Raw genomic sequence first — 72,089 nt, 5'->3', positions numbered from 1 at the left:
TGCAAGGTATTTCCTGTGAGGAGAAGATTGTTCAGCAAGCAAGATATATACAGTTGAGGCCAAAACTTTAGATACACCCATGGAATTCAATGAAATTTGTTCGCTTGCCAATTATCGTAAAATTTACTATTTCTTCAGAAATGTAAATACTAACATGACGAATTTGGCATCAAATGAAAGTGTATTAGGCTCTTTCACACGACCGAGATGCCGTTGGGATTAAAGTATACATGTATTTCAGGTGGAATTTTCTTAGAAGAAAAATAAGTAATCGTTCCAAATGTATTCTATTGTTTGTTTATATACTTTCAAACATCGTTTCATAGAAATATATAAATGTCATATCTATGATCATTTTCTATCATGATATGTCGCCACTGAACAAAAAAGCGTAATCTGAAATGTTTGTGTTGAGAAGTAACTAGCACAAATACAAATATGAAATGTTTTTGTCAAGTTTTTATTTTGATTTGTCTAAAATACGAAGATTTTGGGGGAAAAATTAAACCTAAATATTTTTCAGCTCCTGATGACAAAGCAATGTGATGAAGGAGCATGACATACTCATTTGTTTGATATCAAATTCGTCATGATAGCAAAAATACAGTAAATTTTATGATATTTTGCAAGTGTCAACTTTTCTTTGAATTTCCTGGGTGTATGTAAACTTGTGGCCTCAATTGTACATGTGTATCCACCATACCTGTTAACCCTGAAACCCAAGAAAGTGAGACAATTGGGAAGAAAGAAGGCTGAAAATAGGGACACTGCAGAGTTTCACATAAGTACAGACAGATTTTCCACAAAAATAAGGGACATATTGGCTGGAGTGGCTGGCAGTTAGACCATCTGGACTGTCCCAATAAAATACTGGGCAAATTGCATGCATCTATCGGCTAGTGAACAATACGTTTATGGGATCGAGACATATCCTGGCAATAACAGTTGTATCCTTGAGTCCAAAATAGATCTCTTGATGATGATGGTCACCCTATACTCAACAGATCACTGTTCTTTAGTAATCCTCTGCGCTGGAATACCAGTCTTGGATCTTTCTTACCAGGGTTGAGTTGGTCTAAGACCTCAAAGATTGTACTAGCTAAGTCTCTAGATGATAATAATCACCCTATCCTCAACAGGTCACTGTTCTTTAGCACATCTTCTGCACTGGAATACTCTTGAATTTCCCTGACCAGGGTCTTGAGTTGGCCTAGGACTTTCCGCTGGCTTCGGTCTGAAGGGTATTTCTTCTCCCAGATGACCTTATCCAGGAGATACTCTATCCAGAAGACATTGGTCTTGGGTTGGAATCCTTCCCATTTGTTGCTGGAAATCACAAATAAATGAGAGAATCAACAAAAATAATACATTGTATTGCTGCACTCACCCAATTATAACAAATGAATAATAAAAACCAAAGAATTGAAGAAGTAAATGAAATTCAAACAACTACTTCATTCAGGGGTGTGAGTGGTCACAAATAAAAAGATCTGAAAAAAGCTGAAGAGTGTTGAAAAAGTCTGAAATAGAAAGAGCTCCCATACTTTTGTACAGAGGAAAGCCCAAAATAAGCTGAAATTAAGCTGAAAATCAAAACAAAAAAAAAATCTGAAATCAGCTAAAAAATCTGACCTCTCACACCCCTGTTCATTGAAGATTTTTCAAAAGATTTTACGTTGAAAGTTATCTATAAATATTACACTAAAATCATGGGAATTTATAATATCTAGTATGTTTTTCATCCTTCATAGCAACAACAAAAAACAACCCCACAATGTTTGTAGAAATGGTTTACCATCTTAGTCAACTAGCTCTACCAAACCTTTTACCTCCAGCTCCATTCTAATTCTACCTTACAAAAGCAAAGTACAGGAGGTCATCACTGATAAAATTAAACACAATAAACCTGTTGAAGACAAAACATTACCAACAGGCTATCTGAGAGAAACTTACTTGTTGTGTTCTTTCATAGATCGATAAACATCAAACTGTTTGTCGCCCTCTCCAGTGAAGAGGGTGGGATCTTCGGCGAGATCACAGAATACAGTGCACTCATCTGAGGACAAAAACAAAACCAAATATAGTTAGAATTCATACTTTTTTGCACGCAATAGGAAAAATAATAATGTATATGTAGTCATTAGAGCTATAATAGATCAAAGGCACACACAAAAAGGATTCAGATATAAAAAGAGGAATGAATACAGACACAATAAATAGAATCTGGAAACAGAATTTATTTGTAATGGATATTTTTTCAAGTGATGAGTTACATGTATCTCTAAGATAAGATTGTCTTAAGTTCTAGTAAACAAATATCCCTGACTATGAAAATCATGTTCATATACACATAGGGATGCCTACATATGATTATGCAAATAATAGCAGGAAAAATCTATTGAACACTATGTGCTACCTCTTCGTGTAATGTATGGTAGATTGCAGTGGTAGGTTGTAAAGAGTTTTTAATGAGATACCTTTCTGTAATCTTGACAGGGTGAAATCAATGATGCTGATGTGCAAACCATGTGACTCTACAGAGATCACCTGACCATCTAGCGTAAAGGTCACCTGATCATCCTTGGTGTCTCCAACCAGCACATTGCCCCAATGCAGGTCACGATGCTCAAACTCCAGCTCTCTCTCGGCTACAGCCAAGGCTCCAGTCACCTGTCTTATCACACTAACTGCCTGGTAGATGTTCTCAAACTGGCAGAAGATAATTGATACATTCATGTTATATTCTTGGCAGAAGAAAAAAAGGTTTACATTTACCCCTCAAAGCATGAATGGAATTAAAAGATCAGTGTCTTCCCTCAAATGTATGATTAAACCATAAAAAAATATTTGACTGGCACAAAACATTGTATTACTCTCTTTAGTAGATGACCAAGAGTTGATTACCTTAGATGACAACTTATGTCAGAATGAAGTCAGTTGGATGGTATTGTGGTAATACCTCAGTCACATTACCCGTACGGCGAGTCGAAAATAGCCGTTTTAACATTTTTTTTGTACTAGCTACATAGAGTTGGTCTGAATAAAAATGAATAAAAAGGCTGTTTTTGACTCGCTGTATGGCCACCGTAGGGGAAATATGACCGCGGTATAACAGACAAATTACATAATTTTCAGATATCCTATAAGTGAAATTATCTGTGAAATGCATATATTGTTTATTGAATGCCAACAAAGATGTGTCAATAACTTCATAGAGTCATTTTACCAATGGTAAGACAGAGGTCATTTGGGCTTGGCATTTAGCATATTGAAAAGCCATGTTCCACTTCCCAAATTTGCAATCAATGAGTGTGTCTATGTAATTTCACCAAGGTTGGTTGGACATGTATCTTTAAACCTCTTTATTACATGATGATGTCCAGTTGTGAGTTATGCATACCTCAAAGCTCTCAAGATCTTTGCCTCCATCGGCAAACTCAAAGATGATGAACAACTGATCACTTGGAAATATATCTAGGATAAAAGATATGTCGACAAAGTTTAAATATATGGAAGAGAGTCTTTGACAGCCGAAAAGGAGGATGAAAAGAAAATTGGGAAAACAAAGCTGAATACCATGCAATAAAACAGAACGTTATCATTTCTAAATCAACAAAATCTTTCCTTCCACTTCAACAAACTCTTTCCTTCCACTTAAAATTTCTAAATCATTAGATTTGACATGAATCAAATTTCAATATAACAATGAAAAGATGGTAAGTAACTGCTCACAAATAATTTTATGAAAATTTGAAAGAACATAAAAATAAAATTTTGAATTAAAACTAGACTGCAAAGTTCTTTAAAATTCCATCATCAGACATGACCTAGCTCATAATTGTGGAGGAGGCAAAGAATACATATATATTAATATATACAAATAAATAAAATAATAAAACTCGTTACAAAACAAAGAAGCTAAACCTAATATTCTTACCAGGTCTATCATTCTCTGAGGTCTTCCTGTCGTCATATTTGTCCCACTCATCAAGAAGCTTCTTAGGGTATGACCCCTTGACACATGACACACGATTGACCCCAATGAAGTTTGTTGTCATGGTATCCTCACCTTCTCGAAGTACACTCAGCTCCCTGTATATCAGTGACAAATAAAATGAGAGTGAATCCCAATTTGCATCCCTTAACCTACATTTCATTCACGAATAAAATTGACCGTCAAGTGCAAAAACGACTCTATGTAGGTGCATATATGATTAGCAGCTCAAATAATTTTCAACAGTCATACGTTGTCACAGGAATGTTGAGCACACAAAGATTTGGGAGGTCAAACCATTATTAACGCACAATATATCATCCTCCCGAACATTTGGCTAGAATATTTAGCCACCAAAACACTGATCTACCATCAGAATATACTGGTAACATATTACAGGGATGGTCCGGGCTAAAAGTATTTATAGCTTAATAAATAGAGTATAATTCACTGAGCAAAATGCTGAAAATTCAATCAAAATCGGATAACAAATAACAAAATTATTTAATTTTAAAGTTGAGCAATATTGTGTGAAAACAGTCATCATGAATATTCATTAGGTGGGCTGATGATGTCACATCCCCACTTGTTCTTTTGTATTTTATTATATGAAATTAGGTTTATTCAATTTTTTTCCTCCAAGAACTAGAAAAATTGGATTGACAACTGATTTAGTGCATTAGATATTTATTGCCGCAACTTATTTCATTATAAGGGAGACATATTATTCACACAAGAATGAAATAATGAAAAAAATTATGATTTTATGTAATAACATAAGAAAACGGAAAGCGGGGATGTGACATCATCAGCCCACCAAATGAATATTCATGACGACTGTTTTCACAAAATATTGCTAAACTTTATTATTTGTTATCCGATTTTGATGAAAGTTTCGGCATTTCGCTCAGTGAATACTACTCTATGTATTAAGATATAAATATTTTCAGCCCGGACCATCCCTTTAATTAAGACTGACCATGAAATAACAATTTCAGGGAGGATCTCTTCAAATGGTTTCTGACTTTCTTCATTCACAGGGAAGTCCCCTTCAACAGGTATGATCTGAAACAGAAAATGAATGAATCTCAAACCATTAACCACAAATGAGAAGCAAAGATGAATACAAATGATGCACAAAGGTGTACAATGCTCAACGGGAGAATATTCAATTGCTCATCATTCTCGCTTCTATTAGATTGGTTGAATATATTCTGAAAGATGATTCCATATCAGAACCACACATATACTTAAAGGTAAAATATTAATAAGACTACAGACAGTATTGGACTTCAAGTTTTAAACTTCTGACTGTATTGAAACAAGACAATCAACACACGAGAGGCTCTTGAAAATAGTACAGTAGATCCTAAAACACAATTGTGTTGTTTTGGCCTTACTCAAATCTAATTTTCATAATAAAATCGATTTTAGGGGTAAATCCATAGATGAAGTACCATAAAACTACCGTTGATAATCCTGAACTCATTGTCCTAGGATGTTCTAGGCCTTCACCAATCTAGAATCTAGATTACTTTGACAGCAACAGATAATTCTTTGCTATTGATGATACTTCACCAACAATTCAAGGACATTCCTGGCTCATCTAACATATAAAATTAAACTACCCTAAGAGTAAAAGGTTGTTATCTGATACTACCGTCGATCCTCAACACATAGATCCATATTCTGGTAATTAAACCTAAGTGTAACCCTAGTCTAAACTAGAATTTTAGGCCACACTTTTATGGAATGCTGAGTGTCACAATACTTCTCCCATATTCATGGTAAAGAAAGCTTACCAATCAATTACTAAAAATTCCTTGCATTTTCCTATTCTAATTTTCATGACAAAATAAATTTAACAACCTTTTTGGCAGAAAAATTTGTAATCAGTGAATGAGTTGACAACTGGCATTCCATAAAAGTGTGGTCTAAGTTAACCAAGGTTTGACTACACCATGGCTATAATACTAACTTAGCCTTATATAGCAATTGTCATGAAATCCATATCTAAGCACTATCAGAATACCACCTATAATCTTTGGACACCAACCACCAAACCAGTCTTACCTTGAGAGCAACGGACTTCCTACTGTTGGTGGTCCTGAAGACCTCACCATAGACCCCTTCACCAATCTTGACACACTTCTTCATCATGGCTGATGGTATACAAGCTGAGAAGGTGATGAAATCTTCCTGGTCGCACTGGGCGAGCACCTTACATTTAGGGGACAGCAGCTTGCCGGTCTTCCTGTTCCTAGTCGGTGTAAGGGCAACCTGATTTGTGGTAAAATGCATAACAAAGAAAAAGATTCAGAAGCTAGTAAATGAAAAGTAATGTAGTTTTCTGTCTTTACCTCAAGATGTCTTCATTCAAATTGTATAATTTTTCAGCTTACCATATATTATAAAAGTCAATCATAATCACCAAGCTTGAAAATAGCCCCAATGGCCTGTATTCTCGAAAGAGGTTTCAAATGTACCATGGACTAATCAGACTAAGCAGTTTTTTATCCATAATTATGCTTATTTCATTGCGTTCACTAAGAAAAATCCAATTAAATTCGTGCTTACAGTAGCAAAGGGCACTAAAAGGGAAGCACTAGAAATCTGCATAATCCATGGTTTTGCCCCATGGTACAAATTCAACCTCTTTCGAGATTATGGGCCCATAATTTCTCACAAAAAACCCCTAGAGATCTATCAATTCAACCACATTTGTAATCTCCTATCCTATAAAAGAAATATTCATACCTTGAAGCTGTCAAGAGCAAGCCTGCTGATACTTTTATTGACTAAAGGTGTCTTGATAGTTTTTGGTTCATCTAACATGGTATCTTTCCTTTCTCGAAGGAAGGGCCGATGATTGTTCTTTGACTGGCACAGTGATTCATGGTCTCCTGATACTTCTGCTGCATCAGAACAAATGCCAGAACTAAGCGATATCCTTTCCAAAGAAACTTGACAAGAACGAAGTCTGACCCCACTCTTCAAACCTGTACCTTGGTCTTGTTCTGGATCCTGTTCTAGATCTTGTTCCCAATCATGGTCCTCATCATCAAACAGGTCCATGGAACCATGTCCGAGCTCTTCTATGGACTCATTGGATATCCTGCTCAGCTTCACACTGCATTCACGAGTCCTGCAAAGCTCATATGAATCATCCATCGAAGACTCATCTAGATGGATAGCAGAAAGACGAGATGCCACTTCTGACACCTGATCATGCTGCCTAGTCCTTAACCTTCTTGGTGCAAAGAGAAATGAATCATCATCACTGAAGCTTAAGATCTGAGGAACGACAACCCTCTGACGTTTCGCACGTCGACGTCCATGACTGCCCGGCGAGAATGGGACATCACGCTTAGCTCTGCGTCTTGTGATGCAGCCTCTGTTACCAAGAGATTGACTGATGCTACGTTGATGCGCTTCACACGGTGTACTGGTCTCCACCATCCCACTACCAAGTGTTAATCCATCCACTATCTCTTCATTCAAGATGGGACTGGTCACATCATCACTACTGCTACTGGTTTTCTTCTCTTTTGCGATATTGAAGATCAGATCAAATGAAGAATTGGGTGCCTTAGCTCCCACTTTCCCTCTCAATATCCTTCCAGTTTTCATGTTATTTTTTAACACATCAAGGTCATTCTCCTCCTCTTCCTCTATGCTGTTTGCTTTGACTTTCTTGTACTGCCGGCTCAGTTTAGAGAACTGTCTGCCCTTTCCATTTTTGTTCCCTCTTGAATTCTTTTCTTTGGATGCATCTGTCTTTCCCTCATTATCTTCCTTGGCATCATTATCTTCCTTGGCATATTCCTGCCAATAAGAAACACAGACAATCATTTACAAACTTGTAAAAATAGCAACTTTACCTCTTCACTCTTTGCATTTTATTTAGAGTTCTCCCATTTCAAATGGCAAAGCATTACCCTTTACTGGGGAAGTTTTAACTCTGTCAATGTTTATTGCAAAATGCTACAAGTTTATTAAATCAATTCCCAATCATGCACAAGTAGCGTACGTTTTACTGACTTGGCATTTAACAACTTTATTGAATGAGATCCTAATAACAGGCATTCAAAAGTAGAAGAGTTGTACATTCTTTGATAAACAAAGCCTTGAACCATGAATGACACAAATAAAAACAAGTGGAATGCCTCTGGCCGTCTCACCTGCATCACGCGATTCAATATAGCAGCAGTGCTGATTTTGAAAACTACTATAACTCGCACAAGATGTTCAGTGATACTTGGTTACTCTTATTTCCACGTTTTATGAACTAGACCAATACACTTATAGAGATATGATGGCAATTCAACAAATACCCCCAACGTGGCCAAAGTTCTTTGACCTTACATGACCTTTGACCTTGATCATGTGACCTGAAACTCGCACAGGATGTTAAATGATACTTGATTACTATTATGTCCAAGTTTTATGAACTAGACCAACACACTTTCAAATTTATGGCTGTAATTCAACAAATACCCCAATTTGGCCAAAGTTCATTGACCCTAAATGACCTTTGACCTTGATCATGTGACCTGAAACTTGCACAGGATGTTCAGTAATACTTGATTACTATTATGTCCAAGTTTCATGAATCAGATCCATAAACTTTCAAAGTTATGATGGTAATTCAACAGATACCCCCAATTCGGCCAAAGTTCATTGACCCTAAATGACCTTTGACCTTGATCATGTGATGTGAAACTCATGCAGGATGTTCAGTGACACTTGATTAACCTTATGTATAAGTTTCATGAACTAGGTCCATATATTTTCTTAGTTATGATGACATTTCAAAAACTTAACCTTAGGTTAAGATTTTGATGTTGATTCCCCCAACATGGTCTAAGTTCATTGACCCTAAATGACCTTTGACCTTGGTCATGTGACATGAAACTCAGGCAGGATGTTCAGTAATACTTGATAAACCTTATGGCCAAGTTTCATGAACTAGGTCCATATACTTTCTAAGTTATGCTGTCATTTCAAAAACTTAACCTCAGGTTAAGATTTGGTGTTGACGCCGCCGCCGCCGTCGCCGTCGCCGTCGGAAAAGCGGCGCCTATAGTCTCACTCTGCTATGCAGGTGAGACAAAAAGTATCATTAGATTTTGAACATTGAATCATGAAATTACTTCCAGCTATTCCTAGAGAAGCTTTGCAAGGGTGTCATTCTGGTGAAATCTCGGCCCCGTTCACATACAAAAGCAAAAAATAACAAAGTTTGCTGATGACCATTCACTGATTTCCTCTTACCTCAAGTGCAGCATTGGCTTCCTTTGCTGCTTTTCTCTGTGGTTTCTTACTGTCAACAATATCAGCAGGAAGAATGTTTTCTTTCTCTGACACACTGGAAAGTTAAACAATGTAGAAAATAATTATATCACTTCACTGAAAAATGGATTGGAACAAAAGATAATAAGTAAGAAAATTGCAAGGGGGTTATTTGAGAATCAATCACATTTATTGACAGTTTAAAATACTGGGATGTTTAAACTCTAGAATTCAAAAAGGTGAAATTCATACAACATTTTCATTGGCAAACAGATATGAACGACTGGTTGTCGGACTACTCCACATCTTGCATTAAGCAGCGACAATTGAATTTGACCAATTCTATCTCCCTATTATACAAGGCACAGAACCCACCATATTTTCTTTAATGTGTATTACATGTAAACTGTAAAGGTACTATAATGAAAAACTGAGGAATTAAATTAGGATTTGGGGAAATGTTAAAGACCAAACATAAATGGTTAATAATTTGGTTTCTGTTAGACTCCTCAAGAATAAAGTGTTAGCTTTCCCGGACTGGTTACCTACTAATAACCAAAGTACATCCTTACTTTATTGCAGCGGCATCTGAGGAGGCATTTGAATCATTATCGGGTGAGCTGAAAACGTTGGATATCTTGTGTCGTCCTGTTAAGAGGTTTGGTGAAATCCAGTTGTCTTGTTTTATTGTCTTCTGTTTGAGGCGTCCATAGGTCTTTACGACCCGCCCATCAAAGGCCATAGTGCCACGTATTTCTGATTGGTATGTCAGCACCTGTAATTGTAACAAAATAATAAATATCTATTAATCAGGGTTCAAGCTAGGCCCATTTTAGTGGTGGTTGCTATTTCTTGGCATTACAAAGTTTTTTTCAGGCCGAGTTAGTGGTCTTAAAGCCAAGAGTATTATATTCTATTTTTCTCCTCATTGTCAAGTAAAACAACGATAAATTCCTCCCTGAACATGTGGAGTGAGCATTGTTTAATACTATATGATTCAGTCAAGTTGGTCCTTATTGTCAAATCTATAAAAAATGAAATATTGTATAATTCAAATAAAAAACAAAATAAATAGTGAGTGAGAGACATCATTGACCGTCTCATTTAAGTTGTGCATATCACTGTTTTGTGAAAAATAAGCAAAACTTTAAAATGTCATAACTTTCTTATTTTACAAACGATTTTGATGAAATTTTCAGTATTTTGCTAATTTGATTTTTCTCTATTTATTCAAATCAACAATTTTCTAGGGTGGACTTGACCTTTAAAGATGAAAATGAATGCAAGTGCAATTCCTCTTTGCAAGGAGTTATGTTTTGAAACACTATATATTTGAAATAAGTGGTGGATGGAAGCAGTGTTTTTCATGATAAGTGGTAGTCAGAAATCTTCTGTGCCGGTTGGGCCCGACAACTGCCGTCCACTGTAGCTATAGCACTGCTAGAAATACATGTATGCCCTTCAGCCTCTGCCCTTTTGACAGGGGGAGTTCACCCTAAAGCCGGGACTGTACATGTAAGTCTGGACTAGTCAAACTTTGAAACTATCGGCTCATGATCACTAAAAAAAAACTTCTGGTATCAGCGCTTCTCACTAGTATAGCGGGAAAGGTTTTGACTGCAGTGCAGTTTCAACGAGGTGAGTTTGAGTCCCAAGGCCAAGTAACGTAAGTAACATGCAACAGCCAACACTAACGTAAGTAGTAGAAAATCCAGGCATTAGTATGGCATAGGCCACTTGTTCACTACAACCATCCTACCTGTGGGGAATCTAATGTACATGTACATGTAGATCTACGGTAAGCTAATGCAGTACACAGCATGTAGCACACATTTCAAAAGTTCATTAAAATATCACTTTTGTAACCAAAATTACTAATTTCCATACAGTTGCAATTTATTTTTCATATGATAAGTACATGTAGGGGAGATCGGGGTTAGTTGGAACTTGGAACGTGGGGTAAGTTGAAACATTGTAATTTTCTTTAACGCATTTAAATTAAATAAGCAATACTACTGCCCTCAATTTATTGCTATTATCAACAGCCATCCATTACAGACAACACATGTGCAACAAGCCTGGTGAAGTTAGAAAGGAATTTTTGTATTTTCACCTTCTGAGTAATTTTTTTCTCTTTCAGAAATTTGTTATTATCTCGGACAAGTTTATAGATCAAGTTGGCCTGTTTAGGGGTATAATGGACACTTACTAACAAGCTACAAAATAAGGTTATTAATATGCCATGGTGAAGTCTAGTCTTGAGGACTCCAAGATGATGTTTTTGTAATATTTTGACATATACTTCTTCATCATGGAGTCTTGAACCGCCGGCCATATATGTATAAGAGACACATGTACACAAAGACGGATTTCCCTAGGAAATCCATAGAGGGTGAAATCGGTTTGTAGGGTCAAATTTTATTTATCTATGAACCTTTAGGCACCTAATGCGTATAAAGGGATAAAAATCATTGCACTATAAATGGTAAAATGAGACGTTTCTTACCAGACCCGTAGATCCCTTGATCCGTTTGTCAACAAAGCAAAGACAATACATGTAGGCCTGACCCTTGAACTGCTTCGTTATGACGTACATCCGACTAGCAATGCCATTTTGAAGAACAATTTACAGATACTAAATTTTATTTCACAAATACTAAAATTTTGTACGTGATTATAAATAATTAGTAGTATATACTAATTATTTATAAGATTTCACGTATTACAGCCATATACATGTAATGGCTGTAAGCAATTTTTTAATGGATACGGTAATGTACAAACACTGTACTGTTTCCAGAAGAGGAAGAAGATTAAATGCAGCCTCTGTATAAAAATTGAATAGGAATCGTTCGTCACTGCAGTCACAGTTCCACAGAACCCAGGGGGTTAAGTTCCACATAGAGCTTTTGCCATTGAAAACTGCATGTGCGACTGTATACATTTTTTCTCATATCCAATGTTTTTTATTCATAATTATGTTTGGGGTAAGTTGGAACATATTCCAACTAGCCCCTCAGTATATCATAACCTTGTTCACTGAATGAGTGCTTAAATACAGCGTGCAAGTAAAAAAAAATATAATAAATGTAGGCCTAGAGAAAATCTAAATGTAGAGAAAACCCACAACTGTTTGGAATTTTGGAGTTACATTCACTTTAAATATTTTCCTATAATAATATGAACATATTCCAGAAATTGAGGCACAGCCACAGAAAATACTGTGTATACCGGCGGTACATCGAGATCGAGCGGCGAAATTGAGAGGTGTTACATTCACTTTTAGTTTAAAAATTAATGTCATATTTTCCTATAATATTAATAACATATTTCAGAAATTGAGGCACAGGAAATACTATTTTTAAGCATGATAAATCGAGTGCGTAGCTTTATAATATTAGGACCCCTTCTAGTAGTATCGGCGGTACATCGAGCGGCGAAATTAATGAGAGGTGTTTATTTTTTAGGAACTTTGTCTTTGACTTTAGCAAAACAGCAGCATAGCTCAGTCGGTTAGAGCGCATGTTTCGGATAAGATCGTAGATCTCAACGTGAGGGGTTCGAGTCCCGCTCATGCCGAAACGCGTCTGACAAAAAAAATCTGATGCTATAACGTTGTGTGTTAGCGTGCCTCACCACTGTTCAGTGCAGGTGTGAATGCAGTTGGAAAACACTCCGTCCATCGGAAAGGACGCAAATGTTGGTCCTGTGCACTCATCCTACGAACGAGGTTATAATATATAGGAGAGTCACAACCTATGCACGTTAAAACCAAATACACTCTGAGTCTGACACTAGTCACTATTCGTCAAAGAGTAGGGTGTTCACCCGGTGTATTGCACCTGCCGATCCCGGCAAAATTCAGGTCAAGTCAATCTTGACGTTCATATGCCATAATCATTGTAATGATTGTGGGCATTAACGGAAAGACAAGACAAGACAAGACAAAACACGGCGGGATTTTCGTATTTTTGTGTTTTGTGATATTTTCTTCTTGGTTTAAAAATTAATGATCTTTAGAATGTTTGCCACAAATTAGTGAAAGAAAATTTGTTCTAATATTGAAATTGGCACAGTTTATCGTTTGTAAACAAAGTGCGTAGCTTAGGTCCCACATCAGCATGATCAGAGGTCTGCATGTCATGCATGTAATGACCCCTTACCATACCGTACATGAAACACAACACCTGGGACTACACAAAGTCTCGACGAGATCAATTCTAAGTAAAATCTAACTAACGTTAACGTTAGGGCTTGTCACGTCATCTATTCACAAATCAGATACCATTTTATTAATAACAAAAATCATGAAAATCAACACAAAAAGTGACAGAAAATAATAATATGAGTGTGCTTACAAATATTATTGGAGAATTGTTTCTACCATTCAGTAGCGCCTGCAATCCAACCTTTCGACAAAATATATTCAAATTAACCGGTTCTAGGTATCAGCGATTGTGATTGGTCAAAGTCAGTAGTGCTGCTCATTCACTTTTTATTAAACCGTCTCTCATTGGTTAAGAGTGCAGAAGGCGTTGCTTAACTATAAGTCATGGAGGAAAAAAATACTTTCCAAAATCTTAAAAACATCGTTCACTTGTTTGTTGATTATATACCCATCTTGATTTAGTTATGTATTTATTTGTTTTTTGTTTGTTTGTTTATTTACTTATTCCTTCATTTATTCAGTTATTCCTTCGTTTATTTATTTATTTATTTATTCATTCATTCATTTATGTATCTATTCATTCATTTATTTATTCATTCATTTATTTATTTACTTATTTAATCATGTCTCTGAAATTAAAACGACATTTATTTATATTTCATGATGAATGATGATTTTTATGCAAGGTGGCATGCATTCTTAAATGTTTGCTTTTTCTTTAATATTTGTTTATTTATAATGTTTTATTATTATTACCATTTAGCAAGTGCAAGCTCATTATATATTTTTCAATTATTGATTTGTATTTATATATGTCATTGATTTGTATGGATGTCGAAAAAAAATGGATAGGCCTATAGAAATTAATAAACCAAATAAATTCAAAATTAAGCTCAATGTTACCGAATTAGTGGTCTTCAACTTGACCCTGTTCAGTAACAATATAAAAAAGTAACAGTAATAATAAGAAAACAAGATACACAAGCATTATAAACATGTAGGCCTATAATTTTTTTTAATAAATAATTGGTATCTTCAATTATAAGCATGATCAGAATTGAATTATCAATCGTGAAAATCAAGCGTAAGATCAATTGCTATGGTTTGTGTTACAAAACCCTGGATTCATTCATTGACAAGGCCTTGCCTTGCATAATATGAAGTTTGCATCACAATTCATAGCTCCACTTTCCCCTCGATCCTTTTCCATAAATTGAAAAATAATAGGGATGCCCCCCCCCCCCCTTGGCACAAACTGTAGGTCTGTCTATAGTTCTATGACATAAGAAAATCGGGACCAATGAGAGCGAAATGATATCTTAATTCCATATGACGTTAATACGTCTCAATTCAGAATGATCGAAAACCTCTACAAAAGACGAATTTTAGAAATTCGATCAAGGTGAAAAACTATACGTTATGGCACCTCTGATAAATGGATAGTTAATCCTCCATCGATCTGATGAACAATACCATGACATAAAACCACTCATTTTAGTCCCATAGACCTTCATCCGGGGGCGGCTATTTTTAAATTGTCGGAAGGTAAACAAAAAGTAAACAAAAATGTATAGTTGATTGTTCCTAAAATATTCAAATTAATTTGTAAATTACGATAATTCTGGAAATTAGGCCATAGATGAAGCTCCAAAAGTGCTAAAATTTGGTGAACACGCTCTTTGTACACGATTACTTCAAAACGTAGGCCTATATACTTTAGCAAATGGGGTATAAAACATTTATAAATCTTACTTCTTTTTTTATATTCCTTGTGAATTTCCTTGTTTTGTTACTTTGTGTTTTTATTGTGTGTGTTTTTTTTTTGGTTCAATAGAATTCCTCGACGATCATGTTCAGATCATAAAAATATGAAATTAATTGTTTTGATCGGCAAAAGTAACAAGGATAGATTTTACATTGGAAGAAGAAGAAGAAAACAGCAATAAAAATACAATGATGTATATTCAAAAGGCAAGGTTTTCTTTAAATATACATTTTATGAATTTTCAATCACAGTTGTGTGAATTAAAGAATTTAATTTAAAAATGATGATGATGATATTGATGGTGATGATGATGGTGATGATGATGATGATGATGATGATGATGGTGATGATGATGATGGTGATGATGATGATGATGATGGTGATGATAATTATAATGCAGGCGCAGATCCAGACTGGGTCGGACTTTTTAATTTTCGTGAAAATTTTGACGAAATTTTTTTTTTTAAAGGGTCATCAATAAAATTGCCGGACATTTCATCCCACAAAAATTTGACAAGCAAAAACGAAAAACAAACAAAGAAGCAAAACAAAAAGAAAAACGTTCATTTTACGGGGTGCGTAAGTAATGCATTTTTCATGCTGCGCATGCACATCTTCATGGATTTTTTTTATTGAAGGACTTTTCCTCACATCTACATTTTTTAACATACTGATACGGTATATAAATTTCATTTTAATTGAAAAAAACTAGCCTTGTTATATATGAATCATATATATGTTATACCTAATCGCCAAAAGAAGAATACACTGTATGTATATCCATAGATGGAAATTGAATCATGAAACGAACATCAATCATCCCAATTAACACTGTACAGACCTGATTTTATGTATACAATTCGCAACGTACAAAATCTTCTATTGTATTTGATTCGTGCATGTTCTATATAATCTTATGATATAATCATAAAAATGCGGTTTCAACTTTTATTGGCCTTAAATCGGAATATTGGTCATATTTCTGACAGTATGATGAGATATAACATTTTGTAATAAGCATAGACAGCGATTTTAGAGCAGATCCTTTTAATGCTTATACTTCGTCAAGAAGAAAATTAATAAATGTATTGTCATTTTCATCACAATTTGTTAACGGAAATAAAATTACGAAGATAAATTTTGAAGCTCTTCGGATTGCACAGTCTCGCTTTTGATTTCCATACAGTAAGGCGTCTTTTTCATTTTATCAATTTGTAGGCCTATAATGTATCGCTGAGTGTGTAATTTGGATATTTTACTCCGAAAGCATTTCAAAAACAAGTTTTTATAATTATATACATCCTTAAGAAGTATGATTTGCACACGGGTAGTGTTCGTCTTCGCATCGCTTTTCTTATTCCTTTCTGGCCTGTCTAGCTCAACCGAGATAAGAGGTAAGTAACATTTTATAGGAAGAAGTTTTGGTTTAATGGTGGCACCGGTAAGTGTCGATCACCAAGCTGTAGTAAATGACACTTTTCAAGATTCGAAACTCACTGTGATACTTGACTATTGTACTAGTGTCCATTTATGTACAAGGATATGCACGAACTAACTCCTCAGTATTTACGTAATGAATTCAAGATCGCACCTCAATATTACTCTTCTCGTTATGGCGAAAAACTACTTTTACCTAAACCACGGACATAATTCCTTAAGAAATCCTTTAAATATAGAGGTGCCAAGGTACATAATGCCCTACCTTTGGACTTAAAATTGTCGCCTACTGTGAACAATATCAAAACTAAATTATCATCTCACTTCGGTGACCTGCTTACCTTGTCATAAAGTCAATATTGTATGGGCTTTTTTCCCCCTTTTTTCCTTTTTTTTCTTCCCCTTCTCCCCATTGTTCTTTTAACACACTTTAAATTACTAACTGATTTTGATCTTACTCAACTGAATAGTTCCACAAAGTGCATTTTCCTTTTATTTCTTACTTCTCATATGAATCCAATCAGTGTATATATTTATTCCGATGTTGTCTCAATGCAATTTGTACTTTTATCCTGAATTCCTATCAATATTTTTTACGCTCTTATTGTTGTCCTCTTAAAATTGTATGCGTGAACCAGAATCTTGTGTTATTATACGACAGTTTACAATCATTACATATTCATTTTTATTCATTGTACACACTAAGAAATTGTTGAACCCTAAATGAACATTTGTACCAACCTTTTGGGGTACAATCTTACACCCTATAAGTGGAAAAGGGTGAAAAGTTTCACCTTTGTATTCTTATATGCACCAAGAAATGCTCGTTTGCTCCCTTAAAGGTGCAAATTTGAACCTTTTGAGGTGCATTATATTTGACATTAAAAAAGGTTCCAATTTGAACCCGCATTACATGGTTTATTTCTGCACCCTATAGGGTGCTTAAAATAGTTAATTGCACCCCTAAAGGTGAACAAAATGAGCAAAATTGCACTAGTTAGCACCCTTTGGAGGGCTGCTATTGTACCAACTCTTAGGGTTCAAATTTGAACCCCTATTTCTTAGTGTGTATATTCATATTATTTGTATTATTCATTTAATTATTCCTTAATTGCTCCAGTGTGAAAACCTTTTTCAATAACATGAAAGCAGCCTAATTCATTCAATTCATTCTTTTTATAAAATATTTAGTATAAATTCTTGCCAAACTATTTAATTTTATGATCTTTTCTTACAGTAACATAATATATTATATCACTTTTGCTATTTTGTTTGATTTACCGTATATGTTATGCTTCTTTCATATGTGTTTACTTTTTACTTTGTATTGTATATGGACCCCATGGAAGAACAGTATAGTCATGTCGACTAAACTGAATATGGGCTATCCATCTGTTTTGCATTTTTTGGGTGTTTTTTTTATATGGAAAATAAATATACTATATACTACTATACGTGGAGCGTTGTGGCCCAGTGGATTAGTCTTCGGACTTTGAAACAGAGGGTCGTGGGTTCGAATCCCAGCCATGACGTAATTTCCTTCAGCAAGAAACTGATCCACAGTGTGCTGCACTCAACCCAGGTGAGGTAAATGGGTACCGGTGGGAAGTAATTCCTTAAAAAGCTGTGTGCGCTATGAACGCCTAGCTTAGCCGGGTAATATAGGAGCGCCTTGAGCACCTAACAAGGTGGATATGTGCGCAATATAAATACCCTATATTATTATTATTATACTATACTATACAGGACAATCATGCATTATTTTTGGCGCAGTTGAAACAGTATATACCTATACGATGAACCCTTTCTTCCCGTTCCGTGCTTTTGCGAAAGTGTGTGTGTGAGATGGGGGGCTGTCCATGCAAAAAAATCGCAATAGGATGGTCATTATTGTTTACATTTTATTGAAAATAAGTGCAGGGTTGAAGACCCCTCAGCCCCCTGGGTTCCGCGGCCCCTGTTGCACTTATCAGGAATAATTGTAAGTTCCACTTTGTTGAACAATTGCATTAGATATGTTATAACTTTCATAATTGTCGTTAATTGTCATTAATTTTATTGGTATTATTATCATCGTCATTATTGTGGTTAATATTGTTGCTGATGTTGCTGTTATGTAAAAATAAGATTGGTAAAAAAATCTGAAAGTTTTAAAAACTTCGAGAAAAGAGCATCTGCCTCCAGAAAGAAAGAATTTAGTTTTTTTGTAACAATTCTTGTGCTTTAAGAATTATGTAAACGTTTTTTTTTGTTCAATAGAAGGATACCGTAATGAATTGTTGAATATCATCAAGTGCATTTATATGAAATATTTTGAGAGTACCCGGTTTAATTCTCGATCTGATTTTTATTAATAGAATCTGATCTATCTTCATCGGCTGATGATTGTGACAATCCCACTTTAACATCAATGTTTAAGGCACAAAAAAGGCCGGTACGTATCAATATAAATCTTTCATTTTAAAATAAATACAACAGTGTTTTGAAATATACAATTGATATATGCTAAAGATGAATATAATACCGGCAGATATTGCTAATTTAGTAAATGAATTCGTTGTTTAAAGGGACCATCCGGAAAGCGAATGTCACTCCGCTCCCCCCTCGCCGCATCAATTATGTCCTTTTAACAAGTTTAGAAAAGTGCCTCACGTTTGGATGGAGACAAAATTTATGTTTTAATTTTCACACAATAGCCCTTTTATTCTGTTAATTCTCATTGTACTGTATAACATTTTTGCTGTGGCTATACCTTTATTTAATCACTGAAAAAAATCAATGCTGCAAAACGTTTTTGAAGTCAAAGACAATGATTATTGTACCCAACTAATTATATTTTTTTTATTTCTTTTTTTTTTGCAGAAACGGGACGCGCCTTCCCGAGGTATCGGTTTAACAGATTATTTAGATGAAATTGATTTTAAAAATATAAGATATCTATATTAATGTAGCATTCAGTAATTTCTTATGCGTTAACATGAAATTACCCGAACGTTGTATCCCCGGAAAGGAAATAAGTTGTTTTTGCAGGAAGATACGTTATACATGCATGTAGTATCATACTTCATGAAAATGATATTTTTTGCATTACTTTACCATTAAACAAATTTCGAGGGCAAATTTAGACAAAGCATCTTCTCGTACTACTCTCTGAACAAAATTTGATTTTTGTATGTTGATGCGCCTTCTTTCGTGCTGATTATAGCTTATTCAATTTTTTCTTCTTTTTTTTTGGGGGGGGGGGGGAGAGGTAGACTCTAGAGCAAAGTTGCATTCAACGTATGGAAAAAAACAAATAGGTGTACAATATTGTCTGTTAGCATCATAATTTGATTTAGATAGATCTCTGTCTTTCTCATTTTTTTTTATCCACGATGCAATGTCTTGCTATTCTACATTGGACTTTATACTTATACTCACACTACAAACTGCAGTTAAATTTAAGGTTATCTATTATATAGTATACATAACTCATGAGATATATAATTGTCAGTCAAATTTGTGATTTTTCCTCGCACATGCCTTAACGATGTGTTTGTAAATTTCTTTGAAATACATAACCCTTCATTTTTTTTTTGCTCAAAACTTCTATATTTTGTTATTATTGTTTTTTGTAAATTTTGTTTATATTGTGATTCGTTTTGTCTGTGATTTACCTCTGTTGCCCTGCATGTAATTTATTAGTTCATGGCCTGGGCTTATTTCCACTTTTATTATGTATACAGCTATGTTCCTATGTTTGATTTTGAATATTGAATAAAGTGATGAAGAAAAAAAGATATATTTTGAAGAAAAGGGGGTTCAATTTGTCACCATTTTAGTTTAAATGCCACACTGGAAATTCCTTTGGGGGTTTTAAATTTTCAACCAAGATTATTTTTTTCACCTTAGTAAGATATATTTTTGCACTGTAAAAGGAGCAGGATTGTACCCTATAGAAAAGGAAAAAAAAATTATGAAAAAAAAAACACATGCACCCTTAAACTTGGGTCATTGGGGAACAAAAGAAAAATACTATATAAAAGGGTTCATAATTTGACACTTTCGTTCATCCCAGGAGGTTCTGCCTTATTATAGGGTGTAGACTTTTTTTGGGGGGGCTGCTATGTAGATTAAATTTAACTGAAAATAACAACTACGGTTTCTTGTATTAATCAAACTTTCTATAGAAACTATGTGCCTAGAAAATAACCCATCTGAGTCTCTAACAATAACAATCACGTGTGACAATGGATCGACGATCAATATCATCAAAGGAGCTTGTGTCAGGGTTACAAAATGCGATGCTTACGACCCCTCCCTGGACAGTCAGTGTGATGACAGTGACAAGACAACAAAATGGGCTCTATACTGCAGGACCACCAATCCATGTACGACCTCTATAACATGTTCCGCAGGTCAAACGTGTTCTGGGATATATACATACATCTACGCAGATTATGAATGTAAGCAGAATAGTTTAAACCAGAGAACCGTTAGTAATCGCACGGTACCCCCCCCCCTTTCCCAAGATAGGAGGAAGAAGAAAATGTATACAACTCTTATACCCAGAGCTGCCAACCTTAAATGCGAAAAAATCCTATTCTTCATCCTATTTTCAAACCTTTTTCTTTTCTTTAAAATTTCGAAAAACATGCCAAACATCATAGTTCTTTACAAAAATTCAAAATTCCTAATTCTAGGGGAAATCCTATTTGTCACTTCCCCATGAAAACTCCTACTAAATAGGATAAAATCCTACTAATTGGCAGCTCTGTATACCTCAATAATGAAGAAAAATAATGCATGTATGTTTAATGAAATTTGATGCACAATTAACAAATCCATCTTATTACTCGACAAAAGGAATAAATCAATAAACATTATTATACCTCACAAGCGTATAATGAGCCAAAAAAAAAGTTTGAGCCGGCCAGATGGCGCATATGAAGCAACAAATTTAAAAAGGATTTTGACCTTTTCAATACAAACAAAATAATTTTGGTAATAGATTAGACATAATATTCAGAAAATAGTATATCAAATACCTCTTTCTGTCTCATTTTTTTTTAAATTTACTCCTTCTTTCATTGGTCCTGAAATTTAGTGGTCCATGGCCCTCGATCCCCTCCCCATTCCGTCCGCACGCCAGAAACGATTGAATGAAGTTCGTGAATTTATGATTTTATAAACCTGATGATTTTAGATGCACTTCCGTTTTCCTCGTATTCTGGTAGTTATTCATCGTTGTTTTTACTCGTGCATATAGGTATATCAGATGAGACAACCGGGCAGACGACATTGACAAGTGTAGGTATAAAAGGGCGTATTATTATTTTGTGAAAACATAACCGTGTTATAAAAGAGAGTAGGATGGGGGGTCGGGTTTCCGGACACTTTATATTTTTCCACATTTTTGAAGCATTTTTTTGTATTTGGATTACACTAAAAATATGAATTCAATAGTTGTAATCATCTTCTGTTTTGTTCTCTATAATATTTCCTAACATTTTGTACTAAAAATTGATGAAGCTTCACTTGTAATTTTTTTCAAATGACTTTCTAGAAATTGATCGTCCGGACAAAGAACAACCGGGTATAAAATCAGTTTTATTTTTTCACCTGTATGTGTGATCATCTTCCATTCAAACAATTAACATATACATGAAACAAAAAAACATTGAATTGTTTAAGTTAGCCGAAAACTGTAGTTCTTTCATTCTCATGAAACCTCACTTATAACATTCTCCAATTCATTTTGTCAAGCTATATAGTCACATACTAATATTACGTTTTGTCAGGGGATAAGAGATTTACACACACTCTTCTGGAGCTCCATATCAATGTAGTTATTGAATATACATTCATCATGTTCATTAAATATGCATTCCATTACCGTTGTCATTATGTACTTTGCAAACCATATCATTTTTGTCGAGTTGATAAGCATGATAACAGCGTTCTTGAGTTTGATTAATGTGATTTTCACCCTTCTTTTAGAGGGACAGTGGTCCTTACCTGTAGGCTCGCTTCATACATGTCATAATGTCAGTAGACCGGTGAATGAAAAATATCAACATTATCGTACATAGGGTATAGTTGAATAATCAAATCAATACTGACGGAAGAGTTTTTTTTTTTCTTCACCTCAATAATAGCCCACTCCTGAAGAGTCTACCGAAAGCCCGTCTCCAACACCAGGTAAACAATTCTTACCCAAAACTTTATAGGTCTAGAATTTATCAAGCTCGACTCACTGTAGTTGTTTATAGTAATTTAGATTAAGAAACATACATAATTATCATTATGGGTATAAATCACTCATTTCCACCATGCATTTTAAGATAAATTTCACTCATCTACGTGAAAGCATTGTGCAGGGAGCCTTGTCTCTCATAGAAAAAAAAATGAAAGGTCAGTCCATCCCAGAAAAATGTTGATTTGAATCAAGAGAGAAAAATCAAACAAGCATAACAATGAAAGATTCATCAGAATTGGATGTAAAATAGGAAAGATATGACATTTTAAAGTTTCGCTTATATTTCACAAAGCAGTGATATGCACAACTCAGTGACATGCAAATGAGAGAGTTGATGATGTCCATCACTCACTATTTCTTTTGTTTTTTATTGTTTGAATTATACAATATTTGAATTTTTAAAGATTTGACAATAAGGACCATGACTGAACCATGAAATCTTAAAACCATGGTAATACCTCATCTGCAGGTAGAAATAAAACCTTGTTTCACAGGACAATGAGGAAAAATTCGAATATTTCATATTCAACAAAATAACATACAAAAGAATAATGAGTGATGTCACCAGTCCCCTCATTTGCATACTGACCAGGATGTGCATAACATTTTTGTGAAATTAAGCGAAACTGTAAAATGTCATAACTTTCTTATTTTACACTCGGTTTTGATGAAATTTCCAGTGGTATACTTGTGTAGGACTGTTATTTTGACATTTGGTTTCCTGTAATAGTTTAGCTATTTGTAGTTCAAGCTTTGGTATTTAGTTCAGCTTTGTTTAAATTCTCCATGCTTCTGTTGTCATCCATTTACATTTGACTTTCAACCTACTTCTCCTGTCATTCCTTTCCTATTCAGATGTGTTCATTCATTACATTCCCACATCTGATTCTTTTGTTCAACATTCCTATTATGTAATCATCCCAACATCTTATTCATCTCCATCCTCCATCTCTTATTGGTTATTTTTATGAATTAGTCTTTTCCACTTTCAGTTGGCTCCTCCATTCTCTTTATTTTCATTGGTTGATTTTGTGTAATTTAAATATATGTTAATTTTGTTATTGCCATTATGAGTTTAGCTGAGGCAAATTAGCCCAGCAAATAAAACAGTGCACTACCAGACTTCATCGAGTTAAGTTCCATTTTGTTCCTGTGTCATCGAGTTTAGTTCCCTCTTCTCCTCTCCGTTTGCTTCTGTTAGATGTATGATTGAGCTTATGTTATTCCCTTCTTCAGTTGAACATTTATTTTCCCCCATAAACTGTATAATTTTACAACCCCACACTTGTTTGATTTTTTTCTCTTTATTCAAATCAACTTTTTGTTGGGGTGGACTTGTCATTTAAGTACAATAGCATTGGAGTCAATGATCATTTAGGCATGATCATTGACTCCAAATTGAAATGGGACCTCCACCTAAACGAACTAATCAAGAAAATAGGGAAAATTGTAAGCTTTTTGGGCAGATTAAGGCACTCACTAAACGAGTCCTATCTCAATATAATCTATCAATCAATTATTCTCCCTCATTTTGATTACGCTGATACTGTATGGCAATCATGTCCAACATCTTTCTGGACCAACTTCAAAAGGCTTATTATATTCACTCGCGTTCGTAATCACTCGCGTCGGGTTGGTAATCACACGCGTTTTTTATTTTTGGCGATTTTTTTTTTTTCGGTGCGATTTTTTTTCTAACGGTGTCTTCAATGGGACAAACGTACTGGAAAAATAAAATGATATTGAAATTCGAGTTTCGTTTTATTTTAAGCTGGTAAGTGCCTTAAATAAAACGTTCTCGACCACTGTTTTAAGATAACAAGCAAATTTTTACTACTGTTTTAACATAATCACATTCCACATCTAAAATCTTAGAGCCATAGGCGGCGGAAGCGGGGGGGGGGCTCCCCCTAAAAAAAGAGAGAGGGGGGAGAAAGGAAGGGAAAGAGGGAGAAAAGAGAAAGAAAAAAAAAAGACAGACAGAAAGAAAGAAGCAAGGAAAAAAGGAGAAAGAAAGGAGAAAAGGAATAAAGAAGAAAAAGGAGGAAAGGCTACTCTCGATTTAGCTTTGCCTTTGGAGGATTTTCCTGAAGTCTGTGGTATTCTTTATAAAGCATAGTGAGGTGCTACAATTTCATAATATCACTATTTATTTCCTTCTCCCTTTCTTTGTGAATTATTCTACACTAACGTAAAAATCAGGGAGGAAAAAAGTTCTGAAGAAGAAAAGCAAGAAGGAAGGAGGAGGAGAAGTAGAAGAAGAAAAAAGAAGATGGAGGACATAAGGGGGTAAAAATGAAACTAAAAAGAGAAAATTGAGGGGAGGATGTAGAAGAAGAGAAAGAGAAGATAAAATAAAGGGGAAGACTGAGAAGAGAAAAGGAAGAAGTGAGAAGGGAGATGAACAATAAGGAGAAAGGGAAGAAATTGAGAAGTAGAAGAACAGGGAGAAGAATAAGATGACATAATAATGGGAATAAAAAGAAGACTGAGAAGAAAGAGAAGTAGGAGGGGGAGTAAAGTGCACTCTGGTTATAAAGAAGTCCGAGGGACCAACAAAATTGTTCCTTTATACAAATAATTGTGTGTGTGTGTGATATCAGTTTTTTTTTATTTTTTAGAGTGGTCACAAAATTCGAGCGGAGTTGACCTTCCTTAGAGCAACACGCTTGTGTGTTGCTGCCCTCTACGTTCGTTGATATTGACCAAAAGCTTCGGTCTTTGTGTCTATTAATTATTTATTCCCTAATTCGACTCTCAATCGTGAATAAATTATTTTCAGTCACGCCTCACTATCCTTAAGCACAACCAGTGCAACAACATCAACACCTGAAATATAAAACATTTATATACTTTCCAAAAAACATACCTGTTTCGAGGGGAGCACCAAGCTTCGACGGCAAGACAGCACGAACGGTACTTACTGACGAATGTACTGAGGCCTCCCTCTGAGTTCAGATCTCGAAGAACTCATCAATGTACTGTACATGCTGTAAGGCCTATTCATCCATCAGAATTCTCTTTGCTCTATCTTCTTGCATCCAGTCAATCGTCCACATATCCATCCCGAATAAGACGTCCGTACTGTGCTGTGTCGAACTCGGTCAGTGAATTCCGAATCGTTTAGGAATTCAGACACTCCTCACGCAAGCATTGTTATGCTAATCGGATACTTCTGCTAAGAAAAGAAAATGTATTTATTCCCTAATTCGACTCTCAATCGTGAATAAATTATTTTCAGTCACGCCTCACTATCCTTAAGCACAACCAGTGCAACAACATCAACACCTGAAATATAAAACATTTATATACTTTCCAAAAAACATACCTGTTTCGAGGGGAGCACCAAGCTTCGACGGCAAGACAAGCTAAACTTATAGCTCCCCCTCTCAGTCAATCAAAGAACGGGTAAACAAGAAAATGAGTTACACGACGCAATCATTTCAATTTAACCAACTTTAAATGTATAATGATAATAATACATGTCTCATTCAACAATCTCATCGAACGCCTACAATCCATCTTTAACAAAGTTATACGTATAATCATACTAGGCTGAGGCTAATTTACCCGGTATAAAATTAATTCTAAAGCCCCAAATTCATAAAAATTGAAAGACAATCCTTCATATTGTCTTTAATATATCCATCCTTAGCAGTCTCCGACCTCCACCTACCATGTTTCTTAAACAACCTGTCTGGAACACCAAAGTTCGCTGCTGCTGTGGCTCCGCCACTTCGGAGGCTATGCATGCCAAAACTCTTTGGATTCAACCCTACTTTCGCCAACGCCTCTCTCAATAATTCTAAACATCTAGTATAAGACAACTGTCCACGTCTTAACTTGTAACTATTACTGGATTTACAGTAATTTAGAGGCCTAAAAAGAAATACTTCATCAGAGGCATCGTTAAGCCCCGCTGCAATCAAATGTTTCCTCAAAGCTAATACGGGGCAGGTGGGGAATTTGTAGCACCTATAAGAACCCATGCTCCTTGCCTGTAAATATCGGTTTTACTTTTCATGATGAAAGTATTCACATGAGACAAATACAAGTCTAAATCACATTTACGAATATGTATCATTTCATCAAATCGTAGAATGCCTGCGTAGGAAATCAAAATCATAGCACATAATCGAATATCTAATAGACTCGTTGAAGATCCATACTTCTCAACAACTGCTTTCAAAATGTCTGGGGTTATAACTTCTTTCTTAACGATCGGTTTGTTTAGTAATTTCTTTAAACATTGTAAAACAATATGTATGAACTTGCGATCACAGGGATTAACATTCATCCTTGGCTTGCAGTCAAAATGCCACTTAATGGCGTAAAAAGCCGATTCTATCCTCGAATAAGGAGCTTCTCTTTGATACAAATGAATAAGATAGCGACTAATATCTTCTGGTTCTGCTGTGTCAGAATTTACTTTATTTTGCTTACACTAATCTCTCCAGGTATTCAACGCTCTGTTGTATTTACTCATAGTGTTATCAGCTCTCGAAGCTGTCAAGACCTTGTTCAAAGTTATATCATATCCTTCATGAAGAGAATTTCTGGATTTAAGAAAAATTAAACAAAACTTATAAGCTGGTATATATTTATCTCAACACAATATATTCAAATTGTGATAAATTCTCAAGTTCAGTCATTCTTATCAAATTCTCAAAATTTAATCACTTCTAATACGTTTTACAGCCATGACAGCAAAATTAAACATTAACTATGCAGCTATCCTCAAACCAGGTGGTTTTATATTTTCACTAAAATTTCAGTATGAAATTCATTAGATCACAATTCCATATCATAATTCGTTTTAATCGTCTTGAAGGCTTAGCAAAACAATAGCTTTGGGATTCATTTCCTTTGCGAAAATATTTATTTTTGCCTTAAAACACTTGCAAAAAACTTTCTGAAACATTTCATTCACAAGAATTCTGTAATTTTGAGACTTTGAATGTTTTCAATCATCACCAATTTCTTCATTCTGAGCTCCGCCGCCAGTAAATTATAACTAATTTGAGAATGAAATCTCATATCAATTCCTTATCAACCTTTACGATGGTTATCCTTTTACATAATCATAACATTCTCCAATTTCCATCACCACTTCTTTGCTCTGCAGCATAAGTGGATCCTAGCTATGCAGCTATCTGCCATGCGGCCGTGTAAAAATTACATGTTGCATTCCAACAGTATAATTTTGAATTAACCTCCATCAAATGGATTTATTACATACCAGCATTCATGTCAGCCATCTCTCACAAACCGTTTTTTTTTTTTTTTTTTTTTTTTTTTTTTTTTAATTATTATTTCTGCCTTGAACGAAAATTCCTTGAGGATTATCAATTTTGAAGTATTCAGAGAATAAGGAACGAAAATCACTTTGTTCAGAGAAAAGAATCGGCCAGAAGGGTGCAGACGGCCAGAAGGGAACAACCAAAGTCCCCCTAGCAGAACAAAACCTTCAGATGCTTAAGTACTTGCCCTATACATGCTATACATTCGATAGGTGGAACCAACCAATTATTCTCGCCCGACCAATCACATGAGAAGGGATCAACATGATCTATTAGGGGACACCAATATTTAGAATTGAACTTCTTAATTTTGAAATTAAAATCGTCCGCAAGTCTGTCCACAGTGTGAGGGCCCCAGATTTTGTCCAAAAATCCGACAAATTCATCTGACACACCCCAATCATCAAAATCTATCATGCGACTTAATGCATCTGCAAAACGGTTCTCCTCTCTGGGAGCCCAATGAACGTGAAGACTAATGTTGTTTCTTTTACACAACTCAAAGATGTGTAAACTCATCTCATGCAATTCTGCAATCATACTTCCTTTATTTACAATCGATCCTACTCCTTTATTATCACAGAGGACCTTGACAGTTTTATGTCTCATGTGAGATACAACTGTTTGCAGTGTCATACTTACTGACTTGAGTTCTCTCCAAGTGGAGTTTTTAACCATTTCAAACTCAAACCAATCTCATCCCATTTCATGCCTGCGCACTCAGAAACCCAGGCCCCGCAGCCTGATGGACTTGCATCAGAATAGATGAAAGTCTGTGGAACTGAATAAGCAGAAATAATGTTTACGTTAAGAATATGCAAATTCTTCTCCAGAAGAAGAACACGAATATTAATTCATCACTATTGATCACATTATGTCCTATCCCAATGTACCCTCCGGATGATTTCGTGATGCATAAATCTGGTTTTTAATTTGAGTAACTGTGCCAAACACTGGATACAATGTATCTTTCCAACTATAACTACGATCTTTCGTTCTGAAACCTCAGGCAATTCTGCTTGAAATGAATCTGAACATAACTCAAGATCCTTCATCCTTCTTTCAGTAATCTTTATATAAGCTACTCTGCTTTCCCGTGGTATTCCTAACCAATCCAAACACTGGACAGGAGTCCATTGAGATATTTCTCAACATTTGGTATCAAACCTGCTTCAAGTAAGTCATTTTTCACCGTCTTGACCATAGTATCATACGAATCAAAGGAAGCAGCACGACCCAATCATCTATATACAAAAAAAAATGAAAATACCATTTCTATACGCCAATGATTAACGATAGGCTTAAATCGTGTAATGAAAACAAAGGTAGCTGTTGCCAACCCAATGACAACACCTAAAAGGAGAAAAACCTTGTACCACTACCAAAATCCCAACTAAAGCCTACAATTTTTCATGCACTTGAAAAATGTAATAATGATGATAACCTTGCTTAAGTTCAAAGGAAAGCATAAAATCTCCCTGTTTTAAATAAGACATGACTACATTCCAGTCTTCAAGTATAATAGTGTTCTTCCACAAGTGTTAGTTGACATAACGTTAACCAAGAATCAGTCTCTTTTTATATCTGAACTCTGAATTGAATCTGAAAGGGGGTAACATCATGGGGTGTAGTGGTGGATTCAACAACCAAACCCTTTTTAATAATAATTCGTTAATGGCTTCAGAAACGAAATCGGGATCGATGTCAATGCTGACTTATCATCTTATTGTAAGGTAATTTGTAACCATGTTCATTGACATCTACAACAAATTGAGATGCATCAGTTGATTTCCAAATTGTAAGGAAGCATTCAATCTACCTTTAACCAAAGGTTCTGAATTTCATTGATCATACTCATAATTTCTCAAATAAAATTCTTCCTCCTACCCTGCACATCTTGTCGAATCAACACTAACGTTACTCGATGTTTCCCAACCGAAACAAATTCAACAATGCTCTGTTTCTATATTTCTTAATTTAGAAGGGCCCGCTGACGGACCAGGAGTAGTCAATATATTCCAGATTGTTTGATCTGTGTCATATCTATGTCTAGGTTCATTAGTAAGAGGTGGAATTCAACCAAAATAACACATTTTTTCTTAACATATAATTATGGACTAGGTAGAATCAAGAATAGATTCCTTTGCTACGCCCTTCTGATCATTCTACTCTTCAGTTCTCAAATACCACACTTCGTCAAATACAGAACAAAACTGACATTTACCTTGCTCAGTTTGACCATGATCAATGGATCATTTAACTCTGTTGAGCATTGTTATTTCTGAAGGATGAATCTTGCTGGGATCTTGCTTCCTGATACCTGGGCAACTTCTCCAGTGCCCATGTCTACCACAGGCAAAACGTTCGTCGGTGGTCTGAGGCAACTTGCATACCCGCGCCAACTATTTTGTACATATAAGTTGGCGACACTGCCAAGCGAATATCGATTTCTTGACCCAAAGGGTATACGAATATAAGTTGTCGGAAGTAGTAGAAGAACCTTGAAAATTTCCAACATTCTTGCCCAATATAACCTTTGTTTGTTGAACGAAATAACTTACGCTTTCTATTTACACAAGCCTGAGCTTGCCTCATTCTTTTCTCCCTCATCAGTATTCATCCAATGCGGACCAACCTAAAATATAAAAATGATCTCTATATATTTATTTGATTAATCTCCCATAATTAAGTCATAAAGTAATTCCGCTGAAAAACGAACAGCTTCCATTAACAACATAAGGCCATATCTATTATGTACAACCGTTCATAAATTTCAAAAGCAATAGCCTAGTTTGGAATTTTCATTCATCTTTATCTCACTAACCTGCTTCAGATTCATCTGCTTTTCTGATATGTTTCTTCCTTTTAATTATATCTGCAATACCTTACTTCAGCAAAGCAAGGGCTGCGCCCGCTGCTTACCTTACTCTAATAAGGCAAATTTCTTATCCAACTCCTCCTGGCCTCTAGAATTATATTCATATTGAACCTTATTACCTTTCGAAAGACATCTCCGACGCCCTTTTTTAGTTGTAGAAGCTCCGCTGACCCGGGCAATGTATCGAGAATCAACATAATCAAACAGCCAGCCCAATCTTTAAACGAGCCAATGCTTCCTTTGTAGCATTGCTTACAAGAAGGCGAAGAGACTCCAGATTATTGAGTAAAATTTTCTGAAACTGCCTTTAATTTGTGGCATAACCCGAGGTTAATTTCTTGATTCGCCATTATTTTGTATTTAACATCGAATCCAAACGTAGATCTATTACGATAAGGCCTATAGAGTTTAACACGTGGAAGAAGCGTTGAAAATAAGACGTCCGTACTGTGCTGTGTCGAACTCGGTCAGTGAATTCCGAATCGTTTAGGAATTCAGACACTCCTCACGCAAGCATTGTTATGCTAATCGGATACTTCTGCTAAGAAAAGAAAATGTATTATGTTGGTTGTTCCGCTGAACTCCGTTGGCTCCACTCACCAAATACAGAGAAATTTAAAAAAAATTAAAAATGTTTGAAAAAAACTCCTCGAAACAGACTGCTGCCAGCTGTCTGGGGCGGATCAAGCTTGTTATCTATTCTTGGTACTTAGAGTACAGTAGTCGAGTACATTTTATTTTAAGGCACTTAATTGCCGGCTTAAAACGAAACTCAAATTTCCCTGCATGTCTGTCACATTGAAGACACCGTTAAAAAAAAATCGCACCGAAATATAAAAAATCGCCAAAAATTCAAAACGCGAGTGATTACGAACCAGAACGCGACGCGAGTGATTATAAACTGCCCTTCAAAAACTCCAAAATAGGGCTGGGCGCATAATTCTCGGAATAAGTCCGTACACTCACACATCTATATTCCAAATTCACGAACTTTTAAATCGGGAAACCCTGAAAACTAGGCGTAAATAACACATGTATGTAATGTTGTATAAGATTTTTCACGATGTAGCTCCGAAATATTTACAAAATAATCTCGTTCACAAAGAAAGTATTTATGCCCTAAGAAATGTTGGAAATCTTGTATTGCCAAAACCAAAGACTAATTATTGTAAGCGGACATTTTCTTATCGTGGATCGAAAATATATAATGAACTCCCACTTAATCTTCGCAGACCCAACATACTCACTTTATTTAAAACTGACCTTGATAAATGGACAGAAACCTTTGATCTTTAAACTTTTGGTTGACCGGGGGGGGGGGGGGTTAAGGTTTAAGGTATCCTTAGGAATAGGGAAGGTTTAGGACTGTTATTGTGTAATTGTGTCTAATTATTAATTATTATTTTGTTTACCACTCGCTTTTGTGTAGTATTTATTTTTGTTTTTTAATTAATTATATTTTAAATACGTGTTATCATCAATGTGTCATTATATAATATATGTCATATTATTTCTCATGTTACCTTGACTGGACCTCTAGGAAGAATGGCTCTGAATAGAGTGATCCATTCGTATATTTTTATGTGCATGTTTATATATTTATATTTAATCTAATATCTTGTGAAATGTATTTTATTGTGATTTTTATACGGTAAATAAAACCAAACCAAACCAAAATACGCTCCCTAAATACTAAGTAGTGAGTATAATATGGATAGAAATTCAAGATGTTCATTTTATAGGAAAACAGACAAGTTTGCAATGGATTCCGTGATGTAGGTGGTGAACAATTTGCATAAGTGTAAATCAATTTGTAACTCACTGGTTAATAGCATCCTAAATCATTAAGTTAATATACCGGGTATTAAAATAAGAAATACTATTGAAGAATATCCCATGTGCCCAATAAGATGGGTTTTAGCTTAAGTGTGAATGTAACATAGATCATTATAGTTTTTTCTTCTTTCGAAACGGATTTGGTGTGGTTGGGAAGAGTTATGCACAAAGGCCACGATAAACTTCGTATGGAGCAATACCAAAACCTTTTTGTGATAGATTTGACATAATATTCAAGAAAACAGTATACACTTTTCCGTTCTCCCCCCCCCCTCTTTACTTGGTCGTGAAATTTACTGGTCCATGGCCCCCGAGGCCCCCCCCCCCCTGTACACCAGTGATATGAATAATTTGTAAAACCTGATGATTAATAGATGCATTTCTATTTTCATCGTATTCTGGTAATTATTCCTCGTTATTTTTATAATGCCTAGGTATACCAAAAGAGACAACTGGGCAGACGACATTGACAAGTGTAGGTATTAAAGGGAATAATTATCTTGTGAAAAGTCGTCTACAAGAGAGTATACAGGGGTGTAATCAATTTTTTTATTTTCACCTGTATGAATTATATGCTCATCTTCCATTCAACCGATTAACTATACATGAAACAAAAACATTTCATTATTTAGCCAAACTTTGTTTTTCTTCCGTTCCCATTCCCATTGTAATTATGTTTTCAAGTCAATTCACTTTTATTTTTGGATAAGAAATTTCCATTCTGTCTTCTGGAGCTCCACATCAATGCATTTATTTACACATCAATTGAATGTGCATTACATTACCGTTTGTAGGTGTGATTTACAAACTATACCATTTTGTCGAGTTAAAACTTAAGATCTAAACATGGTAATAGCGTTCTTGAGTTTGATTCATGTGCTATTTCACTCTTCTTATATGTGAATGAAAAAAAAATCACTTATCTTAAGAAAGTTCAATAAAATCCATATAGGGGCCTATGACAGAAGAATGATGATCTATATTTTCACCTCAATAACAGCCTACTCCTGAAGAGTCTACCGAAAGCCCGTCTCCAACACCAGGTAAATAATTCTTACCCAAAATTTAAATTTTAGGTAATAAGATCCAGGTTTGGCTCGAAGTCACAATGATTATTTGTTTAAAATGTACAGCAATTTATAAACGATTAGATATTTAATATGGATATTTCATTTCTTACTGATTTTATGTTTATTTCCCTTCTGCTTGAAAACACTGTATATATGGAATAATGTCTTACAGAAAAATTGCTCACACTCATAATATTCACACCTCATCTAAAAAGACACTTGTGCCTTTTGGGAAATCTCATTTCTTGGTGGGTGGTGGATGATTTATTTATTTTTTAATAAGTAAATTAATTTAGCACTTTACTCGTAATCTGAATCGTCAAGTCAGTTTATATAAACTTTTCAATACTCTTGAGGAATAAATTACCAAAGGCTTTTTATTCCTAAATTATGATTTGTGATCCAAATGCCTAATAATTGAAGTTTATCATGTTTATTATCTAAGCATAAAAGAGATGTAAATATGTTTTGGGAAATTTGGAATTGATAAAGACCACAATTAACGTCTATATTTGTGATTTTTCCAGACTTTACCACCATACACCAGTCATTACCTCCAGGAGCAAACGTAGTACAGCAGAGGACATCCCTCTTCAAACGGATTGAAGGACGGCGCCTTCGAAATCACGTGATCAAAGTCATACGTGAAATGTCATTGGTCGAATGCGGAGCCGAATGCAACAAGCGTTGGAAATGCCTGTCATTCAATTTCGGCAACGGCGTGTGCAAGCTCAACAACGGGACAGTAGCCGGGAGTGACGCAGGAAACTTTATTGAAGACAAGAATTTCAATTACTATGAGAAACAATGAAATGATATTTTACTGCATGGTTCATTAATGTCATGGTGATCATGTCAAAAAGGGGATTTGAATTGAATTGAATAACTTTATTGTCCATAAAGGAAGTTCCCTTTTTCACTGATTTACACACATGTAGATACAATGTATATACACATAACAAAACAAAAGATGATGGAAACATGTCAATATGAGGAAATATGGAGCAGAAATCACAAAATAATATTTAGACATCTGTTTGACAGTGCTGGTTCATCCGGATATGTTTACATTACGTTACGTTTACTTGTTAGAATTATAATCTCATTCCATCTGTTCTGCAATCGTATGTACTGATGTAGAAATGAATATGTGCTTTCCATTATGATTGATAAATAATTGATTTGAATTTTAAAAAGGTGAATGTAATTGACGTGGAAGATGGTCGATTAAGAATCATGATTTTCTACTTGCTTTCATAGTTTCAAATTAGAAAAATAACATTGGCAATCGTCTCTCTTTGATCAGCTCATCATGGTTCTTTTTCATTGGAATGTAAAATCATTAAAATTACTAACTGTTTATGTTCACCCGTAATGATAAATAATAACTTTGGCAAGATCATGTCTTGCGTAAATACTCTTTATTATGAATGAACACCTAACACAAACAACAACAATGTAATGTAGCTCCACTGTGAATTTCTTTTACAGGTACATAGATAAAAATGTACATGTAGGCCTATTTCAGTCACATGACGAGTCAGTATTCTACAGTGAAATAGATTATAATCGAATAAAAAAGGTTATACAATTTTGGTGTATCAGTGGATAAATAATTATATAACGATATAATGTTATTAGCAAATACTATGTTTATATTTGTAAATTCCAAAACACCATACCAAATGTTTACCTATCAAGAGTTTCGTGAAGAGACAAAAAGAAATTGAAAATAAATATAGCAGCCTATAGAGAAAAGAACCAAACTTACCATGCTTACTGTGCATATAAAATGGCAATTTGATATGAGTTTTATTTCAGATACAGTCAATTTGTCCCCTTGCCCCATTATATATTATTTTGTTTTAGTACATCATATTCTGATTTATAATACGGTGTATATGTTTATGTGATTTTAATTATGACCTTATTCCACCCCAAAAATGTTGTTAATGTCTGTAAGGAATGCCCGGTAATGAAACTAACGAATATATATGTATATATTGGCACCACTGCTGCTCCTTGGTTCTCGACAGCTTATGGCATTGGGTTTGTGATGTGATGAGTTTTGGGAAAACTGTAGTCCCATTCAATTACCTGTATTATCTACTGTCTTGTGTGTTTTTTATGTTTTTTTTTATTGTCACTGTTTTATTCACTTTTTATTCCTTTTTTTTTTACTTCTTTTTTATGTTTGTGTTTATGCTAACTTATTATCTTTGAACAATCCCAAATCTTTTTCATTTAGGCATAATAATTGTAAATATTGTGATTATATTGGAAAACTAATAAAACATATAGTTTAGAAGAAAAAAATTCCTAACATGTTTATGTCGAATCTGTGCTTAATCACGTATTTTTTTTTTAAAGGTATCCAATATCCCGTCTGGAAGCAAGCCCTATTTTCTTGGTCCGGTAAACAAAATGGTCCGGTAAACAAAATGAAATTTTATGCAAATTTCAAAGAAAATATATTTTGTTACTGTTCAATGTCTGGGGCAAAGTGATCATGCAACAATGCTTTTGAACTCTTGATCTGAAAAGGGGACATTTCACCTATCAAGCACCGCTTAAAAGTTAAATCAATGAACACATCGGATTATATATTGCTAAACAAATAATGCGAGCGCGAAGCGCGGTCTGAGTTTTTGTTTAAATCTAATGGTTGCACATTGAGTGGACATTTCAAGTACTGTTTTAATTAATTAATAGGATGATTATATTAATGAACCAAAAAAGGCGAGATATTTTTCAATAATTGATCTGAATACGGCCGGGGCATTCTGCACCGTTAAATTCATGAAGCGGATTAGTACCCAAATGTTGCGAACGCGAACTAATTTGTGTACATGTATATACCTGCAAACGGTATCACATATTTTGTAAACAGCATTTGAATTCATGGACAGAATGTTATCAGTGTAGAAATAATGCGAGCGCAAGCTACTGTAAACGGTGCATTTTAAGGGCCTCATACACAAGCACAGGCTACTTTTTAAGCAGTAATCCGGGCTGAAAATATTTATATCTTAATAAATAGAGTAAAAATTACAAAGCAAAATGCTAGAATTTCTTCAAAATAGGATGACAAATAGCGAAGTTATTGAATTTCAAAGTTAAGCAATATATTGTGAAAACAGTTATGCACATCGTAATGAATATTAATAAGGTGGGCTGATTATTTTTTACATCCCCACTATCCTTTTTTTCTTATGTTAGATACATGAAATCATGATTGTTTCATCTTTTCATACTTGTGTGAATGATAATGTCTCCATTGTAATAAAATAAGTTTCAGCAATGAATGTCTAATGCACTAAATCAGTTGTCATTTCAATTTTGTTGGTTCTTGAAGGAAAATATTTTGAATAAACCTAATTTCATATAATAAAATACAAAAGAACAAGTAGGGATATGACATCACCAGTTAGTTCATTGAATATTCATGAAGACATGCCTTGAACTGTTTTACTGGAATAATGCAAATCTTTAAAATACCATAACTTTGCTGTTTCTTGTCCGATTTTGATAAAAAGTTTCAGTGTTTGTTTGTTCTTTATCTGTTTAAATAATTTTATCTTCAGCCTGCAGCACCCCTTCAAGAGGTCCTGACTCATTTGTAATGTATGTATCTGATACTTTATAACTTCTTGACTGTGTTACTATGCCAAATAAATTGAACTGAATGACCTGAAAGGTTTTCTATTTGTCAGTCATCTTCCCTCTCATTTCTTCCTTCATTTTTATATTTTCCTTATCACTCCCATTCTTTTTTTTTTTGGTCGTCTTATTTTTTATCGGCCGGTCCCCCAGACTGGTTAATCAGATATCGACACTTCTTTAATTTTCGTTCCCATGCCCTTGTTTTTGTTTCTGCATGGATCGGAGTGTCAGAATATCTGTGTTAATAATATGTCTCTTTTGCATAAATATGTTTTCAATCAATTCAATAAGCCTATTGAAATATTAAACAGTAGAATGAATAAATCATGGTATATCCATGAATAAATGTTCGCACAGGTCATATAACATTCATTTGTAAATAACCCTTATACATGTATACTTCTCAGTTTATATGTTTTTGCTTTTTGTTTTGCTTTGTTTATTTATTTTTTCTTTCTGAACATGTAGGTCTATATAGTTCATTATATTTTATGGTGCCTTTTTAAAGGCTATAATATGGCTGGGAAACAATACATCATGTACATGTAGTTAGGTTAGGATTAAAAAATTCAATATGAAATACATTTGACCCCGGTGGCCAGGGGGGGGGGGGGGGCAAGAGCCAAAATTTCCCGGTCATATCATGGTATAGGATTTGTTTATGATTGCGGCCCGAGCAGCAGGGCGAAGCGAGCGAGAAAAAAAATCAGCTTTTCATGACAATCTAACTTTGAGATTGATTTTGACATGGTATTCAGAAAATAACATTATGTCTTACATCTTCCTTTCCTTTCCTCTTCTTTCATCTTTTCTTTTTTGTTCTCGGTTGTAGAACTTTTGGGGGCAAATACTATGCGGATCGGGTCCGGGGTAGTGGCGGCACCAGGATATTTAACTCGGGGGTGGCAAAATAACATTTTTGGGGGCTACAAACAAATATTTTGCCAAATTTTTTTAAATCGAGCAAGAAGCAGGACCTTATTTTTTTTTATGTTAAAAAGGAAAAAAGGACTTGAAATGGGACGTGTTAACATGGTTAAGGACTTGCTGTTTGCACTGGGTCATGAAGATGATATCTCAACAAATAAATAATGCGAGCGCGAAGCGCAAGCTGAAATTTTTGGATATCCTGAGATGATGACCGGACGCTCTAAGCACTTTTTGAAATCATGAACTGGATGGCTACCTAATTTATAAACAATCGATTGAAAATTCTTGATTTATGAAAATTATGAATAAGCAGGATGTGTATCTCGCTATATAAAACGAATAATGAAAACTCTTATCGCGAGAAGCATATTGATATGAACATTGGATTTTTAAGCCCCATTTGAACAGATAATTTACTTATCTCAGTCAACAGTTACTGCGAGCGCGTAGCGCGAGCGACATTATGAATTTTATATGATGACCTGAGAGATAAAAAATTGTTGGGAGCTAACAGTAAATGGATGAGAAATTTTTCAAAATTTCAAGAACGAAAAAGCTGTTTTGGAGCACTTTAGTAGGATGCTTTTGACATCATTTAATATACTTTTTTTTTTAATTTTTCAAAATGTCGGGGGTGAGCCAACTCACTGGGGGCAAATGCCCCGCATGCCTCCCCCTTGGTGCCGCCACTGGTCTAGGGCGGAGCCCGGAACCTCGTAATATTTTTAAACATTGCAGATGGCAAATGTTTTATCAAATCGCGGGTACATACACAATACATTAAATTGAACGCATGCAATTGCGGATAATAAGCGGAATATTTTGAGGCAGCACAACAATCTTGGCCTTTTAAAATGATTTTGAAATTAAATTCTACTTATGTTATAGTAGCTTTGGAAATTTAGCCAATTAAAGTAAAAAAAAAGAAGAATCCTTTTACGGTAAATCTTGCAAGCGAAAAGCTCTACTTAGGTTAGGCCAATATAATTATAATGATATAGGGGATATAACTAGCTAAGGATTTTTTGTCCTGATTGCGACCATTATTGCATAAATTTAGCAAGCTTAAAATAGACGCCATCCTTTCTTCACGTTCTTTATATTTTTAAAACCTCGGCAGCCCAGTCGTGTTATTAAGTTTTTCTCTTTTTTTCTTGTCCCTTTTCTTCACATTCTGATTTTCCAATTCAGTTTTTGGCTCTACCTTCATTTTGTTTCTTTTTGCCTCTTTCCCCCATTTTCCCGCCATTCTTGCCCGTGCCATTGAGTCTATATCTTTTTATTTTATATCCCTCTCTTGCTAATCATGCTAATGTATTAGTATTTCAGGACATTTTGTACTTCCTCACAATCTTCTTTCCTTACTTTTCCCACTTTCCTCCCATTTTCCCTATTTATCTTTTCCCGCTTTCCTTCCATTTTCCACATTTATGTTCTTTCTTTCCCTTTATTTTCCCTTCCCTTTCCCTTTCCTCTTTTTCTTTCTTTCTTCCTTTCTTTCTTTCTTTCTTCCTTCCTTTCTTCCTTCCTTTCTTTCTTCCTTTCCCTTTGTCCCTTTTTTCTGTTTCCATTCCCACCCCCCGTGAAATCCGCCAGGTTGGGGGGGGGGGCAGCTTGCCCCCCTGCCCCCGCCTGTTACGCCACTGTAATAAAGAGCATGATAACATAAAATATTTTCAAAAGTTTACTATATTACAAAGACCAAGCTGTGGCTTAAATTTTTTTTACCCGTTTGCATGCAGGTTGCAAGCCAGGGGTCGAGTGTTCAAAGAGTGAATGCCTATATTCACGTTTATTGACATTTAATGCTGACAGGACTTAACGTTTACTGTAAACCTTTTTGAATACATTTTTCTTTGATTATAGTGGAAATGACCTGTGAAATTCTAACCAACTTTGATGATATGTCTGTAGATCATAAAATAGCTTCAAATTGGTAGTTTTGCGTCGTTAAACTTCCGCGAAATTCAGTTATTACGCAACGTTGAAATTTCGACTGCTAGCTACCGTGCTAGCGTCAGAGCCAGAGGAGTGAGAGACCCAAATTAGTTCTACCCTTTTTAGTAAAGGTACATTGAATACAATCAGAAATGGGATATGCATTGGTGCAAGGGGCGAGCAGAGGGATTGGATTACAATTTTGTCGACATTTGCTGAACAGACGACCGACGACATTTGTGATTGCAACTTGCCGACAGCCAGACAGCGCCGCGGAGCTTCAATCACTGCTGAAGGAATACCCGGCCAGACTTCAGGTACGTAGTCCACATCTCTCCCGTTACCGCACTGTGCACTGGCCGCTGTTTTACCGCAGCAACTCAAACACGAACTCGCTTTATAGACAGTGTCAGGCCTTGCCGCTGGTATGTAAATGGGGGGGGGGGGGGGGGGGGGGGGGGTCTGCAAGTGCAATCATAAAAAACTGGCAACAGTTTTTGCTACGACTTTTGGCCTTTTTAATTTTATCTTTCCATAAGCCTATAAAACCTTGAAAACAGAATGACAAAAAGCTGTAAATTGGAGTCTTTGAATTTAGGTTATGAGACATTGTCATTGACTTAAGTTGTAGTTTGTTCAAATTAATCTCGCCTCAATTAAGTTTTATGAGAAAAGGAGAAATCTTTCATATTAAGGTCTTGCCTTTAAAATGATAGGATTCGAACCCACAACCTAGCCATTGAAAGCGCTAAAATTATCCCATTGTGCCACGAGTTGATATAGGCCTATCGAAGATCAAGTTGTTGCCAAGTTTATAGCCTTAACGTTACAATTCAGGTTTGTGAACATTAATGATGTGTAATCCTTGACTTAATATTCTGATACTGGGAAGAAAAAGTTATAGGAAAACAAAAATTTAGCAACCTGGGAAGGGGGGGGGGGGGGTCACTCACGGGCTGACGTACCAAGAAAAATTGTTGAATGATGGTAAACATTTTTATTTAAAGGGTATTTTTCAGTATTTCATTGTTTTTTACAGAAAAATTTGTTTACTTTGTAACTGGGCCTTTGACATTTACACCACATAGGGTGAAATTTTGATGAAGTATAGTCTCATACTATTTACAACATTAAGTGATAGAATTTGACAACCAAGGATAATGCAGGGATAACGCTAGACAGCTGGCAGCTGTCTGTTTCAAGGAGTTTTTTAACATTAGATAAAAATTATTTCTCCTCGTACACAGACGGCTCGCGATCGTGCAGCCGCCATTAGGGGGTTAACAATGCAAATTCCCCCGACGGGGCTCATCGATTTTTGTCTTAATTTCATAAATATGTATATAAAAAAATGGACCAAAATAAAGATTATTATTCCGTTTTGGCCTGAAATGCACCTAAACGGGGGGAAAAAAAACATTGACTTACTTCGGCTGTCATGCAACTCCCACTTCCTTCCCTGGTTTATCTGAACTTGATACATAAACATATATGGCCATTGAGTCCCTGTACAGATCGAGTGAGAACTTCGGTCTCTGTAATTGGTGAGTGGAGCCAATGGAGTTCAGCGGAACAACCAATATAACAGAGACCGAAGCCTTTTGGTCTAGGATAACGCCATTTAGAGTCCAATTTTGAGATGCTTGGAAGAGCACAGGTACCACTTCTGTCCATGAGTGACCCCCCCCTCAATTAACAAAATAGATGGAGGAACTAAGGAGACAAACAATCAGATATATTATGTATGAAATATATATTGTCATTCTTGCTATGTGGTTATTGCTTACATTGTAATTGTGTGTTATTTATAAATAAAAACCTAGACAGAGCTGAAAATGAGGTTTTCAAGGTTTGCTCTTACACTTTGGTTTATGTCACAAAAAACCAGTTTGCTGAGGCGAGCAATAAATTGCTCTACCTGAAATGGATTAAGGCTAGCGGTAGTGAGTGATCGCTCTCGCTCGCATTAAAACTGAGTGCTGCACTCACTGTTCACAGGCCTAGCTATAGTTTAGGTGGTTGTCCATTGTTTCATAACATTGCAAAACAGAAACAAGTTTTATGAAATTAAAAATGGTTTTATAGTGGGTCTAGATATACTCTTGTTTCGCTGTCACATCACTTCTCACATCTCATTTTCCGGTGCATACCCTTTTTGCAAAAATATGAATATCTTCTGTGTTGCATTCCTCCATTCACCGGAAATCTGCATGTTTCAAGTTGCCGCAAGAGTGAATTAAAATAAGCTGACTTTTGGTAATGGTGTGCATCAGTTTGATCAACAAAGTGCTGTCTTGAAAATCTTTATCATAGACAAGCTGGAGAGTACCATAACTACATAATACATGTAGATGAAGTCAGGAAAATGGTACAAGACATTTATTATCAATGACACCAGTGAGGATTAGTCTGGTTCGTGCTTTATCATGTGCCCGGGGGGGCCACTTACATTGACGAGTGGATACCATGCGCGACCCAAAAAACACGTAAAAAGGATGTCTTTTTCAAGATAGGGCACGTTACGTACGTAACGTGATAAGGGTGTCAAAAACACAAAAATATTGAAAAAAGGGTATCTATTTCGCTCGGAAAAATATGTGTTTAGGGTCAAATATGCGGGGATGATAAAACAAAATCAAAATGTTTTATAAAGGATGTCCTTTTTGCCCCAACACTACGTGTTTAGAGTCCGATTTGCGCGAGGTGTGGACTGGGGCCGTACTAAACCAAAATAATGGTGTCTAAAGGTAAAACCGATCGACGACCGACGGACCCGTGACATAACAATAAAATATCTCTGTACTTGTTTAGGGGTTCATTTCCGCTAAGAGTATCGTTTTGTTTCCAATACTTGTTAAGGGGTGCATTTTCAGAATATGGAAAATACATTGCTGTACTTGTTTAGGGGCTCAGTTCTGGGAATACTTGCCAATAGTATTTGTTTCCAATACTTGTTAAGGGTAGGGTTTCACACGCCAATACTTGTTAAGGGGTGCATTTTCAGAATATGGAAAATACGTGTTTAGGGTGCTTTTCAAGACCCCATGGTCGCTCATGGTATCCACTCGTCAATGGAAGTGGCCCCCCCCCCCGGATCATGTGACTTGTTATGACCAATCATGATGTTTGAAATAATATACACCTGTATGCATCTACCTTTACATGTATATCACAACAGTTTATAATCACACCCATCTTCTCATGTGGAACATTTTGGTCACTTGAAAACAATATTTTATTATTGGAATCATAATTTCTCTGGGAATATTTCATCTTTTATTTTCATGAACCTTAGCTTGGACATATAAAACATCAATATCAATGTCTCATGTACACTGGCAGTTTGTGAGATTTTTTTTATTGAAAAAAATATTGAATTTGACCATTATGAAATCAAGATTTTACATTTTTCTGATTGCTCCTAGCAAGTGAAATTCCAAAATATGGCTTATTAGAATACCAGTAGGCATAAATCAGATAAATACCCACACATATCCAGTAGCTTTAATTAATATTTCAGAAACAAATGCACCTTTTCTTCTTGCATGCTCTCTAATGAAATTATTTTCAGTTTTCCCCCGTTTTTTACCTGTACCAGCAAATATAAATAATCAAATAACCACAAAGGTTTGCATCATTGAATATTTCCTTGTATAAATGACCTGTTTGTTGCAATGCAGGAATATTTTGTCTGTACAAATTTGTAGGGAAGATACTGCAAAGCACATGTCTGACTTGACATTGTTTCTGCTGACTTTGCCTTTATACAGTGTGTCCCACAAAAACCGAAACTGAGATTTATCAATGATTTATCATAACTTAATCATAAATACAATAGACGAATGACCTACCATTGTAAAGCTTAGAATCTCCTCTTTCATTCGATATTACTTAGATTATTTCTCATTCACGCATGAGTGAGCAAAAATAATTTGAAGAAGGGATACCAAACAATGATTTGGTGGGGGGTATCTGAATTTCTTTTATTTGATACCTTAATTACAAAAAATGGTCAAGAAGTAATAAAGTTATGTTCCCTCGAAACAATGCTTGTATTTCCATAATTTCATTAAATAAACATGTTTTCACCAGTTTCTCACAGAAGCTATCGCACGGTTAACAAAAGACTCAATGCATGGCTGATCGTCAACAAAACAGAGTGTCGAGCGAGTTTGAACGCTAGCCTGTAAAACCTCTTCATTTTATGAAAATTATTGAAATTCAAGCCTTATTTTAAATAACCAGAACTTTGTTATTTCTTGACCATTTTCTGTAATTGAGGTATCAAATTAAAGAGCAGACATTGAACTTTTTAAAAATGCGGTTTTCTCTTTGAAACCCAGATACAGCCCGCCAAGTGACTTTTTGGTATCCCCTCTTCAAATTGTTTTTGCTTACTCATGCATGAATGAGAAATAATCTAAGTAATTTTAGATGAAAGAGGAGATTCTAAGCTTTACAATGGTAGGTCATTTGTCTATTGTATTTGTGATTAAATTATGATAAATGTCGGTTTCGTTTTTTGTGGGATGCACTGTACACTTAAAGCTTCAGGGCTTGTGCTTGATTTTTTAGCATTCAGAATTCCTACAATAGTGATTATCATATACTAGTACCGTGGCACAGGGGCTTATTTCATGTCCTTATGCTTTTTAAAAATACAAACCATGCTCCTGATGATAGACTTTGAGCACACTGGTAAAAATACAAACAAAAAACAGTTAAGATTGCTTATGATGATGAAAATTATATTAATACATCATATTTATGTAGCACCATTTCTCCTTTTTATAAAATACCCTAGAAGACAGAGAATGAAAAATATACAACAGGAGAAATTGTCATTCAAATGCTCTTTCTAATGAATCAAGTTGAAAAAAAGATTATAAGTGATAATTTATAGAAAAAAAGCTTTGAAATCTCTATTGTTACATAATTGTTGAATAAGATTTATTAAGTTCTTGCAGAGTTAAGTATGTAAAGGAAACATTGTGAAATAATGACATTTGGATCAGGCCCCAAGCCAGGTTTTCAGTTAGGGGGTTTGATCTCGTTTTCTTTTCTCCTCTCTTCTCATTTGCTTCGCTTTTTTTTTTGCTTTTTAGAAATTGAAGGGGTTCGATCAACTTCCTGAACCCCCTCTCCCACACTGGCTAAGGGGCTTGTAGATTTATTTTATAAAAAAAATTCAAAGACTTCTGTTGTTACATTCGCTTGGAGTGTAAAAGAAAATATTTTGAAAGACAAATTCTATAAATAAGAATTGTTTTTCTTTTATTTGTTTTGGTGTTAAAACAGATCATGCAGTTAGACGTATCAAACGAGGAAAAGATTGCATCTACTGCCAGAGAAGTTAAAGAGCATCTCCATGGCAACAAGAGTAAAGGACTGGACCTACTCATTAACTGTGCAGGGATGCTTCATCCGTCTGGGAGGGGAGAGACTAGTCTTAAAGCAGTATCTCAAGAGGTATGCCATTCTGAAAAATCTGTGGATGAATCTGTGGTTAACCATTGTTTTGAGTAGCAATATGATTGCTTTTTGTGACCGCACTCAGAAATGAGAGAAATTGATTGAATTTTAAAAAGAATGAGTTTATTCTTATCCTACATGTGTTGTGTTTATTCACTTTATGATGCCTACACTACATCCAGGATCTTTTTTGAAGTCATTTGAATTCTTCAGTGATACTTAGGTAAAGAGTTATTCCCCCTTTTTTTTTTGCAGTACGTAAGTCAGGTTATGAGACGATTGATGATAAAGATATTGCCCTCTCTCAATTTGATAGTTGTAGGAAATATTTTTGCATTAAAGTATTATTTTGCTGAGCATTCTCTTTCTGGAAATTATGCTTTGATTTTGCTATTCTTAAACATTCCCTGTGCTCTCACAAATAATACATTTACAGAACCATTTTTTTCACAATTAGATAAGATTATATTGTCATTTTAGTATAATAATTTTTGTTCACAATTTCAGCATTGACTTGTTTTTCTACAGTGATAATGATATTTCCTGATGTGTGTGTGTGTGTGTATATATATATATATTTTTCTACATCTGCAGTTAAGGAAAATTTCTTTGTCTTTCAATGTTCGCAATGCGCCTTAATGCCCTCTACCTTCGACTTAATGTCTAAATGTGTATTATAACAGAATAAACCCATTCATAGACTTCGCCCTTACGTAGGATGTATGTATATATATATATATATATATATATATATGTATATTATAATGTAATGTGTTTTATTTATTGATTTTTAGAAGAGATTTGAAGATTTTTGGTGGTGTACTTTGATTAAGAAGACCCTAAGTAAGATGAAAATTTGTAAATTTTGATTTTTTTATAGCCAACTTTATAAAATATGTGAGGTATGGATGAACTAAACCCTGTAGTACCTGCATTAGTACTTGTTGTAATTGACTTGCTTGACAGGGACTGATGTCAACCTTTGCCACCAATGCATTCGGTCCTCTTCTGATGGCCAAGTACTTTGGGGAACATCTGACCAAGGGGAGTGGAGAGTTTGGACAGCCATCATCAGATACTAGTAGTCATTCAGGTGTACTGGTCAACATGTCTGCTAGAGTTGGTTCTATATCGGACAATGGTAAGTAAAAGAGATGGAGAGCGAGGGAAGGGGGGGTCCTCATCATTTTTTTTAAATAGTATTTTCAGACCTGGAGGGAACTGCCATTAGAATGTCAACACAGTGTTTGAGCAAAGATTTTCAAAATGGACCCTTACATGACGAAAAACCTCCATTTGAGAACACTATACCCCAGTTTCTTTTTCACCAATTCTCTTCTCTAAGTACTATAAGCCCGAACTGCCCCAAGCATCAAAACACCTGTTTCTTGACCTCGGTCCGAAGATAACACGACAGCCCAGCACATACAGTCACAGCAGGGGGCCACACACGATGGATTGCAACGTGTCTAAGAGCCTGCTATGGTGTTCCGTGTATACACGCGGTGAAGTGCAACTTTTTTTCTTCTTTCTTCTTTTCTTTCTTCCTTCCTTCCTTTCTTTCTTTCTTTCTTTCCTTCTTTCTTTCTGTCTGGCTGGTTTTTTTTTCCGAACGTTAGGACTGTATCAATGCGCGAGTGAACGGCATGCATCCCATATTTTCCTGCTGGACGGACAGAAACTATGGGATGCATCGCAGCGCTGAGGGCGGTCCCTGCATGCAAAGCATACCGTAATTTTTATTTGCTTATTTTCCTTATTTCGAGGTCGATTTTCTTCGTTCGAAATTGAAAAAGGACTAATATTGGATGTCTGAATACAATATGCCTTTGGAAACGTGATTAAATATCGAATACAATAATTTCATTCCGAAGGTCCTTCTACAGGCAGAGAAGTCTTACGTAATAGCACAGCTGTTGTTTATCATTTCGTCCTTGGCTTTACTGGCCTGTGGAGGTGAAATTGAGACAACGGGGATTACCTGGCCAAGATGGGTTTATCGGGGCTTGGAAATGTTCAAATGAAAAATGGGGTCTAAAACCGCAGTTTGCGATCCGAACTGCGGTGACGCCTCAAATGGGGTATTTTCGTAATGAAAAGGCAAAGTTCAGAGTTAATCCCAAGATATAGGGAAATACTATCAGTTGAAAGCATGTAGGACACAGTAGTATCCCTAAATCATCATGTTGACCAAAGGAAACCAGGCACTTAAAGATGCCTCTCAGAATGCTTCGAACCTGGAAACAACTAGCTGTGAAACTAGTGATTTCTGATGATGCGTATTGCAGGACACCTCCAGCCCCTTCCACTTGCACTGCACTGGCATTGCATGTTTAACAACCATGCAATTGATTTGAAACTCTTTTCACTGACTTTTGTCTTTCTCTTCTGTAGGATATGGTGGATGGTACAGCTATCGAATGTCGAAGAGTGCCCTCAACATGGCAAGCAAGAACCTGAGCATAGAGTTCTCCCGGGGAAGACGGAAGGTGATCTGCATCAGTCTCCATCCAGGGACGGTGGATACAGACCTCTCAAGACCGTACCATAAAAACGTCCCTGTGGATAAGCTCTTCACCTCGGAGTACTCCGTCGAGACGATGATGAAGGTGATTGAAAACCTGACAGTTGAGGATTCTGGGAAGTTCTTTGATTTCGATGGAAAGGAGATCCCTTTCTGATGATTGACAAAGCGATATTGATGTTGATTCTTGAACTTTTCTAGAACTGAAGAGCAAAAGAGGACACTACCAAATATGTGCTGTGTATACTATTGTAAAAAGAAGGTCTCATCAATCAATACCTTTACCGGTGTATATATCAACATCAATATGACTATTTAGTAGGAAGCCGATCAGTCTGTGTGTGATGTAAACCTACTCTTGCAATCCAATATTTGCCTTATTTATAGACTAAATTTGTAACATTTGTAAGCACCATAACATCTGGCTGAAATGCTGTTCAGTGTATCTCGCGAAGTGGCTCAAAAGATATCGTAAAAACTTGAATGATATTTGGAAAATGGTCATTATAAAAAATAAGCATGTGGTCATAGAAGATACTCTCTTAACCAGCGTTCTTGTATCCCCTCTCTCCCTTCTTATTTGTTGCAACATATTTGAAAAGAAAATTGGCTAACATATTGAGAGAACAATAAATTATTCTGATAATGTCTTGAAAATATAACGTGAGTTGCCAATGCCATTTCAGAATACCAATTTGAATGTCTCATTGGATATAATTTTGAATAGTGGAAAATCTAAGCCAAGTTATCATTGTGTTGTAACTTACAGTTCTTGTATTGGCCATTTGAATAGGAGAAGAAATGATAACTCAATTTGTAGAGCAGTGGTCTTGCAATCTGACGACCCAGGTTTGAAACCCAGTCGGTGCGCTATGGTTCATTTATTGTTTATATAGGTCCCTCAGAAAGGTTCTTAGGCTGCAGATTCCCTGGTTGCTACTGTAACAGGCATTCATGCTTCGCAGATAAGATAACCACCACCATCAAATTTCCTTGTTCAATTTGAAAAAGAAAAAAATATTTTGTAACTAAAATTGCTAAACATTTTAGTTCTAAACATTCCAATCGTATTGTTTCAAATGAAGTAATGTTTCAAATAATATCGATGGAATGAAGCTTTAAAGAATAGATTTCTGATAATTGTCTGAAAATAATTTCTGATATCTAAAGATATGTTGACTGTGCTTCTTCTATTGGTTGTCTTGAATTTTCTCGCCCGATGAAATCATATTCTTTTCTTATAACTTATCTGATGCGTTTCATTCAATTATTTTTAGTTGATATTGGGGTTTTAAGAAGATTTAGAGCTATCTACAACTAGTACAAGTAAAATTGCCTAAATCGACCTTTATTCCATAAATCAAATATTTGCCCACGTCAATTTTTAAAGCCAGATTATACGAAAGCATGTGTTATATACCTATTCTAAGTCAAATATCTCTAAGTCAGACATATTTCTGTGTTCTCACAAGAATTTATTTAGGCTAAGTTAGTGGTATATACATATTCTATCTTGAGTTATCTTTTTCAAAAATCATATGTGGTATTCATAATAATCCCTTATGTCTTTAAAGGTCATGTATCGAGGTACTCCCAGTGCTCATGGCTTTATCAGTTTAAGTCAAAATAGTTTTACATCTATAATGTCAACCTCTGTTGAGAGATCAGCTGTTTATGGGTTGATTTTTCCCTTGTCAGGCGAGGGTTAATAGAACATTAGTTTGATTTGATTTGAATCAATTTTTTCATTTATATTTAATTTTCATTTATATTTCATGATAATACATACATAATAAACAAAGAATAATTATTATCAGAATTCATAATACATACATGATCAACAGAGAATAATTGGATTTCAATGTAAATTTGAAAAGGTGAACATGTAAAGAAACAAAGTATTCAATAACTAAGTACAATAAGTTTGAGAATTTCACTTCAATATAAAGACAAGAAAGCCAGAAAGTGTATTTTAAAGACCATTTAGTCCTCTTGAGTGGCCAGCAGTCTTAATATACATATGAATTGTATCATAAAAGTAGTGCAATACTTTTCAAATAAATACTTTCCTGTGCTATGCATTATTAAGAGAATGTATATTATGGATATTTTCATTATTCCAATAAAAAAAAATCATGAATCAATATTTCTTGTGAAAGCAATGAATAAAAAATAGTTCTTTTAAAAAGAATACATTCTGAATTCTTGAAGATATTATCTCAGTAAATGGGAATATGTATGTGATCTGTCTTATTCTTTCCCCTACTTTATATGATATGTATTTTTGTACATTATTATATCATTAAAGATTTTTTTCACTTGAAATTATACCGTCTTTGGAATTTGTTAAGGATTTGAAGTGATGAAAGTAGATCAATTGATTACATTTTTTTAAAAACGAGATTATATGGTCTGAAGATTCATCAATCCACGATAAAATGACATAGGGCTCAATCAAAGGTTGGATAGTCCAAAAACAAAATGAGGTTTGCTATTCCAAAGATTCATTAATTGCAATATAAAACAAGGTTCATTATCCCAATAGTCTAACAAGTGGAATGCCTCTGGCGGTCTCACCTGCATTCAATATAGCAGCAGTGTTGACTTTGAAAACTACTATAAAATAATTATTCACAAAAACACCATTCATATAATGATACAATACTACGTTCATTGACATTTGACCTTGATAATGTGACCTAAAACTTGTCAGTGATACTTGATTACCCCTATATCCACATTTTATACACTATATCTAATCTATAATCTTTGAAAGTTATGACAGCAATCTAATGATAACCTAGAAAATGGCCAAAGTTCAATGACCTTTGTCTTTGGTCATGTTACCTGAAACTCGCATGAGATGTTCAGTGATACTTGACGACTCTTATGTCCAAGTTTTATGAACTAGACCAATATACTTAGTTATGATGGTAATTCAACAAATACCCCCAACATGGCCAATGTCCATGGACCTTGGTCATGTGACCTGAAACTCGCACAAACCTTATGGCCAAGTTTCATGAACTAGGTCCATATACTTTCTAAGTTATGCTGTCATTTCAAAAACTTAACCTTCGGTTAAGATTTGGTGTTGACGCCGCCGCCGTCGGAAAAGCGGCGCCTATAGTCTCACTCTGCTATGCAGGTGAGACAAAAATGGAGTTTATTCGTTTAGTTCTGATTAGTTAGCTGTATGAATCACCTTTGTTTCATTTGAGGACCACCAAACCTTGGGTATACAAATTTATTTCACAAGCAATTCATGAGAATTAAACTTTTTTTGTTAGATTAATTAACCTTTAAAGTAAACACTGTATATTCATATCGGATTAAAAAAAACCTTTAAATTTAGACTAACAAACACCTGTGTACATGTCATTTGCATGTGTTTGGAATAATGAACCTTAAGCATGAAGAACATTCAGTGTAAAATCGTAGACCAATTCATGCAAAGCAAGGATCTATAAGTTGTGGATGATCTCTGTATCATTTTCATTGTTATAACATCATCGTCGATCATTACCACCACCATCATCATTCATCGCCACCACTTCCATCACATTTCCTCGCCCAAGGCCTAACTAATTGAAAAATTTGAATAAAAAAATAGAACTCTTGTACTTGATGCCATTGGGCCGTATGCATAAAGACAAGCAATTGCTTATAAGCAAATGCTTGAAGCAAAAGCAAGAGCTGGTCAAGCAAAAGGGCAAGTTCAAGCAATTGCTTAAATTCGTATGCACAAGCTTTTGCTTGTGCTGAAACCTTTTGCTTGCACTGCCCAAGCAATTGCTTATGTGTTGGACAAAGGATCGTTACGGTTGTGCGAACATCGCACAGTAGGACAACGACGCTTCGTTCCCGACCTGGCAGAAGTATTTTTTATTACGCAAATAGGGGGAAAACAGCGCAGAGCATCAGGGGGGTTTCTGTGTAGATCGATGGACAAAAATTGCCGTAAAAAGTCTAAAATAACAGGAATTTGATTAGATATGAAATCACAACATAACCTCTGGAATATGGAGATTGAAACGGTATGAAAATTTAATCCTTAAACGAGAATGCCATGAGTAAGCAAGAGCTCAAGCTGGTCTGGAGGTGCTTGAAAAAACGCAAGCAATTGCTTATCAAGACAAGTAAAAGGTTTGTTTTATGCATACGGTTTTAAGCAATTGCTTGATCTATAAGCAATTGCTTGCGGACATCAAGCAATTGCTTGTGCTTGCTAGCAAAAGCATTTGCTTGCAAGCAATTGCTTATGTTTATGCATACGGATTCAAGTAAAAGGCTAGCACAAGCAATTGCTACTTTTTATGCATACGGCCCAATATCTGAGTCTTAAACCATAGCCACTCTGTACCTTCTTTATAACTGGGAACCAAATAAATGGTGGAACAATGATATGTGAAGGGGATGGGAACAAATCTTCAAAATCTGGGTGATAAGCAAAGAAAATAGAGGGAAAGATTTTGCCACCTAAGAGGGAAAAATAATGCGTTGGTAACAAGAATAGTATCAACTCAATGTCTTCCCAAAATATCTTCATTTTACCAGTACATATTTCTTTATTTCAAAGTCTGAGCGTGCTGTATCCCATGCAACCATAAACCCTAGACCTCATTTCATTTCTAAAACAGTAGGAGCTCCAGTCAACAAATGTGATCTTGGCCAATTGAATAAGAGAATTTCAGTATTCTATAATTGTACAAGGTAACTTCGAATTGACAATAAGCTTTATGAATGGAGACCTTGTAAGATCTGGGGCCCGTTTCAAAAACAGTTATAATCAAACGCGGTTCTAAAAGTCATTCGTAACTGGATCTAGAACTGGACTATGATTGCAGGTGGGTGTTCCATAAAGCTGCTCGTAAAGTTACACACAACTTTACGAACGACTGGAACATGTTCTTATGTCCTAAATGAATGACATAGGGATGTATCGTCTAGCACAAGAAGGGGTCAACAGTCGTGCGTAAAGTCATTGGTATCTTATGAACAGCTTTATGAAACACCCACCAGGTCCATCATAAAACGTTTTCATGATGGAGTTCCTCACCACTGACTATTCCCACAGATACCAAGATGGCTCAGCCCCCTTACTACAATGTTGAACATAAAATCAATACAACAGACCGGGATCTTTGATGTATATTTGTTTCAAACATTTAATTGAAACATAAGTGGCAGAGTTCATACAGGTCAAGGTCAACAGTTGGTATCAAATGTGAATGAAACTAATTGACATAATACAGCGATGCAATAAGAGACTAACTTGGGGCCTAAAAAAACCCCAAGATATAACATCTTGGAATAAAATTGTAAATAAGATACATACAGACAATATCAAGCACAGAGCAGTAGAAATTAATTTTGTATGAAAATAGTCTACGACCAGGACATGTTGGATATTGTATCCAACGTGTCCTGCATCAGAAGACATATAATAATGGGGATGAAACTGCTCGTCTTCAACATGGGGGGGGGGGGGGCAATAATTAAATTCACTTCATACCTGAATGGTGTAGGCAGTATGTTTGAATATTAAAGGGACCACTCACATATGTCCTAGCCATTTATAAATGAATATACACCATAATACAGGGTATTCAAATCATTCACACATATAGAAATTACTCTGGGTATCCCACTTAAATTACACGTCCAAGAGTTTTTATTAACAATTAAAATTATAATACTACTTACTCATATTTCCATAAACCATGCTATTAATAGTCATATCTTGGTTACATGATCTCGTTAATAGCAAAATATCATTTTCAAAAATCATCGAAGACTTCCAAATTATGTTGACTACAGAGAAGAATCTGTCTGTTTACACTTGAACCTCAAATCACAAGAAGAAAGCAGACCTGGGGCCCGTAACACAAAACTTAGCAATGATCGTAGAACATTTTTCTACGATTGATTCCATAGACTACAATGTACAATCAATCATAGAAATCAAGCGTACGATCAATCGCTAACCTTTGTGTTACGGAACCCTGGGACCCGTCTTCCAAAGAGTTACGATTGATCCGATCAATCCCAACTATGGACGGCCAGCAACGTCAACATCTATTATGCATAGTTGTTCCAAATATTTTCTAGATATGATGTATATTCATGCATTCATTGTTTTCTTGAAAATTCACTGCGCTTCTCTTTGCTTACAAAGGACATTGTGCAAATTTTTCGTAGAAAATATTATGACGCTGATGGATTTCCATAGAGTTACCATTTATTGGATCAATTGCAACTCTTTGTAAGACGGGCCCCTGGGTTCCATAATACAAAGGTTTGCGATCAATCGTACATTTGATTTTTATGATTGATTGTACATTGTAGTCAATGCAACAATCGTAGAAAAATGTTCTACGATGATTGCTAAGCTTTGTGTAACTTGCCCCTGGACACTAACACAAGATTAGCACTTGATCCCACTTGTTAACATTAATCATTATAAGCAATCAATCATACAAATCAACTATACGATCAATCGCTAACCTTTGTCTTACAGGCCCCTGTACTTGCTCCAAAGATTAAGGCTTTGAAGCCAGTTGTTTATTGCTCCCTAATAATAGCAAATTACATATAGTACATCTTTTTCATATATTTTATCATACAAGAAAATAGAATTATAAAAAAAGATTTCTCTTTCTCTACATTGTACAGGCATACAAGGAATAATAAAAGCCTGTCAAATATTTATGATGTATGTACACTCTTAAATAACAACGACTTGATAAACAATAGATAAATAAAATCATACATGATGATTACATGGATGAATACTTGTTTGGGTGTTTCCAGGAAAATGGAAGGAAATAGAATAGTTTGCTATACAAACGATGCATTCACATGAGTACATTATGCGATCTATCCTCACTCGAGTTGAGGCTCTGTTCATTGAATGAGGCCATTAGGCTGCGTGCAATGAAATTAACATGCACAGCCTCAACAAGTGTGGATAGGTCGCATAATGGACGAATGAATACATGCATCATTTGATTTATACAACTCTTCTAGATCGCGTTATTGACAAAATAGAAGAAAAAAAAAGATGGAATATATATATTTGCCTTTGGCAACGCATTTTCTCTGATAACATGATTATTTTTCCCTATGTGCGAAAGCATTTAATTGTTTTCATTCTTATGTGACTCGCGTTGATTCATGAATCGAAGTGCGTGGCCGCCTTGTTGATGCGCTTACTTCGATGCGCGCAAACACACATACAAAATGTATGTACATACACATGCTCAATTTGTACACACCGAGGGAGAGAGCTCAACCGTACGATGGAAAAATAAAAAAGTACGGTCGCTATGCAATGGAAAATTAAATTTGCATGCAGCACAAAATGGCTTTCAACCAATCACATTACAAGAATCTTTGTTTGTATGAGTTGTATAAAATCTACTATATTTAACTTTTGCAATACATAGGAGAATGTAGTTTAGATGGAGGTCCACCCTGAATATAATAATAATAATAACGGCATATTTACCCAGGGTAGCCACTTCAGTTCCGAAAACTATTATCCCAGCGGGCCCTGCTATTATTATAGCTTTGAATAGAACAAGAGGAATACGGCAGTGAAGGTTTGAGCAGTTTGATGAAAAAGTATGAGTAAAAGCTTTTCAGGTCATATAAAAGGGCATCTAGTGCTATGATGTACGTGTATCCTGCATGGACATTTTCTAAAATGGCAATTCAAAGGGAATTGAGATGATTTTTTTTTTCATCTCATTTCCAACATAAGGGAACGGCTGCAGGAAGAGTTTCAATCAAATCAACTCCAATAATAAAATGCAATTTGAATTTTAACCAATTAAAACCGCACATTCAGAAATTGTGTTCAAGTTTTTAGTTACATTTATAAGCAGCTTTTACTACACTGGAGCCTGGTTCAACTGTATGTGTAAGCTATGGTCTAATGTGCTCCCCTCGTAAAATGAAATTTGATGACATACAAATACCAAAGTGATGATACACACATACATATATATGAATATTCAACATAAAAACAAGTACAGTCAGAAAAGGAGAAAGGTAGCAACTTAAACAGAAAATGAGCGAGGTAAAAAGAGAGGAGTGAGAAAGGAAAATGTGAAGAGATTTTGTGTGTGAAAATAGAGAGGAAAGAGAATGTGAAAGAAATACAAGACTTCAAATGGAGATGAAGATACAACAGTAGGAAGAGGCAAGAGAAGAGCGGGCATAAACAGAGGAAAATAAATAAATAGAACAATATTTTCAAGAGTACAATAAGACAAAAAAATGTAGTCTGTATAACAGTTTTATAACATGGAAAGATCAATTATTACTAAAAAATATATATAAAAGAGACTATCAGTATGAATATCAATCAAAAGGAGGCCATACACTTAATCCCGCATTCCCTCACATCTTATCGCCAAATGTGTTCATTGTTCAAAATATACCATCATACATCGGACCACTTTCAACCGTTGACAGTTTCGACCATTTCATTGCTGTTGAAAATATAAAACAAACATATCATTTCCACCTGTATGTGTAAGCACCATTATCATAAATCTCTATAAAAATAATAAATTGTTCATCAACCCATGAAAAAAATAGAGACAGCAGTACTAACAATAAATCACTGACAGTTATGTCAGTAATTGTAGTGTACATGGCCCCTTTTGTCTCAGAAATTAATTTCAATGTTTGAGTAGTTGATATGAATATATATTTATGTTATCAAATGCAAATAATGATATGAATAATAACGACTCTACGAACAATGAAATAATAGTTTAAACCATGTAACTTGATTCAATCTGTTCAACTTCCCCACATAGGTAGCATGAACTTATTAACCTATAATTACCTTTTAAATTGCTTTGTTATATTGTTACAATATTTCAATTCAGACCTAGACCATTCCTAGTATTTTTGTCCAATATAATATGAACAACCCGTTAGATGTTTCAGTCATCATTATCACATCCATTGTATGAGAGAGGGACTACACAATAAATGGAAAATGACTGCAACTACAGTATATTCATTGTGCAATTGGTGCAAGTAGATATTCAAAGTGTACTGTACTGTACTGTACTGTATATCATTGAGTAGTTTAATGTCATGATTTGTTATCTGCCAGAAAAAAATCCTATGAGTTGCCATGGAAGACCAGCTACTTACATCGAGCATGATTTGCATAATAATCTAATGTATGGAAAAATATGGTGAACAGAATAGCAAGCTCATAAAAAAATCTGTCTAAAAATATATTGAGTAATACTATTAGAGTTCACAATCATAATACACTTGCAGTTGAAATGTTGAGTTGTATGTTAAAATTTTTTAACCATAAAATTTATGAAGACTTAATAACCCAAAACTTGCATAAATCTACACATATTTCACTTGCAGAAATACTTACACGATCACAATAAAAATGAGATAGTAGAAATTGGATGTGCTGATTATTCATACAATTATCATGACCCAATAATGGTTAAAATAAATGTTTATGTTTGACATCCCTATTTGAAAGAGGAATTTTCACCTCACACAAATATCTCATTTGAATGCTATTTCTGGTTGTTAACAGCTCCAAACAGAGTAACATCCAAATTGAAATTACACACATAAATTTCAATGCAAAAAATAAGTATAATATATTTGAAATATTAGGTGATGTCAGAGAGTATAATTGTTTATATTTCTTGATTGAGTAACTTTCAAAATTAGAGAAAAAAATTAATTGTAGAAAATATGTTTAATTTTATCTTCCATTTCTTTTGCAATTTGCTGTGTTATAATTTGTGCACATCTGTTAATAAATCCTCTGGTAATCTTCCAAGTAAAACAATGCATGTAATATGCGGCAGTGACTATCAACTTTACAGCCAAATCCACTATAATTCTGTTTATAGATCCACAGGCGTGATCTCATTCTTGGCAGTGTATAGCTTTCATGGTCTTATTTTTAGAATAAAATATGTCTATCCAAACCTGTTGCCCAGTTCCTATCCAAGTAGGTCATTCACCCTACCATAGCTGGATCTGCAGTGTAACTGCTTCATCAATATTTAAAAAAAAACACCTAAACATTACTCTTCCTTATCAAACTATGCTGCTTCTCAAGACCACTTGCCTGTAAACATTGGTAAATTGTATCCTCTAGGCAATCATGAGCAACTCTGGCATTGGACATTTTGAGAACCTTTACAACTGTTTTTGTTTCTGAGCAGGAATATCTTTACCTCAATGATACTCTTGAAAATGATACCGGTAAAAGACTTAGAGACACATTCTTTCAACAATCATCAAAACATCTGGCTGAGTGCATGGAATGGACTGTGTACAAACTGACCCTCTATAAAGCATAAGAAGATCATCACTAACACTGTATGACTTCCTCATTGTCTAGTTCTTTGGTCAGTTGTTGGACTTCTTGTTCCAGCTTTTTATTTTTCTGGCACATCTGCACATAGTTGAGCTGTAGCTGCTTCTGGTAGGCGATGACCCGATGTTTCTCCTCCTGCCAAATACCATGCTCTTGGCGAAACTCTGACGTTTGCTTATCCTTGTCTTCATTTAAACGTGATATCTCCTGTTTTAAACTGGCAACCTCCTTTTGGAGCTGACCAACAGCCTTGGGATCCGTACGCTCAAACTTTGGTTTGTCTGGAACCGAGGGTACCATGGATAGTTTTGCAAGGTTCAAATGGCTTTCAGAGAGTGTCCTCACTCCAACAGCCACCCGACTTAGTTTTTCCTTGAGACGAGCGTTCTCTTCCCGGAGGGATTTTACATGTGATTCAAGCTGCTGTTTTGCTGCTCGTGTTCCAGACAGTTCCCTGTCTAAAGAACCTGACCTTCGACCATTCTCAGGGAGTTGTCTATGTACCCTGTCTAGTTTTACTTTCAAGGCAGTCATTTCTGCATCTCGTTCACCAAGTTTTTCCCTTATGTAGGTGATTTCTGCATGCCGTTGGTGGAGTTTCTCCTGACACGTCTTCAACTCTGCTTCCTTCTTCTGAAGTATAGAGTTTGACAGTGCTGGACCCGAGTTACGCTCTTGTGTTTGAAGCGTCAAAACCTGTTGCCTCGCTTGCCTGAGCTCTTGCTCTCGCTTCACTAACTTTGCTTGCAGTTCTAATCTATCCTGTTCAAGACGTCTCTGGGTAGGGTTTGTCTTATTATCAACACCATTACGCTCATTCCCCTTTCCACGCTCTCGTAATCTTCCTTGAAGTCTCTTAATATCAGCATCTTTCTCTGCGATTCTCTTCTGCAGCCGAGCAGACTCCATGTCTTTCTCAGTCTGTAGCTGCTGTAATTTTTCCACTGTCCTACCAAGCTCAAGTTCAACTACATCAATCTTTTTTGAATTGTGAGAACTACCCTCCACGCTTCCCTTTGTCTTTTCAACTTTCTCTTCCTTCTCTTTCAGCGCACTGGTCATTCTTTCATTGACCTCTTTCAAGTATGCCACTTCACATCTTTCCTGGGCCAGTTCTTGTTCTCTTGTTTTGACAAGCGCCCCCAATCTATCGATCTCATCACCCTGGTTCTTTACCCTCAGCATCAAGCTGTCCCTTTGGTCCATTGTCTTTTTGGCATCAGCCTTCACTTGTGACAACTCTGATTCCTTCTTACTCAACAAATGCTGCTGGCCACCATTGGTCCTTTTAGTCACTTGCAACCTTGCTTTGTCCAACTCGATTTGCAATCGCTTCACATTCTCCTTTTCGTATTGCAGTTCGTCTTTAGATCGCTTCACGCTTTCCTCGAGACGCTTGATCTCGTATCGTTTATTTGTGATTTCTTGCTGGCTTTCAGCTAATACTGATTGTTGTTCCTCCACCTTCTTGCCATTGTCTTTGTGTCTTGAAAGTTCTTTCTGTAGGTCCTCCAGCCTCAGCTTCAATTGTTTCCTATCCTGCTCTAGTCTGTAAATCTGCAGAGGATATCAAAGAATACAGCAATATAAGTGAAATTTTCTTTCATCCTTGACAAATTATGCATGATACATTATCCATAATTTAAGAATACCTTTCCACTATTAAGAAAATAGAATAATTACGGATATATTGATTTTCAATTCAAGTATGGTACCTCTCATTTTGTCAAGTGTAAATTGGCCTAATTTTGACATCGTTAATCCATTAACTGGAGCAATTGCAATTAAAAATACATGTACCGTGTAGCCCAGTGAACTTGCCATGTTCTATCCTTCATAACATCATTCATAAAGTGAGGAATGGTTTTATGTAACAGAACTTAGGCTCATGTAGTCGTAGGGATATGACCCCATTCAGCCTGTTACAGTGTATATTCTATCCTTCATAACTTGCAGAGCGTTTTTACGAAACAGGATCATGCAGTCAAAAAGGTTGTGAATGCAATTAGCTTGCCATATTCTATCCTTCATAAAGTCATTCATAACTTGCCAAATGGTTTATGAAACAGAACTTAGGCTCATGTAGTCAAAGGGTACTTATGACCCCATTCACCCTGTTACAGTGTATATTCTATCCTTCATAAAGTCATTCTTAACTTGCCAAATGGTTTTATGAAACAGAACTTAGGCTCATGTAGTCATAGGGTTATGACCCCATTCACCCTGTTACAGTGTATATTCTATCCTTCATAACTTGCCAAATGGTTTTATGTAACAGAACTTAGGCTCATGTAGTCAAAGGGTTATGACCCCATTCAGCCTGTTACAGTGTATATTATATCCTTCATAAAGTCATTCTTAACTTGCCAAATGGTTTTATGTAACAGAACTTTATAGGCTCATGTAGTCATAGGGATATGACCCCATTCAGCCTGTTACAGTGTATATTCTATCCTTCATAAAGTCATTCTTAACTTGCCAAATGGTTTTATGTAACAGAACTTAGGCTCATGTAGTCATAGGGATATGACCCCATTCACCCTGTTACAGTGTATATTCTATCCTTCATAAAGTCCTTCATAACTTGCAGAGCGTTTTTATGAAACAGGATCATGTAGTCAAAAAGGTAGTGAACGCAATTAGCTTGCAATATTCTATCCTTCATAAAGTCATTCATAACTTGCCAAATGGTTTTATGAAACAGGCTCATGTAGCCAAAGCTTGTTATATTCTAACCTTCATAAAATCTTTCATGACTTGCAGGACCCAATGCTCCTGTAGCCAAAAGGGCTTTAAAAGCTCCTTGACATTTAGAATTAAGTACCCAGTCATTCGGGTCAAACTCAGTATGACACTAAAAGAGGATTTCTATCCTCCTTGATGATAATTAGAGCATTAATGCTATTTCCTGCCCATCCCACCTCATCCATTGCTCTATATATCTATTTCATCAAATGAACAAACTGAACAGGAAGCTATTGGAATCTTTTATGAAGACCCACGGCACCCATGTGTCCAGAGAATGAAGTGATTAATAAAGTGTCATCATGAAAACTGTTATCCAGAAATTACCCATGTGGATGGATATGGTGTTACTTTCCATGTGTATTTTCCTCTACATGAAAAGAAAATTCCCTTAGATTGTAAAGATATTGAATAACCCATTTGTCCATGTGCCCTTTCTAAATCTCGAGAAAAGGTCACTTGAAATAGTGCTATTAAGTCATTTGACTCTATCAGCTATGACAGGCCATGCTTAATAGAGTCACACATGAAGTGACAGCTTACGGTAAATATTGAATAATCCTATTCTGGTGGAAATTGCGCTTAATAACCAATAAGGAAGAGGATCATAGAATTCCTAACGAGAAAATTACAACCAATTATCCAGTTTGCATCAATATGGATGATAAAGTCTGTGACTACGATGGTATAATATATACTTAATGAGTTAACATTTCTTGTGCTGAGTGAGATGGAGACAGCATATCACACAATAAAGTTTTCTTGAAGCAGTTAACAGTTATTTTTTTCCTCATAAAGATTTTGTAATTTTCTAATCAGTATTGACGAGCACAAGCAGGCAAAAGGAGATAAGATTCAAGTATTCCTGATTATTGGTCATATTTGAATGTCATATATCTCATAATTTGGGTCTATTTCATGATGTGGGTACCTGTTTGGTTTGTTTAGTTACTATCACAGGCCTCAATTACCCTATAGCAGGATCAATAGCAGGAAAAAAATGGGGCTTAGGGCAAATTCACACATAAAAAGCCCAAAATAGCCATAGAAAACTAAAAGATAGCCCCTCAAATTTCCATAAGGTCCAATGTAAACTGAAATACAGTGTTGCAAATTTGGGCTGTTCAGCTGAAAAAAAATAAGTTAGCTCTGGAAACAAAATTTCTAAATTTTTCCTCTGATCAATAGGGATGTTCGTTTTGCACATTGACTTGTGCACTTACAATACGTCATAGTAAATTACTTTGTAGTCACTGCATGCTAAGTCGTTGGGGTGAAACATTAATTGCCTGTCCACTATTATGGCAAAGATGCTGTTTAAGGGAAATCCAAATTGTCGTCACCAACAGGTGATATGCTAGGTAAGGTTAGTCCAGTTTGGGCATGCTCAGTGTCTCATACTCCTTTACTCCACTGCCGATCTTGCTCTGAACAGACTATTACCGGTATAATATATCCATGTAGCATTCCACTAGGCAACGTGAAATATTGAAGAAAAAAACAAACATTTTGATTGTGCTGCAAGGTAATTGAATCAGATGATAACTTACCAAACCAAACAGATAACTATATCAGGGAAAAAAATTAACAAGGGCTCCGGGAGATTTTGCCTCTGAAATGCTAACAAGAGCCCCGGTAAATACAATAAGAGCCCCCTAAATTCCCCATTCACTGTACTGTTAAAGCTCATCTGATGTTGCAGAGTTAGGCAATGGGTTGTGAGATAGCCCCCTAAAAATACAATTTTTTGCCTGACCTACATTATACAGATGATTCGATGTAAAGGGGAAAATGAGGATATAGAATGTATTATCTAGAATCTATCTCCTACCTCTTGCTGCTGAGATCTCTGCTGTGAGAGAGAGGAATCCTTCTCCTGCTGGAGCTGGGTCTGGAGTCGGTTGATGCGGCCCTCGTAGTCCCGCCGTTTCTCATCCTGGACCTGGAAGATGGTCTGCTCGTTGACCTCCATTGTGTCCCGCATCGTCACCAGCTGGTGCTTCATGTCCTGTGAAGGATGGAATAGAATGGAGGTGTCAGAGGGAGAGAGAGAGAATGATTAAAAAGGAAAGAGTGAGATGAACACAGAAAAAAGAGTGAGAGAGGGTGAGAGAGGGAGAGAGAGAAGTTGAGAGAGGGAGAGAGAAAGACAAAGGATAAATTTAGAAAACAGAAAAGAGAAAAGAAAATTGTGTTAAAATGGAGAGGTAAGAGAAAGCAAGAAATAAAAGAAGATAGAAAGTAAGAGATAAAATATCAAGATATTTAGAAAGAGCAAAAAGGGAATAGAAACAAAACAAATCATACATTAATTTAAAAAATCACAAATGGCACAATACCTCTCTTTTCATAATGAAAGCACTTCGTAGCCACATAATACACATTCACCACTTGCTGATCAAAAATTCATATAAAAAGCTCCAAATAATGAAAAACTTTCGTAAAATCTGCTCAAACGACTGCAACAGCAATTCTACAAACACCAGAAGCTCCAATTTGCCAAACTAACTTCGGAGAGGATGAATATTCCTCCCGAGTTTCATGAGTCAGAAGAGAGTAATGGAGAGTTTGATTCAAGGAGCTAACACAGAAGCTTATTGGTTTGAATTCAGTGCAGGTCTTAAGGAGGAAGACTAGCATGTTTACAAGAGGTGATGACAGCTGTCAACAGAAAAGAAGCGAGCAGTAATCATTTATCATGATGATGTAATGGGTCATGGTAAGACGGTAATAAATGAAAAATGTTTCCATCATTTATTACCTTTACCTGTGAATAGATCATTAGCAGTGCCGTGCCCTACCCTTTTAAATATTTTCTATTCCTCTGAATCCTACATCTATGTTGTACTTCAAAAGTATTGTTGAAGCAGGGCAACAGAATAAGAATCAAGATTGCTAACTTTATATAAAGTTTATATTTTTATTGGATTCAATATTATTGCATGATTCTTGTAGTTTAAGGTTTTAATAATTCTGTTAAAGATGAGGGAGAATAATGCTTTATTAATATCAGTGATCTATAAAGTCACTTGCATTGTCCAGTAAGTATAGTGGAAATAATAACCTCCTTTCACTTTTAACATCATTTAGTACTCAAAATAATTCTTATGAACACAAGTGAACGATAGCATTGACATCTTATTTGAATTTCAGTAGATTGCAGGCATTCATTTTTAAAATATAATTTTAAGCAAACAAAATATAAAACTAAAATGACTGAATTTTGGTGAACATACAACACAAATACATACTACACAGCAAAAAATAAACCGCCAATACCAAAAAAGTGCTCAGAAGTCGCGATATCACAATAGTTGAATTAAATCAAACAGCAGGAAAAAGTAACAAATAGTGCAAAGCTAAAACAATGACCAATTTCCCGGTGTGATAAAAAATATCAAGAAAGATTTACAAAAAAATTGCAAACTAAAATAAAGCAAATAAAAGCGAATGGTTTGTATTTGGGTTCAAGTTTCAATCAACATGTATTTGCACCGTTAAATTAAAACAAATGTTGCACAGATGCAAATTTTCTTTGACTTTCATATGAAAATGAAGTCATAAAATGCCTGCCTTTACTAGTTGTTAACCCCTTTTTTATGGGTGGGTGGGGGGGCTTGTCAGGCAAATTTTGATGGGAAAGTGCGCAGGAAAACTGCATTTTTGTGCTTGACAGAAGACATTCTTGCACCTCTTGACAATGAATGCCAGGTATGCCCCTGCCGTCACAGATCGATGTTGTTTACAATTTCTGAATGGTCTGATGATGAGCTTGCTATGTAATTTAGCAGGTGAAGCACTGTACCCCGTAGTACAAGGATGTGATGTGATGTGCATGTGACTGAGAGCAGTGAAATAATCTTTATTTAATCCAGAAAATAAATATGATTGGTGAAGCAGTGCATGACAGCAAGAGATCAAAACATTTGAAATAATTCACACAACTAACCTGATCATGCTTGTTCTAGAAGAAAAGCAATAAAAGATAAAGACAACGATCTATTAGTTGAAAGACCATTCTATCAACGAAATAAATGAGATGTCAATATTGCAATGATGGAAATCTGTTAACTAATTCATGCACAAAGCCAATAGTCCTATGGTTTCAACTCAAAGGACGCACCCTGCATGCAGTATTAATCAACATAATTACCAGAAAAGGTTTATTTTACTCCTGTCTATGAACTATATCGGACCATCTCAATTGTTTGTTTTTTTATCATAAGAACAAAAATATCATTTTTTTCTACAAGCATACTTTTTAGATTTTTAGATAATTTTTAGCATAGCCTATAATAGAGTAAATAATTTGATGTATACAAATTATGTTCCGAGCTATGTAACATAAAGAGATACAATCAATAATAATAACTGATTGTATCTTATATGTGACTGGCACCATGTCAGATCCTGATGTAAAAGTGCTTGTCACACTGACCATATTCCTACAGGTTGTCACCCTTTTCTTTCTTAAAATCTCAATGCAAATACATAATACCTCATTTGAGATCGAGATTGGGATGTGCTATGAGTAACAGAACCAAATTCACCTTTTCTTCTTCCATCTCCTCAACAGGCAACATGGTTGAAACGTTGTAAACAATACAAAAAAAATATGGTGTCCACAGGAAGTGAGAATGAATGATCAGTAGTTGTCAACTTGCGCTCCACGAAATCCAGAAAATATAATTCTTTGCTTGGTTCTTGGAGCTCTGTTTCCTGTCCGTAAAACCCTCTACAACATATCTACAGTGGCACTTTAGTATGTCATCTCTGAGGTGATTAGTCACGCCATTATAAATATACGACTGACTGACTGACTCTCAATCAGATGAACATGGATCAATTGATTGTTTGAGGATTGCATAATGGCAAGCGAAAAGGTCTAAGGGAGTGTTTCATAAAGCATCTTGTCACTGACATAATAGCTCTCAGCCAATCAGAAGCAAGGATATCTGTAGCTTATAACAGTTGTCAGTGATTCACTAACTATGAAGGTCTGGGGAGTGTTTCATAAAGAATCTTGTCAGTGATTTTCACTGATAAACTTGTTCTCGGCCAATCAGATTCAAGGATTTCAGTAGATTATAACAGCTGTCAGTGCCAATCACTGACAATTTTATTACATGAAATGCACCCTTGATGTATAATAGTGATTTGTACTTTGTAAGGTGCAAGGTTTCACTCTGTGGTATTACGAAGGCGTTATCTTCTGTGAACAGTTGTTCTCACATCAGTAAAGTGACACGATGACTGACTGACTCTACAACTGTTGTTTACAAGGATCATTGCAAGGATTTGTAGGATAAGGTTTTAATATTTACTCGTTTTCATTAATTATATCTCAAGTGTTATCTCCATTTTTTTTCTTCAAAATTCAAGGAAAAGGAAAATGGCAAGTTGTAATGTTTCCTTACACCTAAGATATAACTTAATATAAAAGGGGCCCATTTCACATGTCCCCCAAACTGCTATATCTAAAACAGGTGCAGCATTATGACAAACATTTTCGATATACCTGTAATAGACTACCGGTACTCTGATTTTAGGTAAAGGCAGCTTATACCTCAGTCACATTTGCTCTAAGGCGGCCACACGGCAAGTCGAAAACAGCCGTTATATTCCTTTTTAATTTGAACCACCTATACGTAGCTTGTACAAAGAATGTTTAAACGGTTAAACTCGCCGTAGAGCAAATGTGAGTGAGGTATTAATGATTGGTGTGCTAAATAACATAGTCCAAACTTGATTACATAGATAAAGGATTATGTAAATATTTCCTACTTTATTGACTGCACGATCCCGCACAAAGAATTTTCAACAAAAATGTTGCAATTCATGATGCAAGTGCTTCTGGCCTTTCCATTCAAATTGATCAGTTTTTTATAGATAATTTTGAAAACTGTCATTCGGGGTGTGTGTGTGTGTGGGTTTATCCACTGGCAATGTGAATCTGTCTGTCTTGTCCATATATGAAACCTAAATGTTTTTTTTTCGAGCATTTCATTTACATTTTTCATTTGACAAGTTGTCAGATCTGACAACCTTCCTGAACTCTGCTACTCTGAGTAGCACAGGTGTCCCATTGTTAGTATGGTACCTGTAAGATAAAATATTAGACCAGTCCTTCATGAAACACTCCCTAGGATCCAGTATTGGGTTTAAATATTACCTGAACTTTATTCCTTAGGATCCTATTCTCCTCTGCCAAATCTGATTCCTCCGGTACCGATGAAACCGAGACTGGAGCATAGACGTGGTCTTCCCCGTAATTCCTTGGCGATGTCAGGTTAGGATGGCTATGTTGCTTAGTGTCCTGCCCATGCGAGGCCACTAGGGGGCGCTGTCCATCTCCAGGGTACATGGACTGGCTATGGCTGCGGTGACGCCCTCCATTGCCAATCTTCCCATGGACGGTTCCACTCTGATGGATGTTTGCCCAGCCACCGCCGCGGTTGATGAAATTCAGAGACTGCGCCTGATGGAGTTTCTGGTGCAGAGCGGAGCGTTGGGAGGCATCACCCTTGTGGGGGAGCGTGGACTGGTGGTGGCCGTTGGAACTATGGTTGCTTTGGTGCCCGTTTGTCCTATACGTCTGCTGCATCGGAGTGATGTCCTGTAGAGACATAGCCTTGGTGGGTGGTTTCCCAAAGTGCTTCCCGGCAGAGAAACCATGGTTATTGTTGGTCATCAGGATATCAGGAGGATGTGAGTACGTTGCCATGGTATCCGATAACGAGGGAGACTGAGGAGAGATCTGTTTGTATGTGTCTGTGGGAGAAGTGTTTGGAGATGCAAACCTGACAGCGATGGGTTTGATCAGCTTTTTTTCTTTGGTCTGAATGGGGGAAAATAAAATATAGAAGTTATTCTATTAAATTGTGAAGAAAATTAAATGCATTATGTATGAGTATACAGTTAAGCGAGTCACAATGATTTTGTCAAGTGACCAGTTATTCACCAGGCACTGTAAGAGGATCAGAGGCACAAAGTTTCAAGATAGAATGTACTCCCTGATTAACCTTATTTAAATATCACAGCTGTTTACCTTAACCCTCAATATGACACTTAGCCCTTTACTCAATGAAATCTCTAGATGCAATATGCAGTTAAACCCATTGCCATCAAGGAATAAAGATTATGATGATTAAGTTCATTTAAAATTAGATAAAAAGCTTTGATTGATCACTATTAATACCAAAGGATATTTTGATTACTTTTTTTTTCCACATTAGATTATCTCAGCAATATGCCTTTTGGAAGCTGTCCCCTAAGAGCAACAAGGACTTTATTTGTGATTCAATTCCTTTCCAGCAGGCATTACTCTTAAATCTCTGATTGTATCAGCAAGTACAATCTGTCAACCAAAGGTCTTCACCTTTTCCAGCTTTCCACTAATTGGAGTGAGCTTTGGGGGACCTATCGACTCGGTATCGTCATTGGGGGCAGGGGGCTCCTCAAAGACAGAACTGTTGCTGTTTGTGGTGGTGTCGCTGTAGCCACGGTAACCACTGTCTGCCAGTAGACTGCTGGTGCTACCCATGGTGCCATTGCTGAGGACGGTGGTAGGTGATTGGTCGGCCGATGATGGTGGGATGTGAATCAGAGAGGCTTGATGAAGTCCGTACGATGAGGAAGAGGAAGATGTGACCATATCACACGCTGCCATACTCAACACTCAACTCAGCCATCTATCAATGGTGTCTCTGAAAATATCAATACAAATAGAAAATAACTTATTTTTAAATAATTGCAACCAAACCGTTCCTCTATGGGATCAATAAAATGAAATGAAAAGAAAATAATTTATGCCAAAATAAACAAATCAGTGGAGGTAAAAGGAAGTAAACAAGCTCACAAGACTAGCAGAAAAAAAACAGCTTTGAAACTAATCTCATATTTTTTACTAGAAAATCATACATCTTCAGGCAAGTGGAGACTCTCCATCATCATGATCACAATCATTGTATGGAATTAGAATGCAAGAGAACCAATTGCATATACATGTCACCACTTCCTACATGTATGCCCCCTTTTCAAACAATCATGGTGTGAAAGGCAGAGACAATAATGGACAAAACAAATTCTTTTGAAAAAAGAAAAAAACAGTCTGAAAAACAAGTATGACCAAGATGGACATTTCCGGATCATTCCATCTCCTCTACACAATTTTCATTTTTGACATTCTTGAAAAATATTTTTGAGGGAATTATGCTTCAAAAAGTGACAGTTCTCCAGTGTTTACACATACATATTTTTAAGCACGCTTTGTTAGTTCAACACTGTGTACACTGCTTGATGGGCAAGCATTGCTTAGCATGTCCGATCATGAAGTCATGTCTGGCAAACAATGGGAAATGACAAAGTCAGGAATATTCATTGATGCTTCCCACATCAAGATCAACCCATGACATATCAACAAGTATATTTGTCTTTTGACAGATCATTGACATTGTTGTTTTCAAATAAAATGAGAATTTATCACAAATTCACGATGGTACTCCTGTGCATATTTATTATTTCATTTATTAGTTTATTGTTTAATGTGTTTTCATATTCTAATGTACAGTAAACTGGACACACCTACACTGTAACTCGTTTGAAATTAATAAGGGTGTGATGGTTTCTTGAAGTGCTTCAAGAGCAAGAGATATGAGTAATTATAAAAAAATACAGGTAAAGACATACATTGTAGATCAGGATAATGGCTTCATATATCAGTCTTTCTCATTAATATGCCTGTATACATGTTAAGAGTGGAAGAAAGTGTAGGAAAAAGCATATGTTGATCTGAATCATTGATTAATAGATTTATCAAGATTTTCCCCCAAACATCAATTGTGAAATAAAACCAGGTGATCTGATGAGGATTGACTCAAAAACTAAAAAACAGTCATTATAAAAAGTATCAATGCTTTTCAATACCCCCCCCCCACCACATGTTTTGACTATACCTGTACTTGCATCATAACAGACTTTTGAAGGGTGTATACTCCAGAAAAATTGACCTTTCATTTTTGGCAAGATCGGCCACTGACTGAATAACCACATTTCTTTCACTCTGGTGTTATCATGGCCTATTTGATAGCGATACTGTTGAATATTCACCAGACAAGTCAATATACCACTTTTTTACCAGGTAAAACCCACTTAAATGTACACTAAATCTCTCCGTCTATTCATACTGCTCCCAATAATTGGTGGGATTTTCTTTTTCTTTTTGGTCTGCTGTGGTTTAGTGTATACCTTGGCCAAAACGTGCCAAAGCTTTTGATCCGATTCAATCTTTTATGAACAGTGTTGCAGTGTTATATTTACTTAATATCATTGAATGTCACTGGGATTTCCTTGAGTACTGTTCAATAAAACAGGGTTATACTGCAGTGAATATGATGGTTCAAATTATATTGTATTTATAACGTATGACATGGGCCAATAAGCAGGAAACATTTTAATTCGGCCTAGAATCATTATCAGAATCTTCCACTTATTTATTCTTTAAATCCAAAAACACAATGAAATATACAACATGCTTGATTCCTTGCAAAAGAAGTCAGAACTAGAACCTTAGTCTTAACATTTGAAAAACTTTGAAAATCTGAAATCATAACCTCAATATTTGTTGTGAGATATGAAAAAAATAAAAAATAAGTGTAATGGCCAATGAATTAATAATAATTTGAAGTCAGAGTAATTCAATCCACCCCCTACCTTTCAACAGCATGTGGAAATGCTATTTCAGTTTCCATTATTAGTAAATCTTTATGCATGTTTTCCTGTAATAAACTCATATGAATATAATAAACTCATATGAATAATACTGATCCTTGAGCCCTATTTTATATAGTTATTGGCTTTGATCTTTATCAGCACTTCAAATTTCAAGTTGTTGCCAAATGTTGCCAGTCGGACACTTATAAAAAGAAAAATGATATCCATGATTTTTCCCTCCAAATTTGATTTTGTATCGTGAGCAAATATAATTTCTTTTGAGTGTTTGTTGATCAAATACTCACTGCATGTTGCCCGTGTAGTCTCTCATCTCAGATGATTTTATTATTAGTAACAGCTCATAGAATGCCACATTTATTGTTCATTGTATATTTCAAATTTTCAAACTAAAATTTTCTGGGCCCTCTTTAACATTTCATTTCAAAGCATATCCGTTAAATATATCTCTGCAGTTCACAGAAGCATCATATGAAATGAATGGGTTATTCTTTTCTGTAAGTTGAAAATCATTGAAATTCACATTTTTAGATTGTTGGATTTTGATGATGATGCACAGCATTTGTATAGCGCCATATATCTGTTAAAGACATTCAAAGGCGCATTTTTGGAGGAGCCAAGGGCGTGCGCACACAGAACTGTGACCCGCAGGTCTCTCCTCCAGATTTTCATGGAATGGAATTACAATTAATTTCATTTTACTATAATAGAATGTTAGTTTCA

The 72,089-nt window shown here is 35.6% G+C and overlaps 3 protein-coding genes across 4 annotated transcripts in view; 1 reads left to right on the top strand and 2 right to left on the bottom strand.

Moving 5' to 3' along the window:
- The window catches only part of LOC129273531 (uncharacterized), a 16,593-nt gene extending 2,882 nt beyond the window's left edge, over window positions 1–13,711 (bottom strand). The window contains exons 1-11 of the mRNA XM_054910575.2: window positions 13,645–13,711; window positions 9,859–10,061; window positions 9,269–9,362; window positions 6,752–7,819; window positions 6,068–6,274; window positions 4,974–5,059; window positions 3,938–4,092; window positions 3,401–3,474; window positions 2,478–2,709; window positions 1,954–2,056; window positions 1–1,326 (exon numbers count right to left, since the gene is read on the bottom strand). The exon at window positions 1–1,326 is cut by the window's left edge and continues 2,882 nt beyond it. Of these exons, the coding sequence (XP_054766550.2) occupies window positions 1,122–1,326; window positions 1,954–2,056; window positions 2,478–2,709; window positions 3,401–3,474; window positions 3,938–4,092; window positions 4,974–5,059; window positions 6,068–6,274; window positions 6,752–7,819; window positions 9,269–9,362; window positions 9,859–10,028 (2,394 nt within the window). The 5' untranslated portion in view covers window positions 10,029–10,061; window positions 13,645–13,711 and the 3' untranslated portion in view covers window positions 1–1,121. The remainder of the gene's footprint in view (window positions 1,327–1,953; window positions 2,057–2,477; window positions 2,710–3,400; window positions 3,475–3,937; window positions 4,093–4,973; window positions 5,060–6,067; window positions 6,275–6,751; window positions 7,820–9,268; window positions 9,363–9,858; window positions 10,062–13,644) is intronic.
- Window positions 13,712–40,320: 26,609 nt separating this feature from the next.
- On the top strand, window positions 40,321–50,649 carry LOC135156221 (C-signal-like). The gene is made up of 4 exons (XM_064107940.1): window positions 40,321–40,826; window positions 45,808–45,978; window positions 46,948–47,122; window positions 48,376–50,649. Exons 1-4 carry the CDS (start codon window positions 40,662–40,664, stop codon window positions 48,660–48,662), a joined length of 798 nt encoding a protein of 265 aa, XP_063964010.1. The 5' UTR covers window positions 40,321–40,661; the 3' UTR covers window positions 48,663–50,649.
- A 2,999-nt stretch (window positions 50,650–53,648) lies between these two features.
- Window positions 53,649–69,360, bottom strand: LOC135156220 (leucine zipper putative tumor suppressor 2-like). 2 transcript variants are annotated; one of them, XM_064107937.1, is made up of 6 exons: window positions 69,016–69,360; window positions 67,810–68,475; window positions 65,587–65,601; window positions 63,469–63,645; window positions 54,510–60,449; window positions 53,649–54,378 (listed from the first exon to the last, which is right to left on the bottom strand). In XM_064107937.1, exons 1-5 carry the CDS (start codon window positions 69,304–69,306, stop codon window positions 58,887–58,889), a joined length of 2,712 nt encoding a protein of 903 aa, XP_063964007.1. In that variant the 5' UTR covers window positions 69,307–69,360; the 3' UTR covers window positions 53,649–54,378; window positions 54,510–58,886. The 2 variants fall into 2 exon arrangements, with proteins under 2 accessions (XP_063964007.1, XP_063964008.1); XM_064107938.1 differs by lacking the exon at window positions 65,587–65,601.
- Window positions 69,361–72,089: the final 2,729 nt, after the last annotated feature.

This window comes from Lytechinus pictus, chromosome 12 (assembly GCF_037042905.1).
Source record: "Lytechinus pictus isolate F3 Inbred chromosome 12, Lp3.0, whole genome shotgun sequence".
Classification (NCBI taxonomy): Eukaryota; Metazoa; Echinodermata; class Echinoidea; order Temnopleuroida; family Toxopneustidae; genus Lytechinus; species Lytechinus pictus.
Note: the sequence above shows the minus strand (reverse complement) of the source record. Positions and strands in the feature narration are given on the sequence as shown.

Coding starts and splice junctions, on each gene's coding strand:
- LOC135156221 (XM_064107940.1), top strand. CDS start 40,662: ATGGGATATGCATTGGTGCAAGGGGCGAGCAGAGGGATTGGATTACAA. Junction 45,979..46,947: donor TTAAAGCAGTATCTCAAGAG/GTATGCCATTCT, acceptor CTTGCTTGACAG/GGACTGATGTCAACCTTTGC. Junction 47,123..48,375: donor TGGTTCTATATCGGACAATG/GTAAGTAAAAGA, acceptor TCTCTTCTGTAG/GATATGGTGGATGGTACAGC.
- LOC135156220 (XM_064107937.1), bottom strand. CDS start 69,306: ATGGCAGCGTGTGATATGGTCACATCTTCCTCTTCCTCATCGTACGGA. Junction 68,476..69,015: donor TTAGTGGAAAGCTGGAAAAG/GTGAAGACCTTT, acceptor TCCCCCATTCAG/ACCAAAGAAAAAAAGCTGAT. Junction 60,450..63,468: donor AGAGATCTCAGCAGCAAGAG/GTAGGAGATAGA, acceptor TATCCTCTGCAG/ATTTACAGACTAGAGCAGGA.